This window comes from Ammodytes marinus (genome assembly GCF_949987685.1).
Source record: "Ammodytes marinus genome assembly, chromosome: 13".
Classification (NCBI taxonomy): domain Eukaryota; kingdom Metazoa; phylum Chordata; class Actinopteri; order Uranoscopiformes; family Ammodytidae; genus Ammodytes; species Ammodytes marinus.
In genome coordinates, this window is record NC_137217.1 from 22,484,383 (window position 1) to 22,555,925 (window position 71,543).

The window sequence follows — 71,543 nt, forward strand, 5'->3', positions numbered from 1 at the left end:
CACACACACACACACACACACACACACACACACATAGCAAGCAGCTCACAAATCCAGAGATATGTCCACAAGGTGCTGAGAAAATATCTGACCTATACTCACATTCACAGACTATCCGGTCTCTTAAATCAAGTTGGGGCTGTTTTCTGTACTTTACATGACAGGTCACTTATCAGACTGACAAAAAATGCTGGCCTGCAAATATGCACAGAGGCTATGAAAAACACTTGATCCATGCTACAGACAGCCAGCACCGTCCGAGCCTAGCAAACCTTTTCCTTTGCGATAAGTGTGCGTGACACACTACAAGCTCAGCAGACCAAAAAAACACACGAAGCCAATAGCTTCAAAGCAGCTATAGACAGTCAGCAAAATGGCCACCACAGTGAACCAATTTAGCAAATGAAGTGTCTCAGATGGAAAGAGGATTGAAGGATTTTTGATTAAAAAATAACCAGCATACAACTCTGAAAAAACTGAGTGTGCCACTCAAGAGGGTTCACTGAGTCCACCAGTCCCCATATCAGGTGTGTGTGCTGATCTGCTGAATAATCACTACTACTCAGAAGCAGTTTCCCCTCTTGTATTAAGAAATTTGACATTTGAGCATTAGATATCTCCCAATAAAAAATATGTTTAGATGAAAACAACTCACCCAGCCATAGAAATCTCTCATATCTTTAGTCTACTGATAGTATGAGGCTACAGCCAATTGCCTGTTAGCTTAGCTTTGTGCAAAGGCTGGAGGCAGGGCAGGCATGTCTCTCTCCAAAGGTAAAAGCATCTTACTACTAGGACGCCTGCTCATCAATGAACAATTCCTGGAGTCTTGATATAAACAGGAAGTTGCAAGCTGCCAACTTCCAGAGAAGTTATTGCACCCGGCCAAGAAATACAACAGCACAAAATGTCCATATGACTACAGAATATTTTTTTTATTTTCGACACATTTGGACAAAGCCAAACCCCTCTGTTTTCAGTCTTTTTGCTAAGCTAAAAGATACTTGTAATTGGTGATAAAACGTCATACACAATGATAAACAGGGTTTGGCAGCCGCTATTATATTTTTAATCAAATATGAGTCTTGAATGGCAGTCTGCTGTCGACACAGATTCCTAAGTATGTGTAGCATAGATAGTCTGTCTCTCCGGACAGAAAGGTTTTTATGTGGACCATTCTATGTTTTAATGGCTGAATATCAGCATACAAACTTTTCAGAAGTTTTTATGGTAGTTTAAACGTGCTTTAAGTGCATGTTGAGAATAGAATAAATACAGTACCTACTAAAAGGGAGTTACATACTGTACAATGTGGCTTGATGTTTGCTTTCTAATGGCCTTTCAGCGTTGTAAACTCCATTAAATGCTCTTTCACCCATACGTCTATCGACCATGATTCTGTTTAAAACAAGACGTTGTAAGGAAACCACTGAGTTCAAATTAGCAGCTGAGCTGACAGTCTCTTGGGGAAACATTCCAATTTAACTAACTGAAACAAGTGCACATTTCAACAGTCAAATTCACTTGAATCAGTAAACATTTTAGATTGCATGCAGATCAGCTGCAACTTAACATTAAATACAGTGTATACGATTCTTTGTTTGCTGTTTGCAGAGATTACTCAGACAGTATTGTAAATGGTATTATGTAGGTGGAGCAGGGTTTTGCTGCAGTGGCGGTGGTGCTGAAAGGACAGCTACTATAGGAGGAAAAGGGGTCAGGGAGGACAGAGGGAGGCTTTACACATAAATTGAAAGAGAGGAGGTGCCTGTGTTCATTTGAGTTGATCATCACATTAATTTGATGAATACCGTGCCTCTAACATAATTGTATATGCATTTTTGTCTGCAAATTCTGGGTATACTCGGAGGCATGTGTGTTGTGAGTCTTTGCTTCTTCTTCCTCCATTACATGTTAGTCAATTTAAATTTTTTAATGTCATATTCAAATGAGATTGATTTGGGCTTTTTCACAGTGGACATTTTGTCATGTGCTAGCAGGAAAAGCATGTGTGTAATTATTAACCTGATTAAAGGCTTCATTGGGTGTCCATTGTCTAGAGCCCTTGTGTTGCACATGATAGCAGGGATTACCCTCACAATTAAATGGCATGGAGGTGACAAAACGTCTTTCATGAAAGATGTCTACTTCGAATTCAAGACTGTTGTCAGGATTCTAAGATACTAAGGTTATAAATGTTGTTTTCAGTTCGGCCCTTATACGCTGCCAGGAATAAACTAACGATGGAGAAATATTGAATATTTAAAGGCCATGCACACAGGTGATTTCACTGATTTTAGTTGATGCCACCTCAGCACGGTGTGGGTGTGTGCGAACTGTCCTTAATGTGAATGTGTGTGTGTGTGTGTGTGTGTGTGTGTGTGTGTGTGTGTGTGTGTGTGTGTGTGTGTGTGTGTGTGTGTGTGTGTGTGTTCCCATGAAATATAGTTGGTAAGAAGTACCAAGTAAGAGTGATGAAAAAGATAGGAGGCAGTTTTTAAAAAAGCTCAGCAGTATCACATCGCTACAAACTGACATGTTTCTGACATATTTTTCTTTCTTTCTTTCTTTCTTTCTTTCTTTCTTTCTTTCTTTCTTTCTTTCTTTCTTTCTTTCTTTCTTTCTTTCTTTCTTTCTTTCTTTCTTTCTTTCTTTCTTTCTTTCTTTCTTTCAAGTTTCCAATTACCTACTTGTGTTTTATTTCATCTTGAGCACATTTTTCAAACCCTCTTCTGTTTCAATATACAGTATTGACATATTCCTGTTTTTTGCTGCTGCTTTTCAGACTCTGCCCTACCCTCAATTTCTCTTATCTTGTCCTTTGTCACAAGTCTGACATTCCATGACAACAGGGCCTTTATATTGGCAGCCCTGTGTCACTCTTTCCACCCTAAATCCCAGAGGAATTTTTCCACCACCCTCCAGGGCTTCCTTCCTACTTTGTTTCTATCTTATTTCTCGTCCTCTTCACTGCCTCCCTTCTCACGCCTCGCTGCTGTCATCCTCCTTAACCCCATCTGCCATTCCATCATCTGTCCCCTGTGATCTCAGCCCCCTCCTCATTCTGTGCCCATCTCTTTCTCTCTCTCTCTCTCTCTCTCTCTCTCTCTCTCTCTCATTCTCTCTCTCTTTCTTCCCATGTTCTCTCTGCTTATTTCCTTCCCTTCTTCCTGCTCTGGACACTGTGAGTGGAACACAGATTATGTCAGACATTTATAAAACCGGATTAGCCCGGATCACCTTCACACACTTACATTCACATTCACATTCATGCACCCACACACATACAAACGACCCCCATTCAAACCCTAATTTTGACTGTGCATGTTTATTATATGGCATGTCGACACCCCTGATAACAACCGTTTACGCATTTCAGACTGGGTCGGTTTTTCATCATTCCGACAAGGCCTGCAAAAGAGAGAAACCCAACATTGGCTACCGACATCAACCTAGTGCTTTTGTGACTGAATGGGTCTGAATCCCAAAATCTTGTGAGCTTTGCCAGAAGAGTGGATGCTGTTATAGCCAGCATATTAATGCCAAATATTTTGGAATAAATTGTGATACATGAATGTTATCTATGGTTGTCCACATATTTCTGGTCATCTAGTAAGGTATGCAGATGCACTAAATTCCGCGGCACACACTCACTCTGTCTTATTTTTGCTTATACATGATTTCCTAAAGAATGTACCCGGGGCCCATGACACTAAGACCTCATGATATACATTATTCATCTGTAGAAATGACTCACTACTCTACACTACACTACACTACACTGCACTACAAATCAACATCATACTTTCCAAAATCACTGACAACACATACTATCAGAAATACACAGGGTCTGTATGGACGCCTACTGTTCGGGACACATATGTCAGCTTCATGTAATTTTGCATGATACAGCACTGTCTGCATGAGCAGCATCCACTGAGCCAGAATCAGTTGGAATAACCATACCACTTTTCTCTCTGTGTCATCCCTCCCCTCCTTCTCTTCATTTCTCCCTGCCATTCTTTCCTCTTTGCATCCCCCTCACCCATCCCTCCATGTCTGACTCAGCAGAACAAGTCAGATACAAGGTCATCTGACTGCTGTTGCTGTGGAGACCAAGAATTGGGGGGACATTTTCATCCCCTCCTAAGTTTTACTGAAAGGCAGGGAGGTGTGCGGTGGTGGGGCTGTGGGGCAGGAAGGAGTGAGAAACATGAAGGTATGACAGAGGTTAGGAAAGGATACTACTGGCAGCCATTTTGCTTGAGATGAAATTGAAAATAACTTTATTAGCAGCACCTCTGTGACAAAGTCACCCTCATGGGCAGCACTGTGGGCTCCAGGATCAAATTCCATCAACTTATCCTTACTGTACATTTCCTATACGGTATACATGTCTTCACACTTTTGTGATGCGAAGATATTGTAATAATTGAATATCTAAGAAATGTGCTGTAAGACTGATTGTAAAAACGTTGGCCCTAGAATAAATATTAAGTTAAAGGACATACTGATTTTTGTCTATGTTGCAGCCTTAAAATTGAAAACCATATTAAACCAAGACAGACACAAATTTAATTTGTGTTTATGGTATCTTTCTTGATTCAGTCATGAGAACCAACCCTTACGTAATCTATTAATACATCAAATATATTGCATGTGATTGTTCATGTTACTTATCAGGACTGTTAGCAGTAAACCAGCAGAACAGAGGGAGGTAAACGGTTAATGAACAACATTAATCTGGATTTGCCTGCTACTATATAAGCTGTGCAAATTGTTCTTCAGAAATGAGACCTGGGTCAAAGAGTAATGTAATTAGAAGTGTCAACATTTGCTTGCACATCCTGAGAGTGCTGTAGGCGTGGAATTTGCCACTCTGGGAACATAATGCATACTTGAAACTTTACCCCACCCATCCGGTAGCTCAAGCACGTTAAGAAAACATGATTTATCACAGCTAAATCAAATGTGTGCTTTTTGTTAGTCCTCTGCAGTATTTCAGATTGATTGAATAGCAAACCCAACTGCACTGCTACTTGCTTGCAGACAGTTGTAGCCGACAGTTCTCTAACCGTGAGCTAACCCTGCTGATGCTCTATAGGGTTTGTGGGCCTGCAGCATGAGAGGCAGTGAGGCATGGCAACACACTACTGCAGGGACACCAGACTGGACTCTTAGCTTTCCCTATATGCAAATCAGGCCTGGCTTTGCAGGCACGCATGTCTGTGTTAGTGTTCGTGTGCAACTCGGTGACTCTGTGTGCTCTGGCTGCTGCATCGTCGCTTCAGTGAAGAGCAGAGAGGGGGGGGGGGGGAGGGGTGATGGGCTGGGGCCTGCAACTGCAACTAAATGCTGCATGTTGGCCAGGCTCCTCTCGTTTTCACACTCTATCTCTGAATCTCTTTGGCATTGTTTGACACACACAATCTGTCAACCAATCTATTTTCTTGCCTGTCTTCATTTTTTGTTCCACACTCTCCATGCCCTTGGTATGCCTGCCTCCCTTCCTGTCTCATTTTTCATTTCAGTCCCTCTCTCTTCCAGACGTTAGTGTTTAAAGAATGCAGTTTGATTTGTTAAACTTGTTCATCCCTCTCTCTGTTTTGGGATACTTGCTGCAGCTGTCAGTCTTGTATGTCAACAGTATATATAGTATATATATATATTTTACAACTGTCTTCATACAAGTCAAGCAGAGATGCAGCTTGTGAAGGAAGTTATTTTAAGGTTGGAGGTCAACTCAGGTGGAAGAATATTTCAGGAGACTTGGATGAATTATGAAGCAATATTTATTACAGACTTGGCCAAGGAGAACCGGACTGCAACTCTCGTGACTTGCACTTCAATTCTGCCAGACACATGCTTAGAGCTGTGTCTTAACCTTGCGCTATCTCTAACACTTCCCTGGCTCGAGTACCAAGCGTACCAATGTTTTGGTTCAGAGCTGAACACAGTGAACCATAACTGGAGTAGAAGGAGATGAGACTTTATCTATACAACTGACCTAAGTGTCTCCTAACAGGCTCCAAGGCTGACCTAGAGTCTGTGAGACAGACACACAAGATAGGCGTACATATGAACTATTAATCTTTACCATTAATATTACAACTAAAGACCCAAAATTCCCTCACACAGTTCAACAGTCAACAAATAGTGCTGAAACAAGCCAGGTTTGATTCTTTAATTCCACTAAGGCACACCCATGTCAGTATTTTAACTTTGCCACAGAGTGCAAGTCTCTCTTGTTCAGCTAAAACTGCTGAATCTGCATGGTCCAAACGTCTCAGCTGCTGATGCACTGGCAGTCAGATTGCAGGTTGCTGTATGCACACGACCATGGGGGCATATGACACATTCAGGACTGAACTTGGAAGTAAAAGGATCAAATATGATTCTGACTTCCGCATTTTTATTTGTATCTGCATTTCTGTCTTGCACACACAAACTTTAGCTGATGGCTGTCTCCTCTGCCTGCTGCGCCCAGGCCCACTAGACATATTGAGGTGTACAACATTTTCATGACTGGACCAACACGACCAATTATACATCCAAGGGTTCTTATCACATGCGCACAAACCCACTGTTTTATGTTGTATGTACATTACATGATGAACAAACGCAACCACGACAGCTAGTATCTAACCTTGTGCGTCAATTTATATTAAAATGTCAGCTTAGAGACTCGCGATGCTGCTGGCTGCAAGCCTCGGAATTCTGCAGTAAAGCAGGAGGGGCAGAATTGGTATTCTATTGGCCCGCACAGAGGCTAACGTGAAACCAATTGGTCAGCGATCCCACACTGAGGCGCTCCGAATTATGATTGGTCAGCTGCTGTGAACGGTGGGCGGGTGTAACTGGCCCTCGTTTTCCTCATCTGCTTGAGGCGGCGCTTCTTTCACTGGCGGAGTGGTGCGGTTACAGCAGCGAAGTACTGCGGCAGCCAGCAGAGCCGCGGAGGGAGATCAGGTCCTGAAAAGGCAGCTGTGCGGCTCTTCAGAATCACCGGTCTTTCACCGCAAGTATCAGAGAGCAAAGGAAGGGATCGCATCCCCGCGTGATGCTCCGCTTGAGACAACATTTCATTTGAAAGACGTCTCACGAAGGGGGAAAAGATTGTAGCGAATCTTTTTGAAGGTTTGAGAGACCCTTTGTTTTAAGCATTTTGGTCAGACCTATTATTAACATCCCTGACGTCTTTCCCCCTTGCTCATTTTTCATTTAAGAAATCCTGACAAAAACTGAGCATATTCTCTTTCATTTTTCAAGGCAAGGCATTTTGATATAATTCAACGTGAGGGGCTGACACCTCTCAAGCCGTGCATCACCTGAGAGGAGAAGAGTGACTGCGCCAACATGGGGGTAAGAATGACGAATCCATTTATTTTTTTTCTCTTCTTTTTTTCTTTACTGCGTTTTAGCCCAACTGAAGTGGCCTGTATAAAAAGAGCGGTAGCCTGATATCTCAAGAAAGGGCTTCAAAGGGAGCCGTGATGTCATTTTTTCCTCTATAGAAATCCCGTTCGTCTGAATGACATTGACTGTAATGCGGAACCGTGTTTCACCCTGGTCTCCTTGACTGCGACAAATTGATGTAGCCAGTAGCTCCCATCTAGTGCTATCTATAAAGCATCGGCATTTAACTGCTCGCGTTGATTCGACTTTAGACTGGTTTTGAATTGAATAGAATATTATATTATATGCTGGTGGCCTTTCATTTGATTACATTTCTGAAATATCGGCTGGAATTGAAAGTGAATGAAAACGGATGATGGAGGCTCATAGTCGGTGTGTGTGGTTTAGAGGTTGTATGTGTCATATGCATTGCAGGCCTTACTTTGCCTATAACCTTGCCAGCCATGGTAGGCCTAATCGGTTTATTCTAACCGAGAGCTGTGGTGTATGAGAGAGGGGGGAGGGCACGCCTGTTAGAAACCTTTACTGCTCATCCTCCGTTATCCCGGGGTTTAAAAAAGGGAGTTTTGTTTCATTTGATGACATAAAAAGTACATTTTGCTCAATGACTTTATCATTGACGGATGGACATAGGGTAAGCTACATTGACCTCCCTCATGCCCTCGATGCCCCCCATCCCCCGCCATGTCCTTTAGCACTGCTTTCTCTCCGGTCTGCTCATGCGAAGCATCCGTCGATGGACCGGAGAGATGCTGTGCCCGTCGCGTCCTTGCGGCGGACGGAGGCAGCGGAGGAGACTCATCATCGACGACCCTTGCGTCATAATGCGGTTACCGAGGAATAAGCGCCTCACCAGCTTACTCCCCCTTTAATGTGGGACTCGATCATCTCCCCATTCAAACACACGCTACTGATTAAGAAACAATAGCACGTTAAGAGCACGACGATGTGCTCGTTAGAGTGTATTTTGTCGGTATGGCTTCTGAGATGTCTCCTCGACTATGTGCACTGTTAAACCGTTAAAAGCATCTTATCTCTTTCCGGTGAGTGATTTAGATAAAGGCATTAGCTATACAAAATCATCAGGTGAGGCTGGTGGGAAAACACGGCGCTACTGGAAAATGCCATGGTGCAGATGATACCAGTGCCGACGTGAGCGATTGCGTAATTTCTTCTCCAACGCCATTCTGCGGAACATGTTGTATTCTCTAGCCGCGGCCTGTCTGCTGATTATGCGGTGGCGTGACACTGCAGACATGGACCAAGCGGTGCTAAGAGATTTATGCAGCCGTAGAGGCAATGCAATCCGGTGTCATCGCACTGACACCAGATGATGTGGCCCCCGCAGCATCTGTCATTTATCTGCTTGGAGATGCGGGATTTTGAGGGACAGAGAGCATCCGCTCCATTTCGGGTCTTCATTTAGATGTGTAAGCCAACGCAGCAGCATAAGTGGGCACTGCGTCAAAAGGGATGGGAGTGTAAAAAGTGCTTACGCAGGTAGCTTACTGTTGCTGCTGTGTGGAAGATTCATTGAAGCAAGCAGTGTGAGGGAGCGATGCTGAGTGGTTTAACATTTCGGAAGATGCCACAGCTCACGAGAGATTGATACTATTAAAGAGAATAACAGCGTCCCTGGCGACGTGCGAAGGGTGTTTCCTTGCGTGCTGAGGTCACCCTGAAATGGAAAAGGGATGGATAGATGGGGGAAGGGACAGAGTGAGGGATAAATCAGTGCACCCTGCATCTGATATCATGCGTCGCTGGTTGCCCACACTTCCCCCTCGCTTTTTCTATCATTAATAAACGAATTTCTCACTGGCGCACTGTGAGATGGCACAATGGCTGTCCTCTCCCAAGGCCGCAGGGGCATCGCTGTCGACGTTCCTCCTGCGTCAAACCAGGGGCGGGGCCTATGCTGTGGAAATTCCCTGTCAAGAGCTGTGATTGGTTGGCACGAGGAGCCACGCAGAAAGGACAGGGCTCTAGAGGAAGTAGGGATGCTGTAAAGTAAAGCTTTCTGAAAGACTAGTTGGACATCGATCATATTTTGTCTAGTACAAAGATAGGTGGGTAGATTGCTCAACGTTTGGCTTTCTGCATCGATGCGGCTATACATTACAGTGGCTGATGCTGATGTGATGTAAAGCTGCACACAGGGACTGACAGATGGTTTTCACCTTCAGAAACGTGACTCTACTGAGAGAGAGAGAGAGAGAGAGAGAGAGAGAGAGAGAGAGAGAGAGAGGACAGATAAGTAGTGATGGTCTGCAGGTGTAGAGAGAGAGATTTAAAATGAGGGATGAGGTGTATGGAGAGGGAGGGCTGCCTGGCTGTATATCCTGTTACAGGATAATGACCTGAGGCTCACATTACCGTGGCTCCTGTTTCCTCTTGCTGTGCCTTGTGGGATTGGCTATCAGGGAGGGGGGGGGGGGGGGACAGATGGGATAGGGAGAGGAGGGCTGTGATTGGTCAGATAATCTTCATAGGATATTGACTGAAGCGTTAGTGTGGTGGTGGAGGCTGTGGAGCAGTAGAGATGGTGGATTAAAGAGAGATGATATTGTTGTAGTAGTAGCATTGTTAGAAGGTCATACAGGTGATGAGGGGTGTGGCTGAGCTGCTTTTAATGCAGTTTGGTTAGAGTCAAGAGACTTGGAACAGACTTAATAGTTCCGTATGTCATGAATCATAATATAAAGGTTTGTAGAACAGTGTGTACTTTTATTTTGTCACTAGTGAGGCATGAGCAGTAATGGATTAGAAGTTAGAAGGTGTTTGTGGAAGGTAGTTGAGGAGTTCTATGTGTGTGGCCTCTGCAGAGGCCCAGCCCTCAGTTTGGTGCAGAGTGCTGCACATCCCTCCCCACTGCACCTGATGCTGATAGGCTGCACTGTACCACAGTGGATTTGTCCCACGCATTACACCAACCAATAAAAAATCATCTTCTTACAGGATCTGATTAATATGGTCTCTCTGACCGCACAGCCAGCTTTGACTCTTTGGCCTAGGGGTCAATAAAGGTTAATATGCTGACCCTTTGACATGCTCCTCCATTGTCCCCTACAATTCTCTGGAGGGTCTCTTATCAATAGATACCAACCGTAATGAGGACATTATCTTTAGTGAGAGTACTGCTAAAGGATAGAGTCCAAATTTCTCTGGTGCCTCAGCAAAAAAAAAATAAAGCTGGAGTTTTCCTCCTTGCTATTGTGCGACTAACAGGACAAAGCCTGAGCTGTGGACTCAGTAGCAGCTTGTGTAATGCTAATGAAATGGAAAGGTCAGTGCTGTCTCCTTCATATGTTGCTTTAAAACACGATGAGAGAAGACACAGTGATTGATAAGCCTAACGGTTTACCAACATGAACATGCTGATACTCTCTCCCATAATAAGAGAGATTCAGTTAGGTTGCCTGACTACAACGACATGACTAATTCAGGGTGTTGTCCTGGATATGTGTGTGTGTGTGTGTGTGTGTGTGTGTGTGTGTGTGTGTGTGTGTGTGTGTGTGTGTGTGTGTGTGTGTGTGTGTGTGTGTGTGTGTGTGTGTGTGTGTGTGTGTGTGTGTGTGTGTGTGTGTGTGTGTGTGTGTGTGTGTGTGTGTGTGTGTGTGTGTGTGTGTGTGTGTGTGTACTTTCCTTTGTGAGTATAACAAAGCCCAAAGTATAATACTAGGAAGCCACTTTGGACAGTGTTTTTTTTAACACAAAAACAGATCATTTTACACCTCTTGCTGCATTCGATTAGTATTTCATTACCATGTAAAGCTGCCATTCACCGAGAAAGTTACAGCCTTCTTCAAATAGTTAGGATTCACAGTAAAAATATATCCCAAAGTGAAAATCTGATAGATCAATGGGTGTTTGGTTTAGTTAGTTTGGCTTAGTGTAGTCAGCAGCTGTGTTCATGCACACATGCACATCTGCACATTCCTGTGTGATCTGCTGCCAGCTAAGGAAACCTAAGGAGATCTCTCACATCATGGCAAGATTACCATGTTCGCTGCAAGAACATAAAGATAATCCATTCCAGACCAGACTACATTCACAAACACATGACAAGAGACACAATGCAAGTATATCCCTCTGACCTCACTGCAGTGGACAGTGCATTGTAAAGCACTTCAGATATACAGTTACACTGTTGTCTCTGTTGTGGCATGAATAGATGAAAATGATGACAAGGCGGACAGATGGACAATAGGGATTGGAGTAGGGGGTTGGTGGGCAGAAGGGGTTTAATCTTAAATCAAGATGCTCTGTTGTGTCAGTTGTGTCTCTTGCTTTGGTTTCTTTTTTCTTTTTGAAGAGAGGACGACAGATGATTTGATTTAATCTCTCTCTCTCTCTGTCTCTTTTTGTTCATGTGGTTAAGAGATTATGATTTTCTTTAAGGGCTCTTCACACTCTTTTTTTAAAATTATTTTACACATATTTACACATATTTAGTATACTATTCCATTGGATAAATCCATCACGTGTACTCTTACATGTGTTGTTCAATTGTAACTATCACAAGATAATAAGACAATGTTGGCAATCACTGAACATTTGAATACAATCTTCTCCTAAATATCTCGACACAGTCTCTTTTACAAGATATTTAAATCCTTATCATCCGTTAAAAGTAACATCTAGTCGCCATCGCCATTCTCCAAATTATATGGTACATTATTTGGACCTCATGATACATGTGGCGATTGCATTTATGCCTTTTTTAGAATGGCAGAGATATCAGAGTAGGGAGAGAGACATACACAAAGAGAAGAAGAAGCACAGTGGGCTAATCCAGTATAGTAATCAGACTAGCTAATCCCAACAGCTACGTCCCTAGGTCCCCGGCCTGAGCCCCCTACAGTGGCCCAGTGGACTGCTGCAAGAAACAGCAGATGGCTCTAAGACCTTGCAAGGTCACACACAAAAACATTCATTTGTGCATGCATCAACATACACCACACACATAGTAGAATGTCTAAAGTAAAATAAAGTTAAAAAAGGAGCACACATTTGAACTCACAGCACTTAGATGAGTTAATAAAAAAAATACTACATCTTTTGACATGTTCATAAACATGTTTTAAAAGTATTTTTTTTCCTTTTTTAAACCTGCAGTATGTAGAATTTTGGGTTTTATTTCCTAGCAGATTTTGTAGAAAGTAATTATAATATCCATAAGTACATTTAATTTAGTGCATAATAGCTGAAAAAAAAGTTTTGAATTATTATTTTTTCCCTTAGAAAGGGTCTCATATATGTCCATATTTCTGCATATTTTGGACCAAGGCCTAGTGCCGCCATCTTGAAAGTGTCATAGTTGGAATGTCATCAGGAGCATTGTTTAAAATTTAGAATTGTTCTTGTCCTTGAAGGCCACTGTAGCTTCTGTTATTATTCGAAAGGGGTGGGGTTACCCAGGGAGTGTTGCATTCTAGAACTTTGTAGAACTTTCTTGATGATGTCATATTACACACTGCACCTTTAAGTAATTCATAGAAGAGATAGAGAAGGACAGCAGAATCATATGTTGTGTATTTTGTGCTGTTTGGCTGTACATCCCTCTGACCATGACGTGGCTCTCTTGTGATCAGTGCAGAAGAGCTCTGTACAAAAGAGGAACTGTTGTCTCACATGTAGCAATGGAAAAAAAAACATTTTCATTACGTATGTTGCTAAATGAGAACACGGTGGTATTGTTCCCACCCACACACCACATCCTCAAATGATTTCCACATAGAGTAAGGCCCACAAACAGTATTCAGGCTTTTTGAAGAAGAAGAAGTATCCATATACTGCACATGCCGGCCAGTTCATCCTGTTTCAGGAGTCAACATGCGTGCAATGAAGAGAAAAAAAATCATATCAACCCCCCCACAGTTGGTGGGCATGCCTGGACCGGTTTCCCTAACTTTCCTCTGCCACTCCTAGCTTAAGCTTGTCACTTAGTGGGTACATGATGTGCCCAATATATCAGAACAACAGTATCACTTGATTCAACTCTGCCAAATGCCATGTCTGCCAAAATAAGTTACAGCTATGTAGCTTTATGGTTTAAGGAGTTTTCCTTGAACATGCCCATTTGCTTAGTTGAGTTAGGAAAATACACCGTTAACTGCCACTACACTTTTTTTTCATATTATTTCCCAATCACTAGGTGTCTCTCTCTCTTAATCACTCCCTCACTCCCTCTGCCGCAATGCGTGTAGCCGCTGCACATACGGACCGTAGCCAACACAGTGACTCACCTCTGCTCATGGAGGAAAACGTGCGCACAAAAACACACAGCACCTCCTTGAATGAACTGCCTGTCTGTGCTTTACAGCAATACAGTGTCCATTTACAGATCCATAAATTATTACTGGTCCTGGATCACATCAGGGGATCCTAGGAGTACTAAGCCACTGCTGAGCTTCATCACCATGCCAATGGCTGTTACAGTTGCCATGGTTACTTGGCCCTCCAAAACACACTCCTTCATCAGAGTTGTTTCACAAGGACAAAAAGTGAGGTTAAGTGCAGTTAGCAAGAGTAGGCCTGCAGAATAATTTTTGATCAAAGCAAACAACAAACAAACAAACAGACCAGATACCTCTATTTTGGAGCATCGGTTGAATTGAATTATTGATAAAGTATAAAGCCGATTTCTAATAAGCCAACGTGTAACTGGATGTGGGAGATTAATCCATGGAGGAGCGTTCAGTGTTTCCATTTCCTGATCATGTCAGAGATGTGTCTGTCTGTCCGTCAGTCTGTCCATCAGTGTGCCAGTGGGAGAGCGAGCGTCTGTAATTCTAGCCACTAGTCTCAGTTTCCTGCCTCAGAACAGAGGGAGCTCATTACATTAGCCAGAGCTGTGTGAGGCAGCTGGACACCCACACAAGGTGCGCACCTTCATGTGATTTGCAAATGAAATGATACTCGACATAGACTTTTTTTCACTGCTGTCAAAAAAAACAAACAAACTATCAAGATGGAGTAAAAAGAGAGCCACGTGCTGTATGGAGACAGATAGCCCTACAAATAAACAGATGAGAAGATGAGTAACACCTGCAGTAACACTTCATCAATTACAATAACAGGTGGCAAGTCAAGTCAAAGTTTATTTATATAGCACATTTACCAAAATGCTGTACAGGCTTTGGTATAAAGTATAGTTTGAAGGTTTTTACACATTGTATTAGGTTGGTAGGGAGTGGGGGTGGGGGGGGGGGGATTCTCAGTGAATCATACTGCTAACTACTCATTCATATCCTCAAATGCGCATACGCTTGAGGAGGGAGAACATAATCTAGTAGCATTTTAGAACTTGTGCTCAAAGTGACGCACACTCAAAAACACATACGTAAGTGAGGTTGTGCAATTTGTTTAGAGTGGGATCAATGTGGGTCAAACCCGGACACAGAGCCAGCAGACAACGACTGCTGGTCAATATCTAATTAGAAGCATGAGAGAAGGGTGACAGCAGCTCTCCCCCTCCCTCCCTCGATCCCCCCTCCCTATCAGTCCCCTTCCACTAACTGCCTCTCTCTCTCTCTCCTTATCAGTCCCCTTTAACCAACTGCCTCTCTCTCTCTCTTTATCAGTCCCTGCTTCTCACCTCCCGCTGACATCTCCCCTTCCATGTGCCCAATCGGTCCGTCATCCCCCCCCTACACACCCATCTTTCCGGGCGTCTACTTTTCACCACATATAACTTTGTTTGGGACTCTTCTCCACCTCCCTACCAACAACTTCTATTGTCTGTGTGTGTGCGTTTGTGTGTATGTATGTGTGTTTCGTCATTGTGTGTTTGTGAGCGAAAAAGAAAGACCCGTGTGTGTCCATATTTGTTAATATTGATTTTGGCCCGCATGTGCTCAGAAGAGCAACATTCCTCATTGTCTGTAGAAAATCTAGCCAAACCTGTTAATCTTTGAGATTATGGCGCCTATTTGACACCTGATTAGAAGCTATCTAAATCTGCAACATTTCTTCTCATTCAACACCTTTGATTTTTTTAATAGAGATATAGAGCCGTCATTCAGTCAGTTAATCTACAATAATGCATACAGGTTTACGTCAATGCACCCGCTTTCTCAATCACACACACATCCTGGGGCTGTCTCAGAGGGGATGAGCAGCAGTACTTTTCCACTACCATTGGTTATTGCTTCATGCGGCCTATGCCTCGTCAGGCCTGCCCAGTCTTGCAGGCCTGGAGATTTGCTCACCTGCTCTTTTGTTGCAAACCTCCATGTGTGCATACACATGTTTGCATTTGTGCGTAATTGCAGGCAGGTCCCTCCCAGTGACATGCTTGAATGAATGGGTTCACTGTTTGCTTTGAATTCAGAAGTGGTCGTTGAGCAGCCCACACTCCACAATTAATGAAGTGAGAGTTGACATCCACATGTTTCACAATCACCTTTTTTTTTGTCTTTTTAGTTTTACAACGACAAACCAGAAAGACGGGTCTTTGCAATAGCATCGTAAAAATTCCAAAGGAACTAGCATGATTTTACGATAGTTAAACATGACTACAGTGCAAATACTTGAATGGGAAAAGCATTGGCAAGTAAACCGTTGGTAGTCACATTTTGTCGCACTGCAGGTGTGTGTGTTTTGGTGTGGTTTGGGTGTGCGAGTTCCATTATAGTTATCTTCAATCTAGTTCATACTTCCTCAGTGGTGCTTTTGTAAATTTGCGTTTGGTAAGTGAACAAATTTCAACCGAACGGATGAGGTTTTCAGTAAACATTCATATTAGCAATATGTCAAAGGACAGATTAGTTTCCCCCTGTGTATTTCATGTCTCTACTTTTATATCAGATGCAAACCAAGTAGTCAAGTTGTGGTGACCTTTACCGTAGGTCTACTACCCAGTTGTACCACTAGAAGGTGTCTTTTTTATTGCAGTATAATTCAGTACACAGTTGGTTTTTCATCAGTGAAATCTTAACATTTCACCTTATCGTCTAAACTTTGGACACACTTAAAATAATCTCACCTTAAGGACTGTTGTCATTGATTATAGTTTCACAGGTATTGATGTGTGTGTTGATTTAGGGTAAATTGAGTGGCTTCCATATAAACTGGACTCTACTCTGTCATGCTTGCAAACCACTGCCTAGAGCCATTGGTTTATATCTGTATATATTGATCTGCTACTGAGGTCAGTTTCCTTTCTGACTAGGTTTGTGTCAGCAAAGGGCCTGTCCACAGGGACCCACACGCACCCGGATTCTTGCATCTCCGTGTCACCTTTGACCTTTGATAAGGGACATTAGGGACATTTTCCTTCAGTACAACGAGCTAGAATAACAGTTATACAAGCCAGAAGGGCTACAATGTGCAGTGCTGGAGAGAAATCAGGGGGTTATTAATAGTCCACTCACAACTAGTTTAACAGCATAAATACATTTCTGAGGGGGCAATTATGGTAAGGAGGGTACCTCGAACAACAGGCAGTGCAGCGAAGCAGACAGAAGAGTTCAAGGATATTGGATGTGTCTCTCTGTGTGTGTGTGTGTGTGTGTGTGTGTGTGTGTGTGTGTGTGTGTGTGTGTGTGTGTGTGTGTGTGTGTGTGTGTGTGTGTGTGTGTGTGTGTGTGTGTGTGTGTGTGTGTGTGTGTGTGTGTGTGTGTGTGTGTGTGTGTGTGTGTGTGTGTGTGTGTGTGTGTGTGTGTGTGTGTGTGTGTGTGTGTGTGTGCATGCACTTTGAGTAATCTTGTCATCAAAGTGTCTCGGATGTATCTGATCTAATAATTTAGAACATACTAGAATCTATTCAGGAAAGCCTTTTATGAATGAGTATTTAATCTGTTTGCCCGGTCCCCCCCTCTATTATGTCCTTAATGCATGATGCTAGATAAATGTAAAAGATCAGGAAGCAATTAGTTGAAATCTACAACCCTTTGCACTCGATTATGTTTCGACGTGTCCGTTGTTGTGGACATTAGGATGAGAATGATTTGATCAGTGGAGATGAGAGCAGATAGCAGACAGAAATGCTTTAATGTGTGGAGATCAGGGTCGCTCTTATATAGATTTTTTTGTTCAAAACACAACGGAGCTACCAGGCTAATGCATTAACCTGTCATCCCTTCGAAGGGTTTCTAAGATAATAGTTTTATTTTTTTATATGAGTCATTTTCTTATACCTTCCTCATAAACTGAGAATAATTGGTGTTATTACTTTCTGAGAAATCCAGGTTACTTCACAAGGCCACTTCACAAGGTTACAACATTATTTGTATAGTAAAAGAGGGAAACCTCAAGACAAGCCCACTGGCTTACTATCTGTCGCTGCTCAGTGACTGTAAATAATGTCTGAATGCCAGGCAAGACACCTCTCTGAACAATGGAACCATTTAATGTATTTTCAGAGACAAAAGTTTGTCTTATAATTAACTTAATGTACATGTACGATACCAGAGAACACTTAAGATTAATTACCAAGGCCCACAGGCTACTTAACTCCTTAATCTAGTCCAAAGGCATGCGTAAATCATGTGTATGTGTCTGTAGTATGGGCGGTCAGACAGTTACCGCGTTGCCACCACACAGGACAAAGATGACCGATCCCCCAAGAAGAAGAAGGGGGAGAAGAAGGACATGGACGAGCTGAAGAAGGAAGTACCCATTGTAAGTAAAGCCTTCTTCTATCTCCGAATATTTGTGGAACTGAATGTTGTCACTTTGATCCCACACCCCAGCACAAGAAACAGACACCTGGGTCGCCGCCATATGTGGCTGCCCTGATACCCTTATCTCTCAGGTGAACTGCATGCATGGAGTAAAATGACCTTGTATGCAATTAAGCATATTGGATGTTAAAACTATTTAAAAAAAATATTATCAAATAGAATCATGATTCTTGTTTTAATTTAGGCTACTATATTATACAAAGTATCCTTGCCTGCGAAAAATAGCAACTACTAAACACATTGAACTACACAAAGTACTAATTGTCTCTGTGTCGTTTTTCTCCTTCAGACGGAACATAAGATGTCCATAGAGGAATGTTGCAGGAAATACCAGACTGATATTGTCCAGGTGAGTTTTCTCTCAGTATGTACCCCTATGTTTGAGGCTGTTTCTTCAGTTCGCCACTAGATGGCAGAAGGGTACTACTTAAAATCCCATCCAAAAGCCCCCAACCATCACTCCAGTAGCATTCTATAAGGAAAAATGAGAATGTAACAAACTTGAACCAATGTCTGTTTTTTTGGTTGATTTTGTATTGGTGCTGCACACTCGCCTTGCCTGTTTTAACTCCACATCCCTACTTCCTCTCTGTGTGTCTTCCAGGGTCTGACAAATGCCAAGGCAGCCGAGTTTCTGATCAGGGACGGTCCCAATTCCCTTACCCCTCCTCCTACCACCCCGGAATGGGTCAAGTTCTGTCGCCAGCTGTTTGGTGGATTCTCTATGCTGCTGTGGACTGGTGCCATCCTCTGCTTCCTGGCCTACGCCATCCAGGCAGCTACTGAGGACGAGCCTGCAGGAGACAATGTAAGCACATCTCACACTCTCTCTCTCTCTCTCACACACACATACACACACGCGTGTGCGCACACACACACACACACACACACACACACACTAACACACTCACACACTCACACACACATATGGTCCGTCTACACCTCATTAACACCACAGTCACACTCAGTGCCCTCCCACAGCCCACTTATGTCTGACTTTGTCTCTCTATCTCCCTTTGTTCTACAGTTGTACCTAGGTATTGTGCTTACCGCTGTCGTCGTCATTACTGGTTGCTTCTCATACTTTCAAGAGGCCAAGAGCTCCAAAATCATGGAGTCCTTCAAGAACTTGGTGCCTCAGGTAAATATGTGTTCGCTCAGAAGAAACCAACTTATGTGTAAAAGCTTATTTTGATTGCCGTATGTTTCACCAGAGTTTTTTTTTCTTGTGTTTTTACTAACTCCCCCTTCTATGAGAGAACCATGTTTCTCTAAATAACGTGGAACCCATTATGGCGTATTTTTTCTAACCATCACTGATGTCTCCCTTGCAGCAAGCGTTGGTGATCCGTGAGGGTGAGAAGGTGCAGATCAACGCTGAAGAAGTGGTGGCCGGAGATCTGATTGAAGTGAAGGGAGGAGACAGGATCCCTGCTGACATCAGGGTGGTTTCTGCTCATGGCTGCAAGGTACAAACAAACACACACACACACACACACACACACACACACACACACACACACACACACACACACACACACACACACACACACACACACACACACACACACACACACACACAACTCTCTCCAGGTTTGGCTTCTTGATGCATTCGGCAACATTTATTTGATTTGATTTGATTGATTTTCACCTTTTCTGTTTCTTTCCCATTAGGTTGATAACTCCTCCCTAACAGGCGAGTCAGAACCTCAGAGCAGGTCACCTGACTGTACCCATGACAACCCCTTGGAGACCAAAAATATCGCTTTCTTCTCCACCAACTGTGTGGAAGGTACGGCCAACCAAGCAGTAGTATCACTTTTGCTTTTAATCTTTTGTGTGCCTGGCTGCCTGTGCTTTGATTTCAAGGCACCAAATTCAGCCGAGTAAATTAAAACCTCATCCAACGAACAGAGTTTTTTCCTCTTAGACCAGAATGTCATATGCGATCGTAAATTTTGTATTAGAGAATTATAGGAATAACAAGACAAATACTGATGTGGCAAATTATAATTAACCGTGTTTTATTTCTGCCCTTTTTTTCAAAACCAGGCACAGCCCGCGGCATCGTTGTCTGCACTGGAGATCGCACGGTCATGGGTCGCATTGCTACTCTGACCTCTGGCCTGGAGAGTGGCAAGACCCCCATCGCCAAAGAGATCGAGCACTTCATTCATATCATCACAGGTGTGGCCGTCTTCTTGGGTATCACCTTCTTCATCCTGGCCATCATCCTGGGTTACTCCTGGCTAGAGGCTGTCATCTTCCTCATCGGCATCATCGTGGCTAACGTGCCTGAAGGGCTGCTGGCCACTGTAACTGTAAGTGGGAAAAGTAGTTCAGTTTTCACTAAAACTTCCTATATTTGCAGACATGCTGATTTTAGTGCTTACTTTGTCTATACTTTCATTAGTGTTTGTTTGTAATTTATTGGCCTTAAAAAAACAGAGGTATTCTGTTTTTTTAGCTTCAAAGTGAAATACAATGATAATGTTTTTTTTTTAACATGAATGTATTTGTATTTGCAGGTATGTCTGACCCTTACTGCCAAACGTATGGCTAAGAAAAACTGCCTGGTGAAGAACTTAGAAGCTGTGGAAACCCTGGGCTCCACCTCCACCATCTGCTCTGACAAGACAGGCACCCTGACCCAGAACAGGATGACCGTGGCCCACATGTGGTTCGACAACCAGATCCACGAGGCCGACACCACCGAGGACCAGTCCGGTGAGTGAGGAGAAAGGCCTACAGATACCACTGATGAAACATATGTTACAACTGCAATGTTGATAAATGATTTTTCTAGAAATTGTGAAGGTTAAAAATTCCCTATACTCTTGTGTTCCTTCCGCAGGTGCCTCTTTTGACAAGAGCTCAGTGACATGGCTGTCTCTGGCTCGTATTGCTGGTCTATGTAACCGCGCTCAGTTCAAAGGTGGACAAGACCAATTCCCTGTCCTGAAGCGTGACGTGGCCGGTGATGCCTCCGAGACAGCCTTGCTCAAGTGTATCGAGCTGTGCTGCGGCTCAGTGAGGGCCATGAGGGACAGGAACAAGAAGGTGGCCGAGATCCCCTTCAACTCTACCAACAAATACCAGGCAAGTAACAGGTTGGATTACAGCTGTGGGCACAAGATGAAACCCAATATATATATATATATACATTTGATTTGATTTGATTTTTTTATTAGTTTGTCATGCATTAGCATGCCCAGCCCACAAGGGCTTACAAGACACCATTATGAACACACAGACAGAACAAAAACCAAAAATAGATGCTAAACAATACTTAAACTAATGATATAAAACCACCCTTACCTTTCATCCAGGCTTTAGTAACAACAAAGGCTAACTTATAAACATTACAAACACCACTTTCACAATGTCAAGGTCAATTCTTATTTCTGCTCTCTGTACTGTAGCTCTCAGTGCACGAGACAGAGGATCCCAATGACAACCGCTACCTGCTGGTGATGAAGGGAGCACCTGAGAGGATCCTGGACCGTTGCTCCACCATCATGCTTCAGGGCAAGGAACAACCTATGGATGAAGAGTTGAAGGAAGCTTTCCAGAATTCCTACATGGAGCTGGGAGGACTGGGAGAGAGAGTCCTGGGTAAGGATTGATAGAACTGGGGAAAGGTAGAGATGGATGGCCAAGGTTACTGAGGGAGAGTGGGTGACAGTGTACGTACACTATGACCCTCACCTGGGGTTTAAAGGGAGAGAAATAGGGTTTTGTTAAAGTCACAAGTATTTGGAAAACGACTGTCAGAAAGAATGTAATGCATGCATGCTCTTGTTTGACCTAAATCATTTGCAGTATGTCATAACGGTGGTGTACCAAAACCTCATAATTGAAGACTATGTATTGGAGTTATGTCAGATGTGAAGTAAAGACAGGGATAGAAGATCTAGGTTGATTCTTAGTCATTTTTAGATAAATCACAAATCAAACTCTAATTGACTACATTTCTTTTCCCTCCAGGTTTCTGCCATGTGATGCTGCCCGAGGACCAGTACCCCAAGGGCTTTGCCTTCGACACAGATGATGTTAACTTCCAGACGGACAACCTTTGCTTCGTTGGACTCATGTCCATGATCGACCCTCCCCGTGCCGCTGTGCCTGATGCTGTTGGCAAATGCCGATCTGCTGGTATCAAGGTGAGCTGCCTTTTATTTATTCTTGTAACATATATGATCTCATTATTCCTTACAGTGTTTTATAATAAGGTTCCTTTTCAAAGTACCATTGAGATCGCGTGATTAAATGTATATATTATTTGTCTTAGGTCATTATGGTCACTGGAGATCACCCAATCACAGCCAAGGCCATTGCCAAGGGAGTGGGCATCATCTCCGAGGGCAATGAGACAGTGGAGGACATTGCAGCTCGTCTCAACATACCTGTCAGCCAGGTCAACCCCAGGTAAGAAATCTTTACAGGAAAAAACACACACACACACACACACACACACACACACACACACACACACACACACACACACACACACACACACACACACACACACACACACATATACACATATGCTAAATTATGATGAGACCTAAATCAACCCATGTCTTTATTCAGGGATGCCAAGGCCTGTGTGATCCACGGGACAGACCTCAAAGATCTATCTCAGGATCAGATGGACGACATCCTGAGGAATCACACAGAGATTGTCTTTGCCAGGACTTCCCCTCAACAGAAGCTCATCATTGTAGAGGGCTGTCAGAGACTGGTAAGAACATTTCTGAGATTGTCTTCATAAAATGCCTTATAGACAATACATGTTTAGTATGACTTGAACGAGCCAGGAGTCCAGGCTTCACTATACTTTCACAACAGCAGATGGCGCTAGTGGTCCATTGACATTGCTTTACTGTGATATGGTTAGGTCCTATTTTGTAATACCAAAAGGCTTTAGTTTCACAAATCTGTTTTACAGAAATAAGATATTGTATATATAAGATACAAGATTATTATAGTGAGTGTATTTTTACAAAAAAAAATCTGATTAGTATTTACTCATTTTATATTATATGTTTACAATATATAGGTCCCCTTCAAATCAATTTACCTGGGTAGATTAACAATATTTAATCTATTCATTCCATATAACCTCATTGCTCCTTCTCCTCTCCCAGGGCGCCATTGTAGCCGTAACAGGTGATGGTGTGAATGACTCTCCCGCACTGAAAAAGGCCGACATTGGTGTTGCCATGGGAATCTCTGGCTCAGACGTGTCCAAACAGGCTGCTGACATGATCTTGTTGGATGACAACTTTGCCTCCATTGTTACAGGAGTGGAAGAAGGTGAGACATCCAAAAAGGGCCAAAAACAGGAACACAGAGAACCTTTAAAGGAAGAAAGACCTTATAATGAGGGAATCTCACAAAAATATGTAAGCAGAGGAAGTAAAATGTTAAGCCAAATCAATACTTAGTTTTTTTTCCCAGCGGATTAACCAAAAAGAAATATTTCAGAGCTCAGAAAATAGAAAATGTGATCAGTGGTAGTCTCAGGTGTAACTGTCTAGTTTTTGTCTCAAGAATCAAACAGTGGGACTTAGTACATGAGGTGACCTGTCTGCTTTTTTCTCCTACCAGGCCGTTTGATCTTTGATAACCTTAAGAAGTCCATTGCGTACACCCTGACCAGCAACATCCCAGAGATCACCCCCTTCCTGTTTTTCATCATTGTCAACATTCCCCTGCCCCTGGGAACCATCACCATCCTCTGTATTGACTTGGGAACTGACATGGTGAGAGCAGATCAAAAGATTCTTGTCTTTTTGTTTGTTTTGTTGCAACATGCACCCACCTCCATCACTGTATGTAGCTCCTGTTTATACGAAGCCTCACACTGCTCTAAAAAGTCACACTTCATTTTCTTTTTCCCCCTCAGGTGCCAGCTATCTCACTGGCCTATGAATCAGCTGAGAGCGACATCATGAAGCGTCAGCCCAGGAACCCATTCAGAGACAAGCTGGTCAATGAGAGGCTTATCAGCATCGCTTATGGACAAATTGGTAGGTGAAACGAAGATTGCTACAGCTGAGCCAAGCTCTGTACTGTGTCTTTGGTTGAGACTGAAGTTTGATCGCGGTTGTATGAAAGTAATTTAGGGTCAAAATAGGCTTTGTCTCCTATTGTTGTTCAAAAACAATAACAGCCTATCTGCAGTGTTTTGGGAGAAACTATATTATGGAAGAATAGAAAAATTAAACATCTTTAACTAAATCTCTCTGCATGTTTTCTTCCCAGGTATGATCCAGGCTCTGGGAGGTTTCTTCGCCTACTTTGTCATCTTGGCTGAAAATGGTTTCCTGCCCAGTCACCTAGTGGGCATCAGGCTCAATTGGGACGACCGCTCTTGCAACGACCTGGAAGACAGCTATGGGCAGCAGTGGGTAAGTGTGTCATTTGAGTTTGTTTAAGTGAGCTTGTAGGTTTGTTTTAAGGTTTGTGTGACCTTATCTTACTGTCTGACTGTCCTCTCCTTGCCCCTCAGACATATGAGCAGAGGAAGATTGTGGAGTTCACATGCCACACAGCCTTCTTTGTCAGTATCGTGGTTGTGCAGTGGGCTGATGTCATCGTCTGCAAGACAAGACGTAACTCCGTGTTCCAGCAGGGCATGAGGTGAGTCCAACAACCGCAAAGTGATACCAATATACCCACAGTTCATGTATCCTTTCCTATCTCAGCACTTAATGTATCTTTTTGCAAATGATCATCAGCAATATATGATCTAAATAAACAAGACACATATCTCACGTATTTGTTGTGCCACTCAACACAGGAACAAGATCTTGATCTTCGGCCTGTTTGAAGAGACTGCCCTGGCTGCCTTCCTGTCCTACTGCCCAGGCATGGATGTGGCACTCAGGATGTTTCCTCTAAAGTGAGTGATTACCACATGTGTATCACATGAATCCACTCTAATATTAAGAATTTTTTTTAAACCCTTGTTCTTTTCTTATCCTTTCCACAGGCCGACCTGGTGGTTATGTGCGTTCCCCTACAGTTTCCTCATCTTTGTTTATGATGAAGTCCGAAAACTTCTCATCCGCCGGAACCCTGGAGGTTAGTATTGACACCCATCGAGCTTAAGTTTCTATAAAACAAGTAGTGGTTATATGGGGGGGAGGGGGGGGGTAGTGTGCTAGACTATGTATTGGCTTCGTGCAGTCTTTGCTTATTGCGTATCAGACTAACGGTGATGTCAAGACTCCAGGAAGTTAATGTACCCAGCCAAGACTTTTGTCCCCGCACAATACCCATTGTAAAATATGAACTTTTTTTTTAACTCTAGTTTTATTACAGATTAGACACACAAGATCTAATTTGTTAATTATTTAGATTTGGAAGTGCTGGTACGCAGATTATGTTATCTTTGGACAGAGATTGGCTAAACTGACTGCTGGCAGTACACTCATATTTACCAACAGACATGAGAGTGGTTACACTGTTCTCATCTAACTCTCTGCAAGATGTTTAGGGTGGTTTTCCATCCACAAAAACAACAACAACATAACTAGTCCTGTAACTAATGCTTATTCAATGGAAAATCTTGAAACTGTTGTTAAACTAACCAAACTCTTCCTCTGTGTTATCCTCTCTCTCATTTGTACTCCAGGTTGGGTGGAGAGGGAGACATACTATTGATCGATGGAGCATCTCTGCTCAAACCCCCTACATCTTCCACTTATTTCTCCCCCCCCCCTCCCCCTGTCACTACATCCCTGGCAAGACACACCTCCAGTTGCCCCGCCCCCTTAAAGACAAAACAACGCTTTGAAGCAATTTTCATCACAACTGCCCCAAAGATTAAAAACAGCAAAAGCACCTTTACAACTTTCTACATTGACCAGCCCCCTCCCCGTCCCCTCCCTTCCCCCCCATCTCCTATGATACTCTTTGCATGTGTTCTCTCACTGCTGTGTACATAAACCAATATATCTACCAAACGGCAGCTGCATATTGTGTATGTAGATTTGAATGGGCTGAGGATACAAAGGGAGTGTCTATGCTCTGCAAAAAAAGGGCCATCCAGCTCCTTCCCCTCCCCAGTTGCTCCCCCTGCTCTCTCCCCCTCGTCTTTTCTCCCTACCTTCGTTCCTCTCTTTTCCCCTTCCTCGCCAACCCTTTGCTTGTCCTCCAATCACACACACACACACACCGATATAAAGATCACACAGTGAGAAGCCACCGCCGACACCACTTCGACTGCCACCTCTCGCCTCCGTCTCCTGTCTGTGGAGGACCAGCGGAGTGATCATTTCCCTGTCGTTCTTGCTGCGTCCATTTTTCCTTTTTTCTCTCGACGGCCACAGTGTTGTTGTTTTTTAATATGCGGGGTACGGGGGGGTTTCGATGATTTTACTTGTCCTTTTTTTATTTCTAAGACGAGAGGGGAGGTATGTGAGAGCTGCTTTTCCTCATTTAGGCCAAACAAAGCCCACCCCATGGCGTCCTGTCCCCCCCCCTCTCTCCCCCTTCTGTCTCTCACACCCCTCCCCTCCCCTGCCTCCCGCCCCGTTTGTCTCTGTTTGTGTGCACTGTGTGAACCATTGTCCGTGTTAATAACTATTACAGTACACCCCGCCCCCCCCCCCAAAGTTGGTGAATACAACTCAATCTTTCTGTGTGCTCTAGGAAATCTATATAATTCTATACTGAATTTAAATGAAACAATAAAAAAAACACATGTTGAAAAACAGCTCAAGAGAGGCATTCATGAAAAAGAACAATATTGGTGAGATAGAAAAAAATAAAGATTTATGTGTCTCTCTTTTGGTTTTTTGTTTGGTTTCGGTATTTTTTTGCTGATTTTTCAGGAGGCTACTCTAAAAAGCTGTAAAAGCAGAGCAGAGCAGGGTTTTAGGTCGTGTTTTTTTCAAAAAGACACCAGAAAACCAACCAAGGCTTTCAGGTTCCTGTCACTGCAGGTGTGCCGGTATGATGTGGTACAGTGTGCTGTGATGTGGTGAGTGGTGATGACGAGTCCACATGCCTTGGGGTCCAGTATCGGATCGGGTCCAGTTCCGGTTCAGACCAGGTCCTGGTTTAGCCCGTTCCGGCCCTGGTCTGTGTGCATGTATGTGTTGGAGACCAGTGAAGAGCCAGCGGTCTCAGGCTGGGTCTCTCTCAGATGACTGCAAGGGGTTGATATTCAAGAAGAAGAAGAAAAAAATTACACGACTAGTAGAACATGTGTGTCAAATCAATGAAACCAACACCAATAAAACATCTAGAACATTTAATACAACCTAGAACTGTCTGTGTGTCTTTCTGTCTCTGTTCTTAATCATTAAAACCACATTTAATTTAAATTTATTAAGAGAATATGAATCATTTTCTTATTTACTGTATATCCCTTACTCCTTGTCTTTCTTCCCTGCTCTCTGGAAAATCCCCTGGAATATGCATCACTCATCAAGGTTGCACATAATGACAAAATATGAGGAATTTGATTTAATTTCTGATAATACCTGCAACAAATAGTGCTCTTGTCAAGCCGGGTACATGTTTAAAACAAATTAAGACACACATAAGCAGTGCTAATTCATCTTTATGGTAAAATTTAATTTATGTAATTTTTTTAATTATAGGGTCTTAATAGTATTAATCCTTCTATACCAATGCATATTGGATAGCTTTCCACACAAATGTAAACCTTATAAAAGTTTTGCCTGAATGCAATATCCTTTATAGCCTATTAAACTCACCATTATTCCAAATATAGTCAAATATGATCTTACTCTTTTCCATCACACTTCTGAATTGATTGGCAAAATTCTCATATATGTGATGCATATTTGTTGAATTCAGTCATGGTGCACAACACAGCCGAAATGAGCTGAAGTAGAAATACGACAATGGGACGCCCCCTAGTGTTGTGAATTTATGTGCACTTCAAACTGCATAATATTAATGTGCCATAGGGGGAAGAGCTGGCAGCTGCTCAGAGTAATGCACCAAAACCACAGTGTCAATGTGTCAGCCTTGTCTGACATCAACGTTGATGAGTCCCAGGGTGAGAGTTGCTGTCTGCAGGAGAGACTTATAAAGGGAACAGTGCCCCACCACTATTCCCTGAAACTCATCTCTCAAGAAAGCAGTAACAATACATAAAATATAGGTTCAGGAAGGATTAATAAAAGTTATTTCCAAAAGGTTACATACTGCACATAAAGCAAGGCAGTATATATTTTACCTTAGGGGAGCAGACTGCAATTGTGACTCTCTGTGCCACAAGGGTCTTCTATTTTCAAGTAACCTCTTATTGCCCACCTCATACAGATATCAAATGAAACAAACAATAAACAGCTACTTAAGGTGAGAGATGATGGATTTGATGGTCTGAAAGCTCACTTTGCCACATCCTGTGAAAATATAGGACACATACTTTCAAGAGGGAAATAAGGAAACTTTGTGGCACCGCTCTACCATTCGACAATGATAAATGCAGTGTCTCCCGCTCATACATACACACAAGAACACACATGCACACCCACTTCCTGTCACTCTCACTGACAAACACACTCACAGTCTCACCCTCTCTAATTTCCCCTGTGTCTCTGCAGTGAGCTCACTGCAGTGCGACTCTCCCTACTCTCCCCCTCCCCACCCACCGTATAATAGAATATCGATCGCTCGCCTTTGCCGCAGTGTGTCTGTGGACGAGTGTGTCTGACTGGGGCCCTCCAAGGTCATTGCCATGGCAACCTGAGCATGGGGTCCTCGTGCTGTGCTGTCACAGAGCACAGGTCACGGAGGTCACGTGAAAAAAGGGGGACAAGAGGGGGAACCGTAGGGGGACGAGAGGGGGTTGGCGAGGGCTGCAGTGTTTGGTGTGATAGAGATAGGGAAGAGGTGTCGTATTCCACTGTGTATTCAGACCGGTCCAGAATAATGAGAAAATGTATGGAGTACAGACTAAGCCCTAAATGCTACCGAGTTCACTACAACTCCTGCCCATGGATGCACAAAACAGGAGTGAACTTTAGTTTTGACTTCACTATTTAAACCCTAAAAACAACAATATTTTGTTAAAGGGTTTAAAGAAATTCTGAATAATTTCTGTGTTTAAAAAAAATTGATAAAGGGATTTTTATTTTGATAGCGGTAAAAGTGGAAGAGGGATGACATTTTCAAGGTTAGTCGGGGAGGATGTTCTGGAAACCTGGGCAAAGGGAGACTCAGTGTGAGGGATTTTCAGTCTCAGGTGTATTATCATCCAAACTGATTTCAGGCCCGCTCAGACAGACTGTATGTGAAAGTTACATATCGGGTAGAGCAGGGAGGGGATGAGGAAGTAGGGCGGGAGGGAATTGGTACAACCAATTCAGTGGTTTGTCTCTGTGATTTGGTTGACTTGGTGTAATTAGGTAAGATTGACAGGTGATTAGAGTTGTGATTGAGGCATGGCTTTGCTCCCAAAACCTATGCTAAAAGAGAAGAAGAAGAATTAGTAAGAGCAAAATAACCACGAAGAACCTATCAAGAAACCAGTGACAAGCTCTCTTTCCATCAATGGTTTATTCCACTTCCAAAATGTAATTTTAATACAAAACCCAACTTACATAGCAATGTAAACAAATATTTAATGAATTTCAAAAGAGAAATATTTGAGGTTTACAGGATGACCTTCAAGTGTAAATGTCGCAGTTAAAGCTTGATAAATACACACAGAGTACACAAAGTACCACATTATCCCCAATTCATGACACCATAACTATCTACTGACCTTTTAAGATATGTTCTCATCAACCTTTATCCATGTTAAGAACCCTATCTGAAACACTAAAATAGTGTTGTATTCTCTTAATGATTAATAGTACATCACCATTATATGAGGCATTCTTTCTTCTCTTAAATAAAAATGTTGTTTTAATTGTGCATGATCATTATAGGCATAATATAAAGCTAAAACCGGCACTTTCCTTTGGAAAATAAATAATTATTGGCAGTTAAACATTGCAAACACAGCATTTACTGTATAAATTACAGACCGAATCAGCAATCTTGTAAATATGGTTAAGACAAAAAAGCTATTGCTGAAGATATCTACAGCAGAGAGTACAGCATGATCTTCCAAAGAGATTAGTTGAAAGATATGTTACTGTATTGGGGAAGTTGCAGGTAGTAAGATGCTATTTGACACAAACTGGAGGCTTCCAATGTAGAAAATATGAAGATAAAGGCGTACAATCTGCATGATAATGTGTTTAAATACTCATTCAAAAAAATATTATTTGTGCAGATGGCAAGTTATGTGTATGAATTAGTTTGAAAAAAGCAATACAGGGTGTAACAACAACTACTTTAGGAGGCAAGACAAGGTGCATTCTTGGTCATATATAAGGAATACAGGATACACAAAGCAAAGGAACAGATCTAGGAGCAGGTTTTCCCCTACACCACTGGGCTCACATGATTACAGGGTCAAAACGATTACTGATGGTTGACCAGCGCCCGCTGAGAGTTCAGCCTGCACTTCACACCGGCTCCATGAAGAGCTCTTCCATGTTGGATCCATCCAGCTCACGGAACGCAGCATGAGAGCCAATCACAAACAGCGTCGCTCCTGAGAGGAGACGTGACAAAAGGAATAAGAGGTTGTGAAAAGAAAAACAGTGAGGATGATGGGATTTTTCTTTTATAGTGTCTGAAAGTATTTTAACCCTTTTCATTGAAGTCATTTGAAGAGCATTGCAATACTATAGTTCTGCATGCCCAGAATAATAATGAATGGCAAGAAGAAACAATGCGGTTTGACTTACCCAGAACCCAAAAGACTGCGGCTCCGGCTCCAGCCAACCAGAACACAGGGAGAGAAACAGCTCCAGCCAGACCCATCTGGTGAGGGACATTCAGCTCCTTGCCTAAATGGCAAGAACATTTAAGATTTAACATCACAAAAACAATTGTGCACGCAGGTTAGGAATATTTTAGTGCCATCTGGTAAATTTGAGCAGTAAATGCATATAAAAAGCTCAGTGATACATTTTATTCTTTTATAGCGGGCATAGCGAGATGCATTTAATCAATTCCTGAAAAAGCTTATTTGTTTCTTTACCTGCCTAAAGACACAGAGAGGAAACATGCAACCAATTTGTATTTATATTAACAAAGAAAAACAATTAACAGTTGAAAGACTTTTACAAAAAAAAAAATTAATTACTAGAGGTAGGCTTGACTTATATTTAAAATGCACACATAAACAAATGTTTATTGCTTAGAATATGGTTCAAGTGCGTTTGGTGATTTTAAGAATTTGATTTTTGATTTTTTCACCAGGTACGCAATTAATGGATTGCAAGGCATAACTGACAGCTTTACTCACCGAGGACAACCAGTTTGGACTCCTGGGACTTGAGGTGAATTATGTAGAAGGCACCAGCAAACACAGCCAAGGCAATCAGTAGCATCGGGGAGCTGATACTAAGGAGAAGAAACACAGACAGAGTCCAGTCCATTTCAAGGTATTGGTAGCTGCATTTGTATTATTATTTTTTGTTTGGTCTTAGTTTAACACTATTGTATATTTTACTTTTTAAAAACAAATCTCACGCAGATTCTTCTGTTTCTCTCTTTTTATATATACATATATCAAGGGCCCACAGTTACAGGCTGTAAGAGCTAGGCAGTAAGAAGGGTACATATTCCCACTGACAAGACAAAACAAACGGTTTCCTCTTTGATGGCCTTACATGCAGTAGAGGATGAGACCCAGGAAGATGAAGGTGTAGTTGCTGTTGTAAGTTTCCACGTTTTTCACCACCCTCTGGCACATCTCGCCAAAGTTGCGGGGTTTGGAAAACTTGCGTTGATCTACGAAGCTGGCCCAGGGTCGGATGGACACTCTGCGCTTGTCGATCCACTCCTTAGCCATACTGGCTGAGAAGCCTTTCGGGAGCCAGAGCCTATTAAATTAAGCAAATACATGTTTTAATATGTTAGCTGTACACATCCAATACTTACCGTATCAGTTTGGAGATGTACTGTTTAATTTAATTTGTCTGCACTAGGTCAAACAACAATAGAGGAAGATCATTTGGTTTATTTCCACAGGATACAAGAAGGGCTGTGCTAAAATAGTGCAATATATTGCAATATTTATTTTTGTGATACGTGTATGTATGGTCAGCTGCAAAAATCGATATTTAAAAAAAATATAATCAAGTTTTAATGAGATGTGAACGCACATCTCATTAACCCATTGATGACGGCTGCTGCGGGATGCCACATTGTATCTCCTGCCTGATGCTGCGTCGCGCAGCATTGTTACTTTATCTAATTTTCATGGCGTGCGCAACATAGAATGCACCGTCATTGGTTCAAATACACATGAGGTGGATTTTGTTAATTTTTTAAGACCACGTGACCACCCAAAAAATTTGTGGTTTGCCGAAAATCACGTCAATCAAAAACTTGTGTCGGCGATAGTGTATTAGGCCTACAGAACAGTTAGTGGCGTTCGGAGCGCAGAATCAAGGTCTACTCAAATTCAGCCCAGCCAGGCGATAGTTAAGTTTAAGTACGACGCTGAAGTTGGCAGCTGATTCGCAGCAGCCGATTCGGCAGTTAAGGAAAAGTTAAGGGATTCTTAAGGAGCAGCGGAGCGACTGATTCTCCGTTGTTTAACCTCCTAAATCGCCGCGGTAAAGCCACATTAATTAGTCTAGATTATCTAAGAGAGTCTAACCATTCTTTAAAAACAGTTTAAAATTGATGTAACCTTTATTAAGTTTGTTTAAAAGAAAGAGAGGGGAGATTTCACTGCTTTTTTTTTGCATCTGGACCACATTAGAACTGGTCCTGATTGAAAACCACTGCACCTAGACTCTTCAAATCTGGACTAGAATATCACAGTGAGGCTATAGATTATAGAAAACATAGTTTCTGATTTTTGAAACTTTTTTTCTATTTGTGAAAATGCAAAGAATGCACATTTTAATGGTTTTTAGGGGTCAATGCCGCATTAGAACTGGTCCTGATTGAAAACCATTGCACCTAGACTCTTCAAATCTGGACTAGATTATCACAGTGAGGCTATAGATTATGGAAAATTTATTTTCTGATTTGTGAAACTTTTATTCTATTTGTGAAAATGCAAAGAATGCACATTTTAATTGTTTTTAGGGGTCTAGGCCGGATTAGAATTGGTCCTGATTGAAAACCATTGCACCTAGACTCTTCAAATCTGGACTAGATTATCACAGTGAGGCTATAGATTATAGAAAACCTAGTTTTCGACTTGTGAAACTTTTTTTCTATTTGTGAAAATGCAATAAAGGCACATGTCCATGCTTTTTTGGGGTCTAGACCACATTAGAACTGGTCCTGATTGAAAACCACAGCACCTAGACTCTTCAAATCTGGACTAGATTATCACAGTGAGGCTACAGATTATGGAAAACCTAGTTTTTGATTTGTGAAACTTTTTTTCTATTTGTGAAAATGAAATAAAGACACATGTCAACGCTTTTTTGGGGTCTAGACCGCATTAGAACTGGTCCTGATTGAAAACCACTGCACCTAGACTCTTCAAATCTGGACTAGAATATCACAGAGAGGCTATACATTATGGAAAACATAGTTTCTGATTTGTGAAACTTTTATTCTATTTGTGAAAATGCAAAGAATGCACATTTTAATGTTTTTTTGGGGTCCAGACCGCATTAGAACTGGTCCTGATTGAAAACCACTGCACCTAGACTCTTCAAATCTCGACTAGATTATCATAGTGAGGCTATACATTATAGAAAACATAGTTTCTGATTTGTGAAACTTTTTTTCTATTTGTGAAAATACAATAAAGATACATTTCAAGGTTTTTTTGGGGTCCAGACTGCATTAGAACTGGTCCTGATTGAAAACCACTGCACCTAGACTCTTCAAATCTGGACTAGAATATCACAGTGAGGCTATAGATTATAGAAAACATAGTTTCTGATTTGTGAAACTTTTACCCTATCTGTGAAAATGCAATAAAGGCACATGTCAACGCTTTTTTGGGGTCTAGACCGCATTAGAACTGGTCTTGATTGAAAACCACTGCACCTAGACTCTTCAAATCTGGACTAGAATATCACAGTGAGGCTATAGATTATAGAAAACATAGTTTATGATTTTTGAAACCTTTTTTCCATTTGTGAACATGCAATAAAGATACATTTCAAGGTTTTTTTGGGGTCCAGACCGCATTAGAACTGGTCCTGATTGAAAACCACTGCACCTAGACTCTTCAAATCTGTACTAGAATATCACAGTGAGGCTATAGATTATAGAAAACATAGTTTCTGATTGGTGAACCTTTTTTTCTATTTGTGAAAATACAAAGAATGCACATGTTAATGGTTTTTAGGGGTCTAGGCCGCGTTAGAACTGGTCCTGATTGAAAACCACTGCATCTAGACCAGGGGTCTCCAACCTTTTTTCAACTGAGAGCTACTTTGAAAAAATTGAAGTGGCCAAGAGCTACTTGTATCAAATCGCTTATATTTATTTACATAGCACACATCAAATGAATTAAGCTTCTGTTTGTACACGTGTGAAATTGCAATACCCAATGCTTATCATAAATAATTTCCCATCAAAGGTCCAAGAACACATTACTTTACACTTTTTGTGGGCCACATATCAGTGAAAATTGACATCAATGTCTGTATTACACTTCTTATTGTGACGCAACAGTGTTTCCCCAGGAAATGTCTTCGTCAAGGTGGTCACCACCCAGGTGTGGAGGAGGCGCGGCGCAACGTGGCGCGCCGAAAATTTTGGGGGTATTTTGCTCAAAGATGCCAATACGCACTACAGAAATAAACAACTGCTTATTTGAATAAAACAGACAACTGACCTTACAGTTGTACATTTTTAAAGTTCCTTTTTAGATAGGGGCTGTTGTGAGATTATTGTGGACAATTAGGCCTACTGTGATGCGATAGCCTATAATTCATTAATGGTTATTATTAGCCTACTTGCTTGATTTCTTTTTAAATACAGAGGTTAATGGTCGTTTTGGAACATGTATTTCCCAATTTAAAACGTAAAAATAAAGCAGCATTGAAATTCAGAAAATAAATCTTGTATGGCTACTATAGCAAGCTGTTTTACAAATAACTAAATACAATGTGTTTTCCCCTTAAAATGATTAAATACATTTATGCAAAGGTCAAAGACAGTGCATGCCGTAGTCATGCATGGCCGCATGCAGAGCCAGAGCAGCACACACACCAGCTGATAGAGAAACGCTTTGAGACACATGTGAACATTTATTTACCGCAAATCGCAAAGTTTTGACCATGGGAAGAGGTGCATTTACCTTCATCAGATTTTTAACTTGTAAAAAAAAGAAAAAAAAAAAATTTTTTTTTTTTTTTTTTTTTTCCAAGTCGGTCAACCTATCAGGCGAGCTACTGAAAACCCGCCCGCGAGCTACCGGTAGCTCGCGATCGACCTGTTGGAGACCCCTGATCTAGACTCTTCAAATCTGGACTAGAATATCACAGTGAGGCTATACATTATAGAAAACATAGATTCTGATTTGTGAAACTTTTTTTCTATTTGTGAAAATGCAAAGAATGAACATTTTAATGGTTTTTAGGGGTCTAGGCCACATTAGAACTGGTCCTGATTGAAAACCACTGCACCTAGACTCTTCAAATCTGGACTAGATTATCACAGTGATGCTATAGATGATAGAACACAGTTTCTGATTTGTGAAACTTTTTTTCTATCTGTGAAAATGCAATAAAGGCACATGTCAACGCTTTTTTGGGGTCTAGACTGCATTATAACTGGTCCTGATTGAAAACCACTACACCTAGACTCAACAAGAGAAAGAGCAGGCTGCAGCCTTCACAATCGACAGAGGCATTTGTTTGGATGCCAAATCAGGAACTCTTTTTTTTTTTGACGTCGGCGAGACAGGCCGCCCTCAGGGCGTGCTTGTCCCAGTTTCGTTTGGGGGCCAGAGTGACCTGGAGATTCAGCCTCGACTCTTTGGGTTAATGGCAGCCACGGTGCACATTGTGTCCATGGCCCTTCTGAACATGCGCCCAGTGCAGCGTTGCCTCCTGAGCCTGGGTCTTTGTCCACAGAGAGATCTGCATGCCAGAGTGTTGGTTTCACGCAGACTGCGCATAGCTCTCCGCTGGTGGGAGGAACCAGCCAATTTAGCATGGGGCAATGCACTGGGGCCGGTGTTGCGTCGCCAGGTGGTGTCCGCCGACGCCTCCCTGGTAGGCTGGGGAGCCGTACACAAGGGTCAAGGCATCAGTGGCCAATGGCACGGACCCTGGTTGACACAGCACATCAATCAGTTGGAATTGCAGGCTATCCATTTAGCTCTTTTGTACTTCCTGCCAGAGCTGGAAAACCGCCATATACTGGTAAGAACAGACAGTACAGCGGCAGCGGCATACATAAACAGGCAGGGGGGCCTGGGTTCCCCGCGCCTTTGCAGATTGGCTCAGATAATATGGGAGTGGGTGTATCCACGATTCAAGTCCCTCAGGGCGATGCGCATCCCGGGTCCAGGGTTTTTCCTGCATAGAGAAATTTTTGGCGCCCCCCAAAGAGGATTTACCGAGCGCCAAAGGAAAATCACCAGCGCCAAAATGATACAATTTGAGAATAAATATAGCCATTTAAAACCTCTCCAAATTCAGACCAATTTAAGTCATCCTTTTGAGGGACTAGGCAATAACTTCAATTTCGATTACTATTACGGCTTCCGTCAATCATGAAAACAAAATAATCATAATTAAACTGTCATTGTTCCGCACGCCGGGGCATGCAGGCTGTTAAATGCAGCGAACCCTTTCAGCCTTGCGCTCCGCTCGGCCCCTCCCTCACATGATAGTTTAGCTATCGGCTGGTCCAGAGAGTAGGAGGGAGATGTTGCGCATTGCTGGGTGTTTTGAAAAACTTCGGAGGACGGCAGTAAGTCAGCCTTTGCTCGAGAGGAAAGGTAAAACTAATGGTGTTGTCTGAAAACACTTCAGACTCACAACAGACTAAAATAATGTGCAAGATATGTCACACGCGGACACGTGAGTCACGTGACATACGCGACCGCCAGAGAGAGAGAGAAAAGGCATATGCGACCATGTCTGCACCTCAAAACATCCCGACCAATTTGTTAATTCACTTAAAGTCGAATCAAAGTGGTCTATGACCAAGCAATAAAGGAACAAAAAAACACAGGAGTTTAAAGCTCCTTGACTCCTGCCACCACAACGAGGCCCGCCGACACAAATGGCTGGGCCCCTGAAAACCTCCAGTCAATGGGCCCCCCTTACTCATACTTTACTTGTATCAATGTGTGTGTGTGTGTGTGTGTGTGTGTGTGTGTGTGTGTGTGTGTGTGTGTGTGTGTGTGTGTGTGGGCTCATCCCTAAATAAACACATAGCCTACATGTATTTGTAGAGAGACTGACTATCTTATCAACCAGGGACGTGCAGCGAGAGTTTGGGGAACAGTAGCTCAAGTGAGAAAAAGGACTCTTTTGTGATTTATTATACTGTATATGTTTTTTAAAATAGTAGTACATTTCTGACTTACTTACCAATTTATTGTAATACCCTAAAACTCACACAATCGCTTAATATTCAACAGATTTTTACAAAATAACATTGGTTTTCTTGAGTATTCACTAGGTTTATCACAGGAGCAGGCAACAACAAAGGACACTATTACAGATATTGCCTATGCTGCGGGCCGCCCCTGAGGTGCAGTAAAGAACTGGTCAGACATCCTTATGGTGTGACACCTGGGTCTGGTTGTCTATGCAGTATGTTCAGTATGTGACATGGAACTCATGGAACATTTTTCAAATTGTACCTGGCTGCTGGCGTCAACCTGAAGACATAGATCAAAGACTTTGGACCTTATTGTCCCCTAAGGGAAATTCTTTATCTCAAAAATGTACGTTAAGACATTTAAACCTGTTTGTAGACTAAACAACAAAGTAATTACCTTGTCAACTTTATAAGAATGTTTTCTGTTTTACCTGAGGGGTCCAAATACTTTTCACAATTCATAGAATAACACCCAGGCACAAGTAGCAGGACGACTCAGGTAAAATAATCCAGACACAACTGTACAACAATATATCAAAACCAAATTTTGTGACCATATGGCACAACAAGTAATGGAAATTAATGCATAATTGTATAAAAGAACTCCATTTATCTGATATGGAGACACCTGAATTTATCAAAGAAATAATTTTACTGTAACTCAAACTTAAAAAAGCTCTTCAAGACTAGATTATTTTGAGAGTTCAAATTAAATGGATGCTGCGCTGAAAGATTCTACAATTCCTGGGAGAACAAATTGATATGTATTTTGTGATTAACACATTACTACAACTAGGTGGGAAGCCAACTGTATAAGGGGTCAAATTATAAGTTATACAAGTTCCCTGGCCAGCCTCCATTCCCCCTCGGCTCAGTTTTGTGGTACCCTGTCCACCTGCCCTGGGTAAGAGTGGGGGAGTACATCATGTTATGATGTTTAAAAGGCATAGCTAATCTCTAGCGAATACTTGGCGAATGTTTGTTTATGTTTATACTAACCACGTTAATATTTGTCTCTCAGAGCCAGTGCCCCGCCTAGCCTGTTCCCCGAAATGTCAAAATCGTAAATATAAACAGCTAATGGCTCTGAGCCAGGCTTTTTAAAATTGGTGTTAGTGACTTTTTTTCAGCGTGACCAGACTTGAGGGTGGAATGCAGGGTTCGGGCGCAGCACCACCCCGGCACCACCTGGCAAGAAGCGGCAGCAGTCCTCATGCACTGAAAGAGCATGCAGCTCTTCCATTCTCTTAGCAGACACAATTGCGAGCAAAAACGCAGTCTTGAGAGAAAGCCATTGTAGCCTAGTTCTATCCAGGGGCTCGAATGGCTCACACACTTCAAATAAAAGATATGAGCCCTTACCTTGACAAGATTCCAGCTCCACCGGTGCCAGTTGGATGAGCATCCTCAGCACCGAACAGATCTTCAGGCTTCATGTCCATGTCTACAAGACAGTTCTCCCCCTTCTGAGCAACGGATGGCATCTATAGACGGTCAGCTGCAAGACAAAGGTAATAGCACAGACAAATAAAGATTAATACCATTTCCACACCATTTGTATTTCTAGCTATTCATGTTTTGCGTACAGGGATAAGTACTAAGTAGGAATGTAGAAGATATTCTTATCAGGCACCAACAAATAAATAATTGTAGTGGTGCTGTGCAAGTACATCTATTGATGCTGCTGGACACATCTTCAGTGATGATTCCTGGAATCATCAGGTGTTTTCTGTCTTTCAACATCATACACCCTCCTCCAGGTGACCCAGCTGAGGTTGATCAGACTCCAGCTTGTGTCCAGATGGCTAACTAGCTACTTCTGCCCCCATGGCTCTCCCCTCTTGAGCCAAAGCCATCTTGAGGCTTTCTCTGCCGCGTCGGTGGTGTTGCGGATGGCTCTTCTCTTCCTCAGTCCTACGATGCCCAACGTACTGAAAGCTCTGGACAGTGATCGTGCTGCAAAGCCCCTGCTTCCAACCTCTATTGGGAGACACCTTGCTCTCCATCCAGCTTGCTGACAACTGCTGACAAGTCCATCGTACTTGGTTAGCTTCCTTTCAAAGGCCTCTTCCAAGCGGTCTTCCCAAGGGACTGTGAGCTCCAACAGAAGCACTTGCTTGGTGGATTCGGACAGGAGAACAATGTCTGGCCTCAAGTTGGTGATCACTATGTGGTTGGGGAATTTCAGTTGCTGCTCAAGGTCAACCAACAGCTGCCAGTCCCTTGCAGAGGCCAGGACACCTGCAGATGTTTTTGCAGCGGTGCTTGGCTGTTCCCCAGCTCTGATGAAGACGATGGCTTGCTTGGAGAGGCGGGAGCGCTTGGCCCACTCGACACCTGCCCCGATGGCTTCAGCAATGACCTTCAGCACCTGGTCATGTCTCCATCGGTACCGTCCCTCTCCAAGTGCCTTTGTTCAGCACTCAGAATGTGCTCCAGGGTTCCCCACTTTGAGCACAGCGGGCATGCTGGTGTTTCTGCAATACCCCACACAGGGCCGTCGTATAGGGGGTAAAGGTTATGACGATTATAAGGGCCCACAGCCAGCTAGGGCCCACACAGCCCCCAGTAGAATCTACGACAAAATGATTATGCATACAGTGAACTAATATATAATCATAGGAATGAGTCCGAATTAAAACAAAGCCACAAGTCATACAATATTCTAGTTTTAATCATTTCAATAACCCCCTGAGCCCCTTCTTAAAAAATGGTTTGGTCCACCCCGCGGTTCGTTCTTCCTCATTGTGAGCGCGAGCGAACTCAAGCAGGGCGAGGATGCCCCCAAAAAAGCACAAGTTCGCACACCAGAAAAGAGTTGAGAAGGAGGCCAGGAGTAGGATATGAGCAGCAGAGCAGGGGCCCAGGACTTCAAAAACTTTTTTTCTAAGAATGGTGAGAGTAAAACTACAGAGGGAGGCTGAAACAATTAGCCTACTACTTGTTCATTGATAACATTACCTTTGACGGGGCGCAGACTGAATCCTACGTTAGCTGTCATCTGGCCGCGCTACACTCTGATCAAGTCGCCAGTTCATTAAAAAAAAAGAAAAAAAAAGTCGCCAGTTCATTGTAGACCAACGGTTCCTACAGTAACTATAACTGAACGTTACTACTACAGTGACTATGTGTTTCACACATATTACTGTCAGACAGTGCTCCAGTAGCCTATGCGCCCATTCAGAGGCTGCATTGAATTGTATTATGACGCATTCAACTTCTACTCGGTAAATTATGAGCATCTGACGATGGTCAGTTACGTTCAGGGCCGTCTGACTGCGGACAGGCTTGGGGGGCCCAAGGCAGAGGGGGGCTGCACCAAAAAAAATAAAAACGTATTTTTTGTATTTTTTATTTTTTTAACTGGCTCAATATAGGCCCCTGATCTTTGAAGGCCCAGAAAAAATGTATTTAGGAAGAAAAAAAAGGATATCAGGGGCCTTTCATTCGTCAGTACATTTTTGTTATTTTTTAAATAACATTGTTCGGGCTACGAAGATCAGGGGACTATATTGGGCCATTAAAAAATACAAACGAAGGGAAAAAATTCCCGAGGCTGACTGGATTTTTTAAACAGGTACATTTCTTCTTTCTGCTTTTTGGTCATTCTGTGTCTATTAATTATTCCAGAAAATAGTACTAAATAGCTTACATAGGAAACAGTTGATTTAGCCTTAGTTTTCTTCTCAAAGTGCACCAGATTGATTGAATTTTACTTTAACATTTAAAAAAAAATCTTCCGGGGGAGCATTCCCCCGGACCCCCCTAGAAGGTCCAGGCTCCACGACACAGTCTCCCAAATTCCTGTGAGAAACACTGTGTGTGCATGGTTATTAAGAGTCATTAGACCAGGGGTTGTGTTCAAGTACGCGTAATGATTTGGTCATTCATCAATAGAAACATTGTGTTGTTATCTGGCTCAGAGAGGGACCAGTCACTCATAAGTTTTGGACTATAGAGAAACATAGCTTTTACATGTTTGTATTGTAAGACCGCCTCTCAGAGGGCCCATCAGGACTTCCTGTATAGGGGCCCAGAATTTGGTGCAACGCCCCTGACCCCACACATACAGGTTATATGGGCTGGGAAGCACATCATACACTGCCTGTATGAGGAACTTGATCCGCTGTGGTTCGGCTTTCCACAGATCAGCCCAAGTCACCCTCCTCTCGATCGCGTTGTCCCATCTTGTCCAAGCACTTTGTTGCCACATTCCTACTGTCCTGCAAGATATCTCCTCCTCAACTGCTGCTCTCACCTCCTCCTGGACTAGGCAACGCTTTTCCTTCCCTTCCATGGTGCCAACATAGGGAGGGGAAGGACCCCAGTCCAGCTCTGCCTCTTGTCACTACTCCCACCAGTGGTGACAAGAGGTGTTGCGGTGTCCATACAAGAGTGTTGCGGTGTCCATACAGTGTGATGTTACTTAGGCTCCATGGTAGACCAAGCCATCTCCTTAGGTGGCTGCTGACCTTCCTCTCCAAGGTCTCAACTGTCGACTAGTGCAGCGTATCGGAGTTTTTTTGTAGATAACTTTTTTTTATTAATCAGCTAAATAAATTGAAATTAAGGCATACTTTTTTTATTGTACTACTTGTACAATAACAAAATATGGCTGCTGACACTTTATCAATCAGTTCTGTCTTTCTCAACAGATAATTCCATTTCGATATATACTAAAATTTAAAATGTGTAATTAAATACAAAATACAACAGTTTTGCAGGTTATAGTTTCACAAAGGAGAATAATTAATTGATTTACTAATTTTATACTATTATATATTTTTGTATATCTGGCAAGGCTAAAAATGCAGTATGGAGACATCACTCTAAGTTATGATGACTTATTTTTTGATTGAGTTAGTCTAAGTCTATTATGAAATATCTGGATATTTTATACTAACTCAATCCATCAATTAGAGCAATACATTATTACGTCAGGTAGAGTTAAATGTCAGTGTGACATAACTTTTCACAAGAAAAGTGGAAACTTTAGGTAGGCAATCAATAAGCAAGTGTCAGTGAGTGGTAAATAAGTAGCCTATCTTGTTCATGACAGTTGGATACCTTTACTTCGCATTGGTGGAGGCTGTGATTGCCAAAGACACAAAGCTTAAACCTGTATTTTGAGGAATGAAAAATCTGAGTCGTCAGAGGCAGGGCTTGGTTACTGCCACATCACACAGGATATTCAAGAAACTGTTGTCCGCATGCATCCATGACATGTTAACTAATGAAGTAAAATAGATATGGTTACTGAATTCTGTACATGACAGTTCAAGAATGTGTTGAATGTGCAGCAAAGACAACTTTTGCTCGTTGTTCAAAATATGTTCACAGCTAGCTTCTCTGCTAACGTTCACCACAGACAAATATCTATTTTAGACATCGCAATACTTTAACGTTACACCCCGGTGTGTGGATGGTTCATTCGAACAAAAAGAAACCCAGGCGAGTTTAAACAGTCAAATATGTGACATTTAACTTACCGCAGAACTTTAGTGGAACTGCTTGAGACCTTTTGTTGCTGGTGTAGTTCACGGATGTGATGTGGATATTGTTTAACTTCCTGTTGTGTGGTCGCAAATCACCGCCATCTACTGAAGGCTTCGGAAACTACATGCACATCCTCTGTGGGGATGTTTTTTTTCTCCAGCTGTTTGTCACTGACTGTCGCCGTGTGTCAGCTGATGAGTGTGTATTGGTGTGTGTGTGTGTGTGTGTGTGTGTGGGGGGGGGGGGGGGAGGGGGGGGGGTGTTGTAAAATTAAACTAACATGAGTGTGTTTGGTAAATGTAGGGTGTTGTAAGATGTAAACCCTGTCATACTCTATTGATTAACTGTTTAATGTATTGTATTGTATTATATTGAATTTTTTTAAAGTGTATTTTATATATTTTTGTAAAAGTGTAATATCTATACAGGTATAACCTTGTTTTCACTTTTAGCACTCCCCTCCCTCTTCCCCTTCAGGCTGCACTTGAAAATAAGAATGTTGTTCTTAATTTGCTTGCCTGGGTAAATAAAGGTTAAATAAATAAATAAACCAACATAACTGGATCTAATAATAAAAAAGGATGTCAGTGTCCACTGTCCAGACGGGAGTGTGGAAGAAGAGAGAGAAACAGCCATATAGCCTATATTTAAATTCCCCGGGAGACTGGCCAGGTGATCCAAGATGCCAATAATTAGGCTAACTATGCCCACGACCTGCAGGGCGACTAACAAAAAATAATATACACAACACTCATCCATCGATTGGCTGTAATAAAGGCGAATGCAAACAAAAATCAGGCCAATCTAAAGCACCAGGGCCGTCAGGGCCGCCTTTATGCACGGGCTTACCTGGGCTGAAGCCCCAGGGCCTACAAGGATCAGGGGCCTCCTTTTTTTACTGTCTCAATATAGGCCCATGATCTAAGAAGGCCCCGCACATTGTCATTTAAATAAATTATTGACTGGCTCATGATAGGCCCCTTGATCTTAGGGGGGCATAGAGAGATCAGGGGCCCATCAGGAACCAGTAAAAAAAAAGGAAAAAAAATCACATTATTTTTGGCCTACGAAGATCAAGGGGCCTATCATTCACCAGTAAATTTTTGTTATTTTTGTTTAAATAACATTGTTCGGGGCAACGCAGATCAAGGGCCTATATTGAGATGAGCCATTAAAAACAAAACGAAGAATTCAAAGAGAGAAGTAGCTTTGGGATAAGGGATTATAAAAAAAAAATTGGAATGCTGACTGACTGGATTTTTTAAACCTGTATATTTTTGTTTCTGCTTTTTGGTATTTCTGTGTCTCCAAATGATTTCAGAAAATAGCTCACATAGGACACAGTTGATTTAGCCTTAGTTTTCTTCTCAAAGTGCACCAGATTGATGCATTTTACTTTAAAAGGTTCAAATTTTTCTTCGCAGTAACCAACCATGTGTGTTTGGTTATTAAAAGTCATTAGACCAGGAGGGGGTTTAAGTACATGTTACCTTAAGTGATTTTGTATTTCATCAATAGAGATATTGTGGTGTAGACTAACATGGCTTTAACGCATCTGTATTGTAACCGCCACCCGGGGGGGCCTACAAAACCTGGCCTAGTGGCAGGTAAAAGCAGCCCTGAGGGCCGTCACAAATCAAAATCGACCGACTTGGGAACCGCTGACTTTTTCCAGTTGCGCAGACTGTGTAAGCTGCCAGTAGAGAAGATCTGACTCCAGATCAGTGAAGTGAAAACGTAACCAAGACGTCATGGAGCAGGCGGAGGGTTGTGATTGGTCAATTCCTCTGTGTTATTGTGCTAGAGTCAGTACTGCATTACACGGCGCTGTGGGAGTTGCCAGTTAACCAAGCGTAAGCTTAAAAGCTTTAAAGGTACATTAAATGTTTAATTATCGTTTTATAAATGCTTTGAATCGTTTTGTAGTTTTCTGTTATTAGTCAGGGCCCTTCTTTATGAAGGCCCGTAGCTAGCGCGTTGTCATCAACGTTCGTAGCTAGCAAGTAACATCCGTTAATGTTATCGGTAAAAGACACAAGAAATGTCTGTCCTTTAATTGTGAACGGAATATATCATGCACGTTATTTTTCAGAAGGAGTTGGCAATAGTTTTTAATTCGAGTTATTCAGCTGAACGGCTGTTGGAAGTGCGAAGTTTTAATGCTTTGGTTGTATTCTTTTCCCACTCTGAAAACCTCTGATTTGCTCCATCGGTTTCTGCTGGGTCTACTTAAAGTCTCTTTGGTTTGGAAAACGTCGACTAGACAGCACAACACAACACATTCACAGCTGTCACTGTACCGAATGCTGCAATACAGCGTCGAGCTGACACGGAAAACAGGTAACAGCTGACACGGCTTCGCAGGCCTCGAAAACGTAGTAGACTGGAGTGGCATACAACATACAACGCTAATTTAAATGTAGCCGTGTGCTGTTTTCTGTCTTTGGTCGAGACGTGCTTTTGGCAAATTATTAAAGAGGAAGTTACAACTTTAAACATATGCTGTAATTCCCAAACTTCACAGTTCTTTTTCTAACTTCGTTCGGTGTTTCACTATGGGAATCGCCTCGGCGTGACCCTACTACGGAAGCTCCAATTACACCACGTCTGTCCTTGACAGACAGGTCGCACTGTGCCACGGGGCCCCGCCCCCTGCACTTATACAGTCGACCATCCCTCCTCACATCATTCTCGCTTTCTTTTTTGTAATGTGTGTATGTGTTTTCCCCCTTAACAGTCTTGAGATAGTTGGGAAGGTGGAGAGGGGCTATGGCTGCTGTGAATCACCCAGGCTACCCATCCAGGCACTCATTTTACAATGATGATGAAAATGATTGCCTGAACTACTACGGAACCTTGTCTCTCCATGAGGTCTTTGAAATAGTTGGTTCTCAGCTGACAGAGACTGACGTTGAAACGCTGTCTTTCCTTGTGAATGAAACCTGTCCAGCACCGCTCCCTCTCGATCCAGCGGGCTGGACAGTAGAGCCATTTTTGGTTGATGAAAACGACCCGGGCATGTCCCCGAGTCCTGAGCTTCAAAAGGCCTGGAGGCGGTTAAAGCCGAGTAGCTCCCACCAGGAACCCTTAGCGGTGTCATGTAAGCCCAAGATTGGCGTTGACTTGTTGTTAGAGCTGGAGAGGAGAGGGTACCTGAGCGATGGTAACCTGGAGCCACTACTGCAACTACTGAGAGTCCTCACTCGCCATGACCTGCTGCCTTTTGTGTCCCACAAGAAAAGGAGGACTGGTGAGGATGTGCACATTTTCACTTTTTTGAGATCATGTTGACTTTCTTTGGTGGTTGTCTCTCTCTCTCTCTTTCTCTACGATGGCGTTTTAGACTGTGTCAGCCCATTACTGTGTTCCTGTCCTAATAGCTTAATGCTGACTTATCTTATGTTTTTATGCTTTTCAGTATCTCCAGAGAGAATTGGAGAGAGTTATGAAATGGAGAACAAAGAGTTGGTGTGCAGCTCTGGAATTCCGCAGAGCCCCAGACAGACCGAAATACCGTCGCCGTCTTTCACACAGCAATTGAGGAGCGGTAAGGGCACTATATACAGGGTTCGTACAGATGCTTGAAAGTCTGGAAAATGCTTGATTTTCAATCGAGTGTTTTAAAGTTTTGAAATGTGCTTGAAATCTGAACACTGTGCTGGAAAATGCTGGATTTTCTCTTTATTGACCAGTGTCGTAATTCAACTAATTTTTTTATTATGTAAATTTAAAAAAAAATCTGTCGCAATGTTTTCTTCGCCACCGTCTTGTATGCACGAGTGCAGTTGCTCCCCTTGTTTTCTTTCCTGGCGCACGCGCCACACCTGGCGATCGCTCCAGGAATTATCCAGAACCACGAGTCGCTGCTCATGGACCTATTGCTCCCGATTACCATACCAGATATCCGTTTCCATTTGGTTATGACGAGGCCCTAATAACCGGCAGGCATAGGCTACTGTACGGCTGCAAAAAGTACCTCCAGCTGTAGCAGGCTACACAATGGGGGAATCGGCACTTAGAAGTCATGCCAAAGGTAAATCAGTTTAGAATTTTTTTTTCGTTAAAACTTATCGGACAATGTCACTCTGGATGACAGTTCATTCGTGTTCTTTTTTGTAAGTTGCACCAAATCCCGAGTTTGTATGTGTTATTGACTAGTTGATACAAGTAAATAGCATGCTAAATTGATGCTCAACACCGTTAGCAATTAGCTGACCAGCTAGTTCTCAATAGTGTATTGCTCCAAATCCATGTTGTTAGCTAGATAACGTAAGCTTGGGGGTTACTTCATTGTGACGTGATGTTACACTCAGCGGGGTTAGCTCGATGCAGCTCCCATAACAAGTTGTAGGCCTATAACCTAATCCATTAGTCACACTTTAGTGAGATTAGTTACAGAACCAAGATCCAACATTTTAATTTTGTGAAGTTGTCGAAGTCGAGAACGGTCTTTGCTGTCAAGTGATTTCAGTCCACAGTCTCAGCATGTTAACGCTATGTCGCCATATTTGTACTGATGCTTTATTGGACCAGAGCCCACTTAGTCCCATTTACGTTCTGAAATCATGGACATATATTGGCTTAAATACCTTTTTTTTATTTGACTGAAAGACCGTTTTGGGAGGATCACTTTTTGGCAACACACCAACATACACAAACTGTAATCTGGAAACCTAGCAATATTGAAAATGTCTGGTCAGACACAAGCTCATGCGTGCGTGCGTGCGTGCAGGGCCGCCCATAAGGGGTAGAAAGTGGGAAAGCTTTCTAGGGCCCAGCCCTTGGGGGGCCCATGGTCTTCAGAGGCCAAGAACCTAACTGAGCCTAACATTATTTTTAACAGAAATATTCACTATAACCATTTAAAACTTGCACAACCATAACGACAAAACAAACATTTTAAATATTGTAACTTGGGTAAAATGCAAATATCTACTCCTCTGCTACCCTCTGCTTCATGTCCGTCCTGTGTGCATGGCACGCTGAAAAGAAGTCGCTAACACCAATTTTAAAAAGCCTGGCTCAGAGCCATTAGCTGTTTATATTTACGATTTTGACATTTCGGGGAACGGGCTAGGCGGGGCACTGGCTCTGAGAGACACATATTAACGTGGTTAGTAAACATAAACAAACATTCGCCAAGTGTTCGCTAGAGATTAGCTTTGCCTTTTAGACATCATAACATACTCCCCCACCCTTACCCAGGGCAGGTGGACTGGGTACCACAAAACTGATCTGAGGGGGAATGGAGGCTGGCCAGGTAACTTGTATAACTTATAATTTGACCCTTTATACAGTATATGCCTTGTTGGCTTCCCACCTAGTTATAGTAATGTGTTAATCAAAAAATAAATATCAATTTGTTCTCCCAGGAATTTTAGAATCTTTCAGCCCAGCCTTCATTTAATTTGAACTCTCAAAAAACAATCTAGTCTTGAAGAGCTTTTTTAAGTTTGAGTTACAGTAAAATTATTTCCTTGATTAATTCAGGTGTCTCCATATCAGATAAATGTAGTTTTTTAATGTATACATTTCCTTTACTTTTTTGTGCCATATGGTTACAAAATTTGGTTTTGATATATTGTTGTACAGTTTTGGCTGGATTATTTTACCTGAGTCGTCCTGCTACTTGTGTCTGGGTGTTATTCTATGAATTGTGAAAAGTATTTGGACCCCTCAGGTAAAACAGAAAACATTCTTATAAAGTTGACAAGGTAATTACTTCCTGAGTCTACAAACAGGTTTAAATTTCTTAACGTACATTTTTGTGTTAAAGAATTTCCCTTAGGGGACAATAAGGTCCAAAGTCTTTGATCTATGTCTTCAGGTTGACGCCAGCAGCCAGGTACAATTTGAAAAATTTTCCATGAGTTTCATGTCACATACTGAACATACTGCATAGACAACCAGACCCAGGTGTCACACCATAAGGATGTCTGACCAGTTCTTTACTGCACCTCAGGGGCGGCCCGCAGCATAGGCAATGTCTGTAATAGTGTCCTTTGTTGTTGCCTGCTCCTGTGATAAACCTAGTGAATACTCAAGAAAACCAATGTTATTTTGTAAAAATCTGTTGAATATTAAGCAATTGCGTGAGTTTTAGGGTATTACAATAAATTGGTAAGTAAGTCAGAAATGTGCTACTATTTTTAAAAACATATACAGTATAATAAATCACAAAAGAGTCCTTTTTCTCACTTGAGCTACTGTTCCCCAAACTCTCGCTGCACGTCCCTAGTTGATAAGATAGTTAGTCTATCTACAAATACATGTATGTGTTTATTTAGGGATGAGCGCACACACACACACACACACACACACACACACACAGATTGATACAAGTGAAGTATGAGTAAGGGGGGCCCATTGACAGGAGGTTTTCAGGGGCCCAGCCATTTGTGTCGGCGTGTGTGTGTGTGTGTGTGTGTGTGTGTGTGTGTGTGTGTGTGTGTGTGTGTGTGTGTGTGTGTGTGTGTGTGTGTGTGTGTGTGTGTGTGTGTGTGTGTGTGTGTGTGTGTGTGTGTGTGTGTGTGTGTGTGTGTGTGTGTGTGTGTGTGTGTGTGTGTGTGTGTGTGTGTGTGTGTGTGTGTGTGTGTGTGTGTGTGAAATAAGTTATTAATTAGTAACCATTTCCTACATCTAGACCTATTGATTATCATTATGGCATTTTCAACTGAATCACAGCAGCACTGATATAGTGACAATATGCTCCATCTCATGTGATATTGCTCAAGTAGGCCTACAGGTGAAACTCGAAAAATTTGAATATCGTGCAAAAGTTCATTTATTTCAGTAATTCAACTTAAAAGGTGAAACTAAAATATTATATACTCATTACATGTAAAGTGAGATATTTCAAGCCTTCATTTGTTATACTTGTATTTATTATGGTTTACAGCTTATGAAAACCCCAAGTTCAAAATCTCTGAACATTTTAATATTACATAAAAATCAATAAAAAAGGGATTTTAAATACAGAAATGTCGGCCCTATATAAAGTATAATCATCGATATGTACTCAGTACGTGGTTTGGGCCCCTTTTGAATGAATTCTGGCCTCAATTCCAATTCATTTTCCATGATATTCTAATAATATGAGTATCACCTGTATAGTCATGTTGTTATTAACCTGATTGATGGTCATTTTGGGCATATGAACTAAACTGATAAAGGTCTCCTTAGGGCCATACTGCAAATTGGTGATTGTCCATATACATTATATGAACACTCCCATTTTACAGATAAGGCAATGTATGAAATCATAAGCATTTATTTATATACTGTATATTTACAGCTTCGTCTTCCTTGAAAAAGTTGACATGTTATCTTGATAGTGCTGGAAAAGTGCTTGAATTTTACTCTTAAAAAGCTGTACGAACCCTGTATATAGTATTTATCACTCTGGGAGTGGCACTTACCGGTAGTAGCTACCTGTACCTGTACCTGTACCTGTACCTGTACCTGTTTTTGTGTTTAAGTGGCACTCCTTTCTGACATCCTTTTGTTGTTGTAGTAATGCATGTTGTTCAAGTTGAAGCGGTTTTTCATTAAAGTTACCATACAATCAGTTGTAGAATGAAATGTCATTTTATTTAAAAAAAAAATGTTTAAAGATATTTTTTGGGCATTTTTATGCTTTATTTGATAGTGCAGAGAGACAGAGGTGAAATGGGGCAGAGAGGGGAATGACATGCAGAGAACGACCGCGGGTGGGAATCGAACCCGGGTCTGCTGCTGGGCCCGGCCCGGGAGGGGGACGCCTTACCAACTGAGCTAAAGGCGCCCCCTAAATGTCATTTTATTTAAGTGACATTCCATACATGTAGGGTGAAAAAAAGGATGTTTTGATCAGATATACTAAAAATGGATAAATATGGTGCAATTATCAGATATAGGATAGACCGAAACAGACAAATACAAAAAAATAAAAAATACAGCGGCAATTCCTCGCAAAGAAAGCCCACCCATTGCTCAAATTTCATCTAGCAAAACCGCAAACTAATTCCATGCATGTTGTGTCAGGTATTTACCCTCCGATGCCTGGCTCATCTGAAGGGAGGAGGATGAGGAAGAAGAGGGGACATGGCTGGAGCCGCAGATCCAAGAAAACCAGCAACCAGTGCCAGCCACTGCCTCCGCCACCATCACCGCAACATAAAGTGTCCTGCAGTAAGTGCTACTCCTGCTTTCTTAACCTTCTCTTAACCTGTCCAGCTTTTAGTTTTTCATATTTTTTACCTCCTATCTTCATCATGTCATTTTTCCCTTAAATTATTTCCCCATATTTCCCTTACCGGTAATTGCATAAACTAAAATTTCACTCAGTTTTAATCGCTTGATATATCTTCTCCTACATCACCAACTTTCCTGTTTTGTCTCCTTAATACTGATGTTGTTTGACAATGCTGAGCCTTAGCTTAAGTTAGTGAGTTACTCCTAACTCATACACGCTACAAGGTAATGATTGTGCGGAATCTGTTTATCCGCTCCCTTTTGGGGGTTTAAAGTGCAGGGAGAAGGTTTTCCATATTACTAACACACATCAGAAAAATCCTACCAATAACTACAATCCAGTTGATCATGAATAGCAGCAGTCAACTCCAGCCAGACAAACACTGTGGGACAAATATTAAATGGAGAGGGTTTTGCCTGCAGAAGGTCAACATACTACTTTGCTAAAACACAGTTGAACTACACAGAATCAAAATGAAGCACACCTGTAAAAAATAATCCTTATTGCATTAAAACCTCACTTAAATATCAGAGGAGTTTACTATGAATTTGATTCTGTTACATAGGCCATGACTGTGGTACTTTTCTGGTTGTTTTTTGTGTAAACACTTGTGTAACCAAACTTACTTGTTTGGTCAAACAACTCAATTTTGTTTCTCATGGCATAAGAATGTCAATCTCAAACTTATAAAAAAAATCCAAGGTCTCTGTCCGATTTACAAATCCAGCAGAAATGGTTCCAAACAATTCTTGCTTCTGTTAGTCACAGAACAAAATGTAGCTTGCCCTTCCCGTTCAGTTGACTGACCTTTACTACTCTAACTGTTCTGACTATGTTTAGACTACAGTATCTCCTTAACTGTCTTTAGTAAACATACAATGTCAGGGAGATTTTGTTGCCCTATCCATGTCTCCATCTGGCTCCTCTTTACATTCTATCCCCCTCATATCACCTTTTTCTAACCCATTGGACTATGTCCTGATGATGATGTGCTAAGAGGACATAGTGGTTGTCTCTTTTCTGTTGGTCTAATCTTTTTGAACGAGTTGTCCTGTCACCACAAGATGCAGTCCTTGTTCCGCCTCATTGTCAAGCTTCATACAAAGTTGTCACAAGTTGAATCACAAACTTCACATATCTTCCTGAAAATAATTTAAGCAGTTGTTCGAAACAATCTAACTCCACTGGAAAGCTGCTCTGTGTAATCCTTTATCCATAATATCCTGTTCCACATTTCAACTATTTCCTGCCTTTTTGGTCAATTAATGTGAGTTCCTCTCACCACAATACAATTCAGATAACACCAATACCCCTTTTCCACTGGTCAAAAAAACTGTTTAAACCCGCTAAGATCTGGCTTTTATGTGCAATGGGAATGGTTACACCCAGTATTTAGACCCTCAAGTAGACACCGGTTTTTCTCAACTAGGCTCAGCTCGGTTTTCAGTGTAAATGTAACAACCAGGTGAACCGGCTAATTTCTATCATATCACGCATTGTGTTTAGTAACAATAGCCTGTTTATTTATTCAATAATAACGGCTCCACCACTATGAGACAGTTTACTGTTAGTTAGGTTTTCGTTTCAGGTTGTGCTGCCGTGAGACGCAGCTCACGGAGCTGGTGAGAGCTGCATGCACTTGTTTTTGAGTTATTTATGCTGGGTCAAAATTCTGGGTTTTTTGGGGCACCTTTTTTTAGTGTTTAGAATAAAAGTGTGTGTTTCTGTTGGTGAAACATGTGAGTAAAAAACACCTTGGAGCTGCGGTCTACACAGGAGGTCACATATAGTCATCCTAATAAAGATAGTGAAGATCTCTCTAAGTTGCAAGCAAAACTATAAAATAGAGTGCCCTCCGTCCGTCTCTCTCTGGGCAGTGGGAAAGTGGGCAATTGTCTTTTTTAAGCGGGTCTACTGTTTTCTTTTTTTAACGAGGGTCGACCCGCTAAAAATAGAAAATTTTATTTTTTGGTGGAAAAGGGGTATAACTAACATCTGTTGCCCTTTGTGTTAAACATGTCTAACTCATTGAACTATAACTTCTAAAATATTTCTTTTGAATGTCAATTGATGCTTGTTGGTCAGAATTACTTAACAATACAAAGAACTGATCATTCCGACTCGATCAAAAAACAAAAATCAATCGATGAAGGCCGCCCTTCTTAGCTATTCAGGATGAGTGATGTGCCTATGCCTTTAAAAATGTTGCTGTCTTGACTCCACATTTGATTCCACCAGGTTGACTCAGGATTGTGACTCAGATCGAAGTAACCTAAGACACAATGGATCGTGGAGACAGGGGGAGACTGAGGATCAAAACAAAACAGTCTGTCAGTCCGTACTGTCCATACATACTGCAGTGTGCGTGATCCAGTCAGTCATGCGCTCTCTCACAAGTCTGGGCCGATGCCTAAGGTAAAAGAGGCTCCCCCCTGTTACAACAGGGGTTGGTGCAGCCACTTTGCTCTGTATACGATGCTTGTCTATCATAATGTAGCATCCTCCTACCCTACTTCCCTCAGGGAAACCTAATTTGCTCTCAAACAATTACCCTGTAATGTTCTTTAGTGTTGTGCTCTGTGGATGAGAAACTATTCAGTTTGAGATTCCTTTATTTATTTATGTCTGACAAGGGTTGTTGGTGTCAGTGTTTCACAGAACTGACAGAGTCCTCAGCAGTACGCCTCATGTCTTTTCAAAAGAATTCGAACCGATGTTTAAGCCAAGCATGCAAAAAAGACAACTCAAAATTAATCTGTTCTCACTAAAGCCATGACAATGGGTATGTTAGTTGAAAGTGTATATTAAATGTCCTGATATTCTCTGTGGATAATAACACTGGTGAACTCACTTTCACAAACAGGGGCCAACTAACTGCTTCTGTGTATATCTATAGGCAGGGCTGTTGCTGTCTTCACTATTAATGTACAGGTGTTGACATTTCCACAGATTTCTGTTAATTGTGTCAGACAACTACGACTATAGTAAGAAAGTAATTTGATGACAGCTCAATGTCAGCCTTTTCCTATGCAGTTAGTATTTGACACCCTAGATCAAAACACTTTTATACTTGCAACCACATTTGTATTGTTTTATATATTGAAAAATAGGGAAAAAAACAGTTTTTATAATTTTATGTAATGTTAAATGAAATTGGCAGATATACATTTTTATTTTATTTTGAACAGCTAGGTAAAGGGACTGGCAAGACTTAACAACAATTCCTAATACCATTTACAGCAAGAAAAAACTGAAAATGTATATTATATTTGTTTTGTAAACCCAGCAAGGACACAGCAATCAGTTGGTTATGTCTAGTTTGAATTACCGTGTTGGACATGTTTGTGAAAGTGCCAGTTATTACTGCATGTGGGAAACCTTTTTGGGCAATTCTTTCACCTCACACTATCTTCATTACAAGTGGTTGTAGACATCTTCCTTACGGTTAAATCGAATTCCATTGCCAACGACTGCTGCTGTAATTGTTGTGCATATGACAAATAAACACTCTTGAATATCAAATCACATTGGCTAACTAAAACTTAATATAAGCCAGTTTATAAAAGTGCTCATTTGGATACACATCTTTTCATAAGGACCGGCCCTGTATTTGTTTTGTAACCTTTACTCAAGCAGTTCTGAGGAAAATAACCCAACAGTGCTCTGCTGAAGGAAGCTCCTGCTGTATCTCATCTCTGCCCTATGTTTGCCCTGGGTGTGCGCCTGCCAAGAGGGGGCAGAGATAGATAGGGCGGTGCAGTCCAATGCTGGCCCCTAGCATTTGAACAGACCTCAAATATTCTTTCTTGTCATGATACATCTCTCAGATCATTTTCAGTAAAATGTCTCAATTACATTCCTACTATGACAACTGCTGTTCAAAATGCCCATAAGGTGGTTTTGTGCTAAATGGGTTGCCTCTGAAGGCCCTTACTTGATTCAAAGGACACATCTGACTAATGTTACAGTTGGATGTCAGTGATTCTGGAGAATGCTTGTCAAAATAACTTTTTGTCAAATCCATGAATATCTCCTCACAATCTTAACTGTCTGTTCTGTGTGTGCACAGTGTTAATACACAACCTAGGCTCTGTAAAGGGCATGTTTCTAGCTAAGTTGGGTCCCCTCCTTTTTAACATACATGTTTACAGAGCCTAGGCTTTGTATTAACACCATATTATGTATTACAGCACACACAGTATGGACAAGTAGTGCATCATGAGGAGATATTCATTTATTTTGAAAAAAATATATTTTGACTGCTGACTTGACCTTTTAAATAATAAGTTGGTTAGGGTAAGGACATTTGTCAAGTTAGGAGTAGTCACAAGCAACCCAGTTAGACAGAACCATGTAGCTGTAAAGCATTTCTGAGCTGAACTTAACAACTGTTGCCCTGAATCAAACCCCATTATAACTAAGAGAAGTGAGTGCTGTGCCATGCCTGCTTGATGTTGAAAAACAACCGTATCGACAAATCTCCAACCCACTTGTCTCTTTCTCTTCTTTCTGTGTTCGCAGTTCTAAACAGACCAACCTGTGTGTCAGGAAAACAGTATCCTTGCACACAATGAGAGGGAGAGAACGAACATTAAATGCTCAAACTACGCAAAATGGTACAGAGAGTGATTTTTGTCTATGGGGAAAAGAGATTTCTGTCTCTCAGTACTCCCCTAACTATCCACTCTCTTGGTCAGTCATTCAGCAGAAAACGGATCGATAAAGAGTTGAAGCGCTCCGTGCCAAGTGACTCCTCGTAAATGGGTACTTAAACTTTTTTTTTGGCTTGGGGAGGGTCGAGATGGAAGCCAAACGAGCTTGGTGTTTAAAGTGAGAAAATGAAAGCTGTGCTTCCTAATGTCCTGTCTAATGGATGTCTCTGTGTCTGATGAAGCGTAAAGTGCTCTGTAACCCTAACAAAATGACTATCATTGTGTTCCTGTTAGTTTAAATGGCCTTCTCCTCAGTGCCCTTATCTCTACCTCCATCCTGCTCAGTATGAAATGGGAAGGCAAAGATGGAGGCCATTCATAAATACAGTAATTGCATGAAGGCCAAGTGTTAATCATAGCCATAGCCCTCACACAGTGTAATGATCCATAAGGTCAAACAGTTAGGTGCACTATAACTTATAATTCATCTAAGTCCATCAATAATATTGTATGCGTTCAAAAAGTTAGGAGATACTTAGTAATGTGCCCCCCTTTTAAGAATTATGTCATATTTTTGTGCCTGAACGAATCCTGTCACTGCTAATTTGTCAATATGCTTGCAAGGATATTATACAACGTAATATTTCCAAACCCCATCTTTGAAGTTCCTATGTTTTATTGTTTTGCATTGGAAGCCTTTTTGACAGTGGTGAAAAGATAAAAACAGAAAAAAACAATAATTGGTTATTGTGCACACACTTCTCTTGCCGACTGCAGCTGGTCTTTAACTACAGGAATTCTCTGTATTTTGCTGCATTAAGTTTATCCTCTACATTCTCACGCAATACAGGGCCTGCTGTAGAAATGCACCCCCAAATGCACCCGAAGGTGTTTTCTCTGAGATTAAATAGGCCTTTAGTGGCCTTTTTCACTAGCTTTTGCACCAACCTACAATATTTAAGTACGGCATGCTACATCCTGCACTAAGCAGATAAGCATATTATTTGCTGTTGTTGACATTAATAAGATTCACAGACTGTTAGCAATCCACTTTAAATACATTTTGCAAAACAATAAAACAATGGAGATGAATAGCTGGAATTGTCACTTTAGGTTCTTTGATTACAGTCATGTCTACTTCAATGTGCACAACTTGTATCTGTATGTATTTTCAATGAATTGACTTACAGAAAGCTAGTTAGAGTAATATCAGTTATTTAAGCTGTTGTTATAGTCAGGGTTGAATAATTTACCAAATCACAACCAATGTGTAATTCCTGTAAAATGTGTTTCGTATTCTTGTACCATATTGCCTTCATAGATTTTTTTTTTTTTTTTTAGCAAACTAAAGTGTAAATTGAATTATCTCCTGGCTATGAATGGGATCTTAACTTCAAACCTGCATATTTTATACGTTTCTTAAACCATAATGCTTAAGTGTCTGCTTTGATCCAGTCCTTTTGTTCTTATTCTAATCTAATTGCAGCCTCATGAAGCGTGAATACAAAGCCAGTGTTTGCTTATCACTCTCCTACAAATGTTAAGACATGCAAAATCAATGCCTTAATTCAACATTTGCATTGCTAATGTTGGCCTTTTCCAAACTTTATGCCTCTTGAGTCTTTGCGCCATTCCTCCTTGCCCCCAACAAAATATGAATGGAGAGAGGGTAAACGTGACTGTTGAGTTCAAGCGTTTTAGTAGGATCATAGCATCTGTATAGTCAACCAGCTAAATACCTTGATGAGTTTACAAGTCAGGTTCTTGGTTCTAGTGAAATGGATGTGATTGGTAAATACTGTTTACCTCTACTGAAGGGGTTTGAGTGGGAGAGATGGGTTTTTGTTGCAGCGAAAGTCATCAGCAGCCTGTTCCCACTGGAAGCTCTGGAATAATGACATGGGGGACGATCTCAGCAGTGCTCTTGCTCAGTACAGTATGTATCCTCTGATCTTTCTCGCTGTGCAGTTGCATGACCACCAAACCTGTTCCTGCGAAACTCCAGCAGCTACCTGTTCGCTGCATTGAAAATGTTGATCTGAATTCATCTGGTGTTTTTAAACACCGGGCTGGAACAAAAAAAAAGCACTCCATGGCTTGACTCCTAAATTCATTTAATTGTCGTAAACGCACTTTATGGTAAGAGTGTCAAAGAAAATATCAACGATTTCTGTAGACCTTATAGGGTGTGAAATTTCCCTGCTTCAGTTTCTTCTTATTAATACTGGCAGTCATCAAGTTAACAGTTGACTTTAATACTTAAAACAATGCTATTTCTTGGGAAGAAAAGGAACTGCACTCCTGGCTGTTACATGGCATTTCTCTCGATGTTCAAGCATGTCAAATTAATTGTCACCTAATGAAACTGAAGGGGTTGCTGAAGTATTTAGAACAAAACAATGCACACAGTTGAGTTGGTAAAGCTCCAGTGTTCCTCATGCACAGTTTGCTCTGCCCTGCTGCACCATTATATATGCTCCTTTTGTCAGGAATGTCAAGTAATCAAATCTACAATTTCCAGTCCAGTAGTCAGACTACATTCTCTTTTTGGAAACGTACTCCTCTTGAGACCCTTTTTTAAAAATCTCTTCTTAAAGTAATGCACTTAGTCGAGCTGTTTTCTAATGTTTGTTTTTTTTTGTCCCCGTTTCTCTTCCCCTTCTTTTTTGACTTTCCAATTTGACTTCACCTCTTTGATACCTTTTCTGTAACCTATTCTTCTCTTTCCTCACCCTTCACTCCTTTTTGTCTTTTCTCCCCCCTCCCTTGCCTCACCCTCTATCTTTACTGTTCCCTTTACTCTTCCTGCCATTATTTCACCCCTCCACCCCCCCCCCCCCCCACCCCCATTGTTCCATCACTGCTCCCTCCTTTCCTCTACCATTATCAGATATCCGCATGCGCGTCCGGGCCGAGTACCTGGAGCATGAGCAGGCGCTCCGTGCCAGTGTCTCCTCGGACAAACAGCAGCCCCTGGAGCGGCAGTTTGAGTTGTTCAGACAGTCCAACTCACTGCTCCGTGGCAGAGACCTGGGTTCCATCGTCTGCGAAATCAAGTTCACAGATCTGGAAAACCTGGAGGCCTTCTGGCTGGACTACCTGAGCGGAGATCTGCTGGAGGCCCTGAAGGGAGTCTTCATCACCGACTCCCTGAGGAGGGCAGCGGGCAGGGAGGGCGTGCGCCTGCTGATCAGTGTGGACCAGGATGACTACGAGTGGGGCTGGAGGCACCTGAGAGATAATAGAACGCATTCGCACAGTAATGGTGGGCACCCAGAGAGTCACTGGGCTGGATAGGCTGATAACGCTCTTTTGGGGTGTGTTATATTAACTTTGAAAAATGGGAATACTAGGAAATTCTATTGAAAGTTATGATTATTATAGTCAAATTTTGGAAGCATTTTTAAAGGCCCCCCTTTCTATTTTCAATCCATGTTATCACCACTAGATGGCAGCACATACATCTGTTTTTTGTTCATAACCAGCCTTATGATTTCAGATTTGTCAGTTTTAAGTTGAAACATTACCATTTATTTGTGAAAGAAAAATTATTAATGATGAATAGTTGTGTTTTCCCTTTTGGATTAATGCGCAGGTGATACTTTGTAGGACACCAGGATGTATCAATATTTTTCTTAGTCTGAGTGAGCAAAGATGGTGGACATACAGATTCCAACATGGGTCTGTGATGCTTAAATAGAAGACAGACCATTACACTTGACAAATCGTGCTTCACCTTGACAGTCGCTTCCCCCTCATTGACAAGTTACACTTGAGAAATAATGGTGTTGCCAACTGGCACTTCGACTTAAAATTTAAAAGGACAAAGTAACCTGCAGAGAAAAGTTTCTGATCTTTAGAAATGTATGTGAGAATTGAGAAGTGATGACAAAGTGGGCTTCCCTCAGTAGAGATTGACCTTTGTGTCTAACTTTGGAAAGCCTAGTCCACCCATATACACCTTGATAACAAACACTGGGATTCTCAGCCCTGTGTACCTCGATAACTTGACTTGTGATTGCCGTGGTCAGTGGATACGGCAGTTGCCAGTAGATGACAGCAGTGATTAGGGGCTAGGCCTCAGTAGACCATGGAAGATTCATCATCCAAAGCTTGTCAACAGCAACCCAGATAATGCAATGGTGGTTTGTGTCCGGGCTTCCAGCTAGGCCTCAGCAAGTGCTTCTCTCAGCAAGTAATGCACAGGACAGTGCGTCCGTCAATAGAAGTGATGTTGGGGAGATCAAAATCAAAGGTGCACATCCCAGCTCCACTCGGCTCTGCTATGTAGGCCCAGTAGAGTGGCTCACGGACAGCTGTCTACTCACCCTGCTGGAACTAATGCCTGGACTTCACTCATAGAAGACGATCAATAAGGCCCCTCCTCTAAGTCCCTTCATACAGGCACGACTTAAGCAGGCAGACTCGCTACTGTTTGAAGTGCAAGGGTCTGCAAGGCCAGGCAGAGGGAAAGACAATGGACATATTTCCTTTCTACATTTTGTCTTCGTTAAATTGATTTGTTAATGTATGATTGTGTTTATTAGAGAAAAACAATTAACTAATTCAGGAGAAGGTTTTTGTTGGAAGAAAAAATATTTTGGAATGGCAACTGTTTTTGTGGAAATATTTTAATATTATTTCTGTTGTATAATAAAGATTTATTGGCCTAAAGCTTTTTGAATATTATTGACCTTTTTAATTTACATAACAACAATGAATCACTAGATAATGTTGCTGCAATTTTAATATTTGCTGGTGAGCGAAGAACATTATTCAAACGAAGGTATTCTTTTTACTATTAGTTTTCAAAATAAGCCTTTTACAGATTTAATTGAACTTAGCGCCATGGGTCAACTGCAATCTCACGGTCTTCTCTTGAAAGTCTTGGCCTAACTGTTTTTATGTAGTGCTGGTTTTTGTTGTGTTTCTCTGTTTTTGAGTTGTCATTTTTCCCAGTCAGCCACCCTCGGTACCTGTATTAGTGGAAGTGTGCCCTCTCCCTGCCTTCAAATGGTCTGAAGAGCTCCATTGAATGCGGGTCACCGTGGATCAGATCCTTAATTATTTCTCCTTGCTCTAAGCTGTCAGCATGATGAAACCCAAGAATGGTGTGTGCTTCGAACATCTTATCAAACTACCCCCCCCCCCCCTTTTTCTATATTTCCTTCCTTGCACCATCCACTTGCTTGCAGCAATTACAGTTGCAGTAATGACGCAGCACTGCTGTTCTGTTGTACGATGTTATAAAGAAAATTTGTTGAATATTGAAGATATTTTTAGTTAAAATCACCTTTACATTTATGAAGAGTAATTTTCTCACTGCAAGATAATTGTTTATAGATGGGACCTACAATCTATTTTATCAAATATCAATTTCGCATGAACAAACTGATCATTTACAAAACATGAATTGTATTTTAGACATTTAGCTGGCATTCGTGCCTCTTGTAAAATTGAAATTGTGTTCTTCTCTATCCGCTATTAGAAGAAAGTTGATGTCAGTTTTTCTAACATTATACTTCTCTTTTTTATGTTTCTCTGTTGTTCAAAAATGATGGCTCTTTTTCTATTCATGAAGGTCAAAAATAAATAAGGAGCATTTTATTCACAAAACTAACCAAGCCTAAAGTGAGTGGATCAGATTAGTAAACCATGAGTGGATGGTCAGTATGCCTATTTTGTTTTAATGTAAAATTAAGACATTTTGATTTGTTATTAATGTGATTCTTCATGACTTTATCACTGGGCCACCTTGGACAAAATTAACTCCTTTGATGTTGACCAATCCAGTCCTCAAACACATAAATAAATAATGAAAATGTCGGCAAAAGGCCACTTTGAAGAGTCACTCAATTTTACTCCGAAATCTAAGGAAGGCAGCTGTGAAGGGTAATAGGGAAATCTGTATTTTAATTTGAGGCCATACAGTATAGTGAGAATTATAAGTACCTGAAGACAAATCCATGTAGACAGCACTTAGTAAAAGACAATAATGTATCCAATATCATAATTACTTAATCCACCATGCAAACAAACTGCAGCCATCAATGCAATGTAACAAATCTAACTTTATTACAGTTTTTATTGACATTTCAGACACCATTCGTGGTCATTCAGTTCTGCCATTAGGGCTTTTTTTTTTATTTAGTGCTTCCTTGTCAATTGATGTCTTAAGGATGGCACAATTCTAAGGACAATTTAGAGCACTCTGACCACACCCGGTCTTTAAAAATCTTGCCGAGTGTACAAATGAAGTTTTATTATTGACTTGCCATCATGGAGAACAGTTAGTGGGGCTGACCCTCGGGGGGGAAACTTGATGGGGCCTTTCAACCCGGTTCAGTGTGTGCCTTGTTTGATGGCCAGCTAAACTGCCCCAGGCCTGCCTTGGGGAAAACTGAGATTTTTGAAAGCCCAGTTCTCACCACACCCAGCCTTGAAGCAAGACCAGTGATGGGATGCCCACAGGGAGACTAAGGCACTGTTTGAGAAATCTGCAAAACTGTAGAGATCCAACTCCAAAGCTTGTGCTGTGTTTATCCTCTGAACTCCCTCTTGGATGACACTGCCACTATGGGAGAGCTGATGGTTAAAGAAATTAGGGCGCATATCTGGTGTGCTCAGGAATATCATGCTCACAAATTTCAAAGGACAGGACATGGGTAGAGTTGATATGGTAGAACACCTTCAAAGAGTCCCACCCTTCTTTCAGCCCTCTTCAAAATAATTAGATGTGTGAAGGTCTTCACTAATGTATCTCCATCAGGCATCAAAACTGTTACAACTTGACTGCTATACCCTGGACCCAGTTCTACTCCTACTGACATTTCTCCAACCTTCTAGTTTCATCTTGATGTAAAATGTAAGAAAATTACACTGAGGCCATTGCACCAGTTGATATGGCACAATCACAATCATCAGTAGTGCTACAGTGCAGAAAGCATTTCACAATCAGCCCAGAGGAATAATTTAACAGTTTTGTAACTATGCGTATTCGCTTTCTTGACAATAATTCCTTTTGTCTCCATTGTCATACCCATCCATTAAATATACAATAAGGGCTGGTTAGCTTAACTTGACACAAACACAGGAACCAGTGGAAACGGCTAGCTTTTATATGTTCAAATGTATCAAAATTATAAAACTAAAAACAAAACACACTATTCAATTGTTTTGACTCAGTCTCTATGCTAAAAAAAGGTAACTGTATAACTCAATATGAAGGGGTGCATGAAGACAGACAGGAGATTGCTCTATGATCCTCTCTTCTCACTCTGCAAGAGAACAACTAAGCGTATATTCTCCAACATATCAAACTGCTTCAAAATACCCTCATTGCCCAATGTTACAGTGATCAAGGTGGAGCAGGCCACAGCAGAAGTACAGGGTTTTCAGCTTGTCAACCATTGCACAATCCAGGATCCTGCTACTGACCCTGAGAGCCCACCACAACCCATCATCGCTGGCCGCCACAGTCTCCCCTCCCCTGCAACACTCAGCACGGCGGCAGCTTTCAGCCGATAGGCTTTCTTTGATGCCTCACTGATCTACATCCAGGTCAAAGATTCCTAAGACGGGGTCAAAGATCCCTGTTGTCATGGTGACGGAGCTGAGGCAGGACAGTGGCAGTCTGGTGATGCAGTCAGCAGGTACCAACGGACCAGGGAGAGCCATGGGGAGATAGAACCAGACAAAATTGCTAATATTTTTTTGTGAATTGATCTGTTCCAACATGTGTTTTCACTTTCTATTACCTGCATCAGGGAATGACTTGGAGACAAATATATAAACTAGCCCTTTTACCCAGGGGGCAAAGTGATTTTATGGACATGGAGCGTTGTAAAAGGTTGTTCACCAAAAATGACATCTAGGACCTTCCACGATCACAACCTGGGTGGACAACCTTGTCAACAAGCTGCTGGTAAGCTACAGTGGGCCGACATAGCAAATCAGAACCACTGTTTAAGTGAATGGGGGTGAATGGGGATGGGCTAATGGGGTATTTTTTAAACTTATAGATATCATTATGAAACTTTGCCAGTTGATTACTGACATTAAAACAAAAACTTTTTGTATTACAGTATTTTCCAAAATGTTTAAATAAATATGAAAAATCATCAATATCTTACTAATGATGCGAAAATGTGCATATCTGCAAAGCCCCAAAATCTAGATGTTGGAAGAAAACCAAGTCAATTTGTTTTTAAATTTTGAAAACAAAACAAGTGTCCAACTGCCTGAAGCCTTTCCTAATCACAGTTCAAATTTGATCAATAACCCATAGAAAATAAATTTTTTACACAGTTACATTTCATGTGTCCTTTTGGAGTCTCCTGCTGGTATTTTAGGAAACGGCTAGACATTCCCTTGGAAAAAAACAGTGTAAAAAATTCATTTTCTATGGGTTATTGATCAAATTTGAACTGTGATTAGGAAAGGCTTCATTCAGGCAGTTGGACACTTGTTTTGTTTTCAAAATTTCAAAATAAATTGACTTTGTTTTTGTCCAACATCTAGATTTTGGGGCTTTGCAGATATGCAAATGTACGCATCATTAGTAAGATATTGATGATTTTTCATATTTATTCAAACCTTTTGGAAAATACTGTAATACAAAAAGTTGTTGTTTTAATGTCAGTAATCAACTTGCAAAGTTTCATAATGATATATATAAGTTTAAAAAATTCCCTATTAGCCCACCGCCATTCGCTTAAACAGTGGTTCTGATTTGCTCTATGTCGGCCCGCTGTAGCTTTCCAGCAGCTTGTTGACAAGGTTGTCCACCCAGGTTGTGATCGTGGAAGGTCCTGGATATCATTTCTGGTGAACAACCTTTTACAACGCTCCATATCTGTTTTTCCAAAAAAAGGGGTTTTGCCCTATAGGTATTTTTCTTTCTTAAAAAAGACAATAGCACATCATGAACATTTGGTGAAGCAACGGTTCAGGCTTTTGCCTAAAACACTTCATAGGGACATCAGACGTGGCTTTGTGTTCCATGGTGAAAATTGTATTTCGGTGCAAAAGCTAATGTAATGCTGTGCCGTGTGGCAGGACACTGGCCATCATCCTCCTGTAGACTTTATTCCACTGTCCCCAGGTGTTCTTCGCACCTCCTTGATTGGATGGAGACTCAAGTCATCTTGAGGTAGCTCAGGCCTAAATCAGTCTCCTATCGAAACGTGTCATCTAAAGCTGATAGATACTATAGCCTCCTGCCAGCCCACTGGGGCAGCCTGTATTATGTGTATACCCTGCAGCATATGGTACATCTCTCTGATGGGGGAAAGTCTACGGCTTTTATTGAGGAGAGAAAATTAGATTAGGTGATCTTCTCAAAAGCCTTTTCCTTCGGTTTCCCTCGTGTGTGGTTGTAAAGATAGTGGTCTGTCACAGTGGATTTTTAAAATACATTATATGAGCACATTTTTCCAAAAACCTGAGATGGAATTTGTCAGGCTGGATGCTTAATCTATACTTAATAAACCAGGAAAATGGGTTATTACATTAACATTTTTGTGGATGTTTTCCTTATTATACATACTTAACATTACTATACAGACTATTTTTCTTAACAAAATCTTAAGTAACTCACATTGTTAGCCGAAGTCAAGCCTTTTGCCAATCAATGTACACATGCAAAACCAGGTTTTATGAAGAAGCCACATTGTAACTGTGAGTTTGAGCAAAGGAAACGGCTGAAATCTCTGCTCATGCTGAGCAGAAAGGACTGGGTTTTCTATGGCCTGCAGGTGGCAGCATATAGATGAATCACCAATTTGAGGAGGCCTCATATTCAAAACAGCAGAGCCACTGCTGAATAGCCACTGTGTCATGTCAGGAACGTCTGCTGTCATGAACTCACAGAACTCTGGCTGAAACTATCAAGGAACAGGTTTCAAACTTAAACTTGCAGGAACTTGATGATGTGTTGTACATACTTATTGTCATTATTATGCAGGTCACTCTGTACTTCAGACACCCTGCACCTGAAAAGTAAACCAGCTCCTTAAACATCTCACTGGCAAACTGGGACCTTTAAGAAGACGTAACGTCAGGTTTGTTTGCTCATATTTAATACTCGATACTCGAATGTCTCTGAATGCTAATTACTTAATATGTGCCTTGATCCCCCTCTGCATGCACTTCAAACGACCGGCCTCGTCTCGCTCCCTCCCTTCTCTCATGCACGCGCCCCTCTCTTTCTCCTCCAGCAGCAGCACCATCACAGCCACCGGGTCGCCATGGAAACCGCTGAGAGACACACGTCGAGGGTGAGAGATGGAGAGAGAAAGAATGAGGGACAACGAGGGACACGAGAGCGAAGGGGATAGAGGGGGAAATCATGAAAGGTTAGGGTGTTGCCACAAACCTCCCCACTCCCCCCACCACCCTCACCTCTAACCCCGCCACCCCTCAGTTTAATGCTGAGCCCCCCAGCCCAGATCAACCGCCCCACGCACACTGGCCCACACCCCCCTCTCCGTACCATATCCCCCATCTTTTTTTTTTTGCTCTCCATCCCTCTCTTGTCCAGACAGGCTGCTCGCATGGCGGGGATGGAGACGTTCACCGATGGAAGCACTGGTAAATTTTCACATCCACAAAAACACACACAAATGATACCAGGCGGCGTGTTGGTGACTCAGATAGCCTATGCATCCCGCAGACTTAACTTCTTTCCCTCCATGTATCTTTTTTTTAACCATTCCTCTCATCAGCTGTTCTATAAACTCCCCCCTTTCCTCTCTTTCAAATCATAATCTTTCTGTTCTGTCAATTCAAAAAGGCGAACGATTTTAGTCCACTCGCAGGGGAGACCGACATTCCTCGTGGCAGCATCCTTGGGAAAGAGGCAGTGGAGAGTGGGACTAGAAAAATATCGGTCCTAATGATTTTGTGTGCGGGGACGATCTTCTTCTTTTTTATTGATTAGATAGAAATTAATTCACTGGGGCAACCCTCATGTTCCGACTCTCACACTCACTTTCTCTCTCCACTTCTCTCTCTCTCCTATCCTCCCTTGCTCCTTTGCTCCGTGGACGAATAGCGTAGTGTCTTCTTGCCTGCTCTGCATGTTGTATTACCGCGGGAATATTTGATTCGGAATATGCTCTTGTGTTATGCATATACGGAAGTCACGCTGCAGCTCCGCACCGCCAATGCTTTAACCTGATGGTCTGCGAATATCATGCACATTATTTCCCCCCTATGTAGGCTAAACGATGTGTAGTGAATGTGTGGTTGTGTTCATAGTGCTGAATGCAGTGTTTGTATTCTGTGCGTAATGACGCCCATGCGCATTTGAATTCATGCGCATGTGGCAGCATAGAAGTTTGACTTTAAGGGAGAAATGATGTCCAAATAGAGCCATGCATTCGACTTTCACTATTAAGACTATATTGCTTCGCTGACTCGTCTTCACCCGTTATCCTCTTTGTTGTTTGATTCCTACTTGTGAAAGGCCACGGCTGATTTGAGAGCCCTTTACGCACAGGTGGGCGTGCAGGCCGGCGTGTTAATAGGCAACCTGTGTCTTAATTTGTGCATAATGTAGCCTCTAACACGACCGTTTATGGTCACATATACCCTCGCCGTGAGCTCTTTAATCAGCGTGGTCGATATTTGCTCGTCGGTATCCTGATGCCCGCAGATAGGCGAGCACAATAACACCTCAGCGCAGCGAGGGCTGATACGCCGCCGAAGGGAAATCGATAGACAGACTGAGTTAATTATGAGAAAATCAATTAAAAGGAGGGGATCTGTGGGCTTTATAAGGCCAGGCGGGGAGCTCGCGCCGGCAGAGGAGAGGAGAGGACGAACGCAGACAGTGGGTACCTCCCAGCCGCGGTGCTTTGCCTCTGCTTGGCCGCTGAGCTCCCGCTGTCCGCTGGCTGCCTGCTCGGTACCCGATGATCATTAAGCATATCAGCTCTTCAACATCTAGACTAAACCTTGCAGCAATGTCCTCATGCCATCATGTCATTTTATCACCAGAATGTGGCTTAATCAACATTTAATTTGGTCAGTGTGATCATGTGATTTGCAACCAATCTTTCCCATCCATCACCTAGGCTACTGTACACCTCAGATGGTCCAGAATTATCATTGCTGTGGGTTGGATCAAATGTGGTTTCCAAACACCTTTCTGACAATTCCTGCTTGATCTTTGCTTCCCAATAAAATAAAACGCATTGCAATATCATAGTTAGGCTCACATAGACCTATACCTTCTATAACGTTAGCAGACCCCCCACACATGTTCCAAAGTAAATGCAGGCTATTGGTCATGCTTTTGCAGCTTACATTTTGAGAGCTACATTTTAAGAGCGTCATATCAAGATATTTTTAATTAGACTGTTTAAGGGCACGCTTGTCCAAGTTTGAAACTGTGCATGTGTGAAATGGAGTGTGTGTTCCCTCCCGTTGTTATGTAGATAAATGCCCTGGTGTGGAAAAAACTCACGAATTAGTGTAAAGAGTTCAAACTCATTATTGTAAATAAAGCCTAGCAGTCAAATGTGTGAACCACTGTGCACTGCACACATGACTTATAAATCCCATGAGACCGATACACGTGCTTAAGAGAGAAAATAAGTTGACTTTCTGCGTTTTATTTACCTTTTTGCGTTTTATTTACCTACTTTCATGAATTAAATGAAGTAGGCTAAATGTCAATTATTCATTTATTACTCCTATTTAGCAAATAATGTCTTATTAAAAAGTTGAATACCACGTGAGGTTGTAGCTCTTCACTTTATTCAAGTGAAAGATGTAAATTAAACCGCCTTGTAATACTTATCATATATTATTGTATAATCTTATAATTCACGGTTACATTATAATAGCAACCTAATAATTATGTTTTTTTTTCATTTCTAAAAATATTTTGTTAATGTGTGAACGATGGGAATGTTGGATTTTCTCTGTATTTGCGACTCGTGTCAAGCTCTTATATGTAGTATTGATAAGGCTCGTCAATAATTGGTCTTTTGAGATACAGATTCACTTTACGACGTTTTTTGTTACTTTGAGTCTTATAACCATTGTGTCTAATTTTATTATAAATAGGCATTTACCGTGTGTGTGTGTGTGTGTGTGTGTGTGTGTGTGTGTGTGTGTGTGTGTGTGTGTGTGTGTGTGTGTGTGTGTGTGTGTGTGTGTGTGTGTGTTATTCCGGACCATCTGCGTAATTTAACAGTAAATATCCTTGATCTATTGCTTGCAAATAGTTTAAAACGTTGCCTGAAATTAAATTAAAATCTACAATTAGAACCGTAATTAATGCGAATTGTGCTGTAGTTGTGATGAGAACTCTGAACCCTGTTGCTTTGCATATCAAGCCCACATTTCCAAATCGCTCCGTCATTGGCTGTTTGTTTGATAGAAACATCCACTGCTGGACTCGAAATTATTGATCGAACTGAATGTTCATTTCAAACTTAATTTAGGATTTTAGATCGAGAGTCTACATGTGTTAATATCTGCGTCTTGTCAGATGAAATGTAAATATGAATGCAGATTTTTTTCTTCTCCTTTTTTGCATATCAATATTTTAGACCACAATTTCCATTTCCCATGGTTTTCAGTATTGCTTTTAATACTGCGGATCGTGTTACGTTAGCATTTCTAATTATTGACGTATGCATATTATTTAAATATAAACTCATTACTTTTTCTTTCTTTTTTTTCAGTATTACAATCTGAAACAGGAGCGTACATTCCACAGCCAACAGTTTAGCCGCGTTCAATATTTTAATTTTAATTTGGAAGTTAGCCTAGATATAAAATCCTTTGCAAAAAAAGTTCATGAATATTTCGAAAGTCAAATTCCCACATTTAAATAGCAGGCCCTGCCTTGTTTCATCTGCACCTTGATGTGTGTCATCTGCTTTTCGTCTTAATTTCATTGTATTACAAATGATCGGACTGTTATTCTCAGGAGTGACTGTTCAGAATTTCGCCTTCGTGCAACTGAAGATATTTAAACTTCTAAGAGTTTTTTTTTTCTTGCCTCAAATAACAGAATGCTGCTCTCGCATGCATTTTACAATATCTAACAGTTGAATATCTTGACATTATAACCTTGGCTATTCAGGAAATGTTTTATTTTTTCGAGGAAAATTGAGAAAGTTGAAAAGGAGACACACGTCCAAATTGAATCGCTTCTAATTTTATTCTAAGAAGGAGAATTTTAATCACTGCAGTTTTAGATAAAGTTTCTATAATAATGGAGTCCAATCAAATAGACAGAATGAATGATGACTCACATTAAACAAAGCTATACACCGCAAGCTATCCCGATATATTTACAAACATTCTCCTTTAGTAATTCTACACGGATTTTTAAAGTTTTCAGGCAAAATGATAGTTAATATTTTATAGATTATCCCCATAGAACTGGTGTCAATGTTACAATAAAAATCCTTCATATCTGAGCTGGGGCTGTTCTTTTTTTTTTTTTTTTTTGCAGAACTGTCACCATGACACTCTGTCCTGCGCCTTATCAACTTGAAACAGACCACCCGACCGATACATTCAATTTTATGGTTTATGTTAAACATAAGTCTACGCAGCCAGTCCGAAAGCTCATTTCATAAAGGCTTTATTGGCTCAGTTTTGGTTTCGTGAAGCCAAATCGTTTTATTTTTTTCGCTATACATTTTTGTTACTGGCTACTTTCAGTCGGTATCAAGCACTACAGGCCATACGAAATTTATAAATTTTTCTGTGCACGACTCCCCTCCCAAATAGTGTGGCTGTTCTCCGCGGCCCGGTGCACAATGCGGTAATGACCTGCAGGTCAAAGGTCGCTTGGCCAGTTCCTCAATTAAAGCGAAAGATTGCACTTGCACGATGCATCGTTTTGTGAAAAGAAGGGGGCCAGCAGTGACCGGTATATACTTAATATATTGGTGTAGGGTTTGCCTGTAGAACAACCTTTCACCCTCCTTCCTCTTTTAAAATAGTTTGTATATTTGGCCTACTGAATTTATTTGGAAAAATGCATTAAATACAAAATTTAAAATAGGCCTATATATGAAAAATATAGTGTCAGGTTTTATTTTGCTTATATGTATGGTGTATCTTTCACATAGAATACTTTGCCACAAAGAAAACATCAAGGATAACCAAAAAGTGAGACATATTGTCACTGAGCAGCTTGTTGTCAATAATATATTTCCATTTAGACTGGTCCCTTTAAAAATGTGAAGGGAAATTGTCAGAAATATATATATTTTTTCTTTTATTTGTGTGCATGTACAGATTACCTCTTCCGTTTCTCGGGTGGAAGAACATGCCCCCCCCCCTCCCCCCAACAGTTATTTATCAATTGTGATTATTGAATAGTCAATGTGCAATTCACGATCATCGCTGCATCGATTAGCTGATAAATGGTGGTTGGATTTATCATCCCAAAAGATCTTGCGGTCGATGGCGTTGTCTTTCTTAACC

At 41.6% G+C, this 71,543-nt stretch overlaps 3 protein-coding genes across 5 annotated transcripts; 2 read left to right on the top strand and 1 right to left on the bottom strand.

Moving 5' to 3' along the window:
• Positions 1-6,951: 6,951 nt before the first annotated feature.
• Positions 6,952-26,301, top strand: atp1a3b (ATPase Na+/K+ transporting subunit alpha 3b). Of its 2 annotated transcripts, none has more exons than XM_080039947.1 (23): positions 6,952-7,137; positions 7,270-7,362; positions 17,926-18,042; positions 18,394-18,453; positions 18,709-18,912; positions 19,132-19,245; positions 19,439-19,573; positions 19,779-19,896; positions 20,157-20,425; positions 20,633-20,831; positions 20,959-21,203; positions 21,527-21,719; positions 22,092-22,267; positions 22,396-22,532; positions 22,698-22,848; positions 23,255-23,423; positions 23,718-23,872; positions 24,016-24,139; positions 24,375-24,520; positions 24,622-24,752; positions 24,913-25,014; positions 25,105-25,196; positions 25,750-26,301. In XM_080039947.1, exons 2-23 carry the CDS (start codon positions 7,357-7,359, stop codon positions 25,776-25,778), a joined length of 3,072 nt encoding a protein of 1,023 aa, XP_079896073.1. In that variant the 5' UTR covers positions 6,952-7,137; positions 7,270-7,356; the 3' UTR covers positions 25,779-26,301. The 2 variants fall into 2 exon arrangements, with proteins under 2 accessions (XP_079896073.1, XP_079896074.1); XM_080039948.1 differs by having other exon boundaries at positions 17,965-18,042.
• Positions 26,302-29,645: 3,344 nt separating this feature from the next.
• On the bottom strand, positions 29,646-43,257 carry rabac1 (Rab acceptor 1 (prenylated)). The gene is made up of 6 exons (XM_080039244.1): positions 43,193-43,257; positions 39,066-39,201; positions 31,829-32,041; positions 31,462-31,559; positions 30,899-31,000; positions 29,646-30,702 (listed from the first exon to the last, which is right to left on the bottom strand). The coding sequence occupies exons 2-6, from the start codon at positions 39,185-39,187 to the stop codon at positions 30,614-30,616; spliced, it is 624 nt and encodes a 207-aa protein (XP_079895370.1). The 5' UTR covers positions 39,188-39,201; positions 43,193-43,257; the 3' UTR covers positions 29,646-30,613.
• Positions 43,258-44,955: 1,698 nt separating this feature from the next.
• Positions 44,956-60,704, top strand: dedd1 (death effector domain-containing 1). 2 transcript variants are annotated; one of them, XM_080039826.1, is made up of 6 exons: positions 44,956-45,073; positions 45,435-45,539; positions 45,937-46,449; positions 46,618-46,746; positions 51,222-51,368; positions 58,975-60,704. In XM_080039826.1, exons 3-6 carry the CDS (start codon positions 45,969-45,971, stop codon positions 59,379-59,381), a joined length of 1,164 nt encoding a protein of 387 aa, XP_079895952.1. In that variant the 5' UTR covers positions 44,956-45,073; positions 45,435-45,539; positions 45,937-45,968; the 3' UTR covers positions 59,382-60,704. The 2 variants fall into 2 exon arrangements, with proteins under 2 accessions (XP_079895952.1, XP_079895953.1); XM_080039827.1 differs by lacking the exon at positions 45,435-45,539 and having other exon boundaries at positions 44,972-45,073.
• Positions 60,705-71,543: the final 10,839 nt, after the last annotated feature.

Coding starts and splice junctions, on each gene's coding strand:
- atp1a3b (XM_080039947.1), top strand. Junction 19,574..19,778: donor TTTCTGCTCATGGCTGCAAG/GTACAAACAAAC, acceptor CTTTCCCATTAG/GTTGATAACTCCTCCCTAAC. Junction 22,268..22,395: donor GCCGATCTGCTGGTATCAAG/GTGAGCTGCCTT, acceptor TATTTGTCTTAG/GTCATTATGGTCACTGGAGA.
- rabac1 (XM_080039244.1), bottom strand. CDS start 39,187: ATGCCATCCGTTGCTCAGAAGGGGGAGAACTGTCTTGTAGACATGGAC. Junction 32,042..39,065: donor GGAGCTGGAATCTTGTCAAG/GTAAGGGCTCAT, acceptor TTAATTTAATAG/GCTCTGGCTCCCGAAAGGCT. Junction 30,703..30,898: donor CGCAGTCTTTTGGGTTCTGG/GTAAGTCAAACC, acceptor GTCTCCTCTCAG/GAGCGACGCTGTTTGTGATT.
- dedd1 (XM_080039826.1), top strand. CDS start 45,969: ATGGCTGCTGTGAATCACCCAGGCTACCCATCCAGGCACTCATTTTAC. Junction 46,450..46,617: donor CCACAAGAAAAGGAGGACTG/GTGAGGATGTGC, acceptor TATGCTTTTCAG/TATCTCCAGAGAGAATTGGA. Junction 46,747..51,221: donor CACACAGCAATTGAGGAGCG/GTAAGGGCACTA, acceptor ATGTTGTGTCAG/GTATTTACCCTCCGATGCCT.